Raw genomic sequence first — 72089 nt, 5'->3', positions numbered from 1 at the left:
CCCTTTCATCCATTGGATGGTTATATGTTAAAGAGCATATTGCAGGTTGGAGACCCCTGTGAATCAATGTGTAGGAAAATAATGTAGGAACTGAATTTTCATTGAAATATGCATAAATATATACTACAGTGACCTCCGGAGTTGTTTTTGTGAGAGTATTTTACTTCCGCATCTCAAAAAGCTGAACCGGAAGTGACGTAGCATTGGGGAGCGCGGTGAATTCAACAATAGGAAAAATAATGGATCTTAATGTTAGTTGTGACACTGAAGATGTTGTGAATGTGTATTCACACCAATAGGACGGGCCACAGCCTTATAATTACCAACCCGTTAGGCCCCCCACGTTCTTTTGATTGACAGCTGACACTCGCTTTTTAAAAGGCTGATTTATGTGTCCGCGTTACAGCAACGCAGACCCTACGGCGTAGGTTACGCGGAGACGCACAGAACGCTGCGTGCGCCGCATACCCTACACCGTAGGCTACGCCGTCGATTTTACGCGGAACCATAAATCAGCCTTTATTCACTGCAGCACCCGCCCGTGCTCCTGAAAGAAACTCTGAAACTCCTTAAAAATGGGTGAGTACTTGTAATCTGTCTACGTTTGTACTTTCTAAACAGAAAACAAGCTTATTATCTTATCTTTTTTCTGATTAAATGCATCCGAAATAGCCGGGTATTTTTAAAACCGAATATTTCCCCCCCTTCGTTTATAAAATAATTTGTATCCACATTACATCGTTGTTAAAAAAAAAAAAACCTTCCACACATAACCGAAGATATGCGTTTTCGACCACATTTATAAGCATTCCAAACCTGTAGATCATCTGGTCATCCGGCCTCCGGGCCGCCTCTGCCCCGTTAAATCGACGCAGCCCTACGCCGTAGGGTACGGCGTAGGGCTGCGAGGTAGCATGGATCAGCAGAACCACCGGGCTTTCCTCCGCGACCCGTGCACCCCATATATATGTATGAATGAATAAACAGAGCAGTTTCCACATTCCTACGGTGCTGGAAAGAAATATCCCATAACTTGGACCAAAGTGGTTTGTTTATTAAAAAGTAATACAAACCTAATGTTTTCTGGTTTCAGACTAAAATGTCTCCTTTATTAGTGATGGAGTCATCGGTTGCCTCAAGTTTTTCAGTTTTTCTCGCCCACAGATTCCAGCTCATCCTGAAGATACACCCGCTCCTCTCCTCATCATCATGAATACCACTTTTTTTACACTGACAATTAGAAAGATAAATCCTGAATCTGAGTCATTCAAAGACAGTCGTCTTTCTTCTACCTATTTCCTTTTTTCATTTAATCATTCAGTCATTTAAACTAAATATCGTTGTTAGCTTATCATTTGGGCTTTGAGTACAATGGCCAGATGTAGAGGGTTGTGTTTCTACCCCGTGTGCTCCAGAAAAGCACATTAGGTGGAAAGTATTGAATACTCCATAATGGGAAGGAGAAAAGAGCAATTTTTTTTTATTTATGGTAATTAAGCAATTAGGGAAACCTTGCTGACGGAGACAGACGTTCAGCCTGCAGACTTTACCGGGCAGACATGTCATATTAAAAATGTGCTGACTTATACAGACACTTCAGACCGAGAACCTGAGAGCAGACAACGGTTTCAGAGAAGGTTTTAAGCAGGAAGCAATTCAACACTAATGGGAGATAAATGGATGAGATTCTTACATGCATAACAGTTCTCAGAAATCTTCAATACATGACTGCAAATTAGGAATGGGTGATATTTTACCGTTCCAGATATACCGTCAAAAAAATTCCCCACGATAAGAATTTGTCATCTCCGGGTGGCCGGGGATTGCCTGGGTCGCGGTCCGCCGCCGCGGGATCCCTGGCTGCTTCTTTCCGCGCCATGGGGGCCCCGCCCGCGGGCCCCCTCGGCCGCCGCCGGGGGGGGGGGGGGGGGGGCTCGCAGGCGGTGGTTTGCCTCCCTCCTACTTCTCCCCTCTGTGGGGTTGCCGGTGGCCTGGGTTCCGGGCTCTTCCTTGTCGGCCTCTGGTCTCGTGGGTGGCGGGGTTGCTCCCCCCCCTCCCCCACTATAGATACACTTCAGGTGGAGCTTTGTTTGGTTTATTACACACACACACACACACACACACACACACACACACACACACACACACACACACACACACACACACACACACACACACATACACACATATAGTCATTTAGTCACATGCATACACACACACACACACACACACACACACACACATGCATGATCATATACATACACACACACACACATAGACATACACACTGGCTTGTTCACCTGCATGCTGGCTCTCTAGTTTTTGGGTTTAGGTAGCGGTAGCGATAGCTTAGCTCAGACTGCGATCAGATCTCAAGATTTAGGTCGATTGCTGTTCGTGTTTTGGTTGGCTCCGTGCCGGTTTCGTGCTTTGTTTGTGGTTTTTTGTTGCAGATCTCCAGTGCTTGACGTGTGTCTCCGTGTGTTCCTGCTTCCTGGATTGGCAGTGGATGTCGTCACCCCCCCCCACCCCCCCCCCCCCCCCCAAAAAAAAGAAAAAAGAAAAAAAAAAAAAAAACACTGGGTTTGTATGTGTATATTTATGTATGTGTACGCATATGTGTGCGTATATATATGTATATATTACATATAGTAATAATGCACATATATACACTTTTGGTTTCTACCGTCATGGTATCAATCAATAATATGTGTGCAGACAAGGTAAAAAAAAAAAAAAAAAAAAAAAAAAAAAAAGAATTTGTCATCTCGCGGTAAAAACGATAAATTCCCGTTGATGATGTTTTTGTGTAAAGTCGGATTTATGGTTCTGTGTTAAATCCACTCACAACGTACGTGAAGGAAGGAAGGAAGGAAGGAAGGAAGGAAGGAAGGAAGGAAGGAAGGAAGGAAGGAAGGAAGGAAGGAAGGAAGGAAGGAAGGAAGGAAGGAAGGAATGAGCCTGAAAGAAAGAAAGAAAGAAAGAAAGAAAGAAAGAAAGAAAGAAAGAAAGAAAGAAAGAAAGAAAGAAAGAAAGAAAGAAAGAAAGAAAGAAAGAAAGAAAGAAAGAAAGAAAGAAAGAAAGAAGGATAAATTCCCGTTGATACGTGTTTGTGTAACAAACATGGCGGATCTGAGTCATTCCAGTTTTGTAGTACAGATGTAACTCATTTAATTGTTTTTTATTAATTCAATATAATTGGTGTAGTTTAGTAGTATTTAGTATATTTTAGAGCAGTGATTTGGCTCCAAAGACTGAATGTGGTGATAGATTTATATTTACAAAGGTGGAGTTGAATTGGTATTTTTTTATCGTCATTTTATCGTCATATCCATCGTTATTGGGATAAATGCCAGAAATTATCGTGATAATTTTTTTAGTCCATACCGCCCATCCCTAGTGCAAATAGTCTTTTCCAATGCTAATGTTGCTTAGACAGTGCTAGCATGATGGACAGGGTTTTGACAGGCCTCGTTCGTGTTTTTTACACAATTTGCATAGAGAGGCATTTTTGGTGTGTATTCATAGCAATTGTTAATATTTCTACATAGTAAGAACAAAAAAGGAAACCTGTCACACTGACAGTAAAGGATTCTGTTACACCTGAAATAATCACACTGTAAATGTGGTTTGTTGTTTTGTTATCCAACACTCGAACAACCGAGGCGGTCTCTCGGACAGTTAGGGATTATATTACGTGAATAATTGAAAGAAAATACACACAAGTTGCAGCTGCTACCTATAATTATTATTATTAAAACAAATACAAACTAAATAAAAAAAAAAACAATAAATCTTGACAGAATCCAGAAAAGCACACACAGTTTTTTGTGTGTGCTTTTTTGCACACACATTTTTATATGTAGTTTGTTAAAATATCATGTTTTGGGGGTTTCCTGGTGCCGTAAACATATTTTAAAACTGAATTTATGAAATAAAAATGTTCTTATTGTCAGAATTGTATTTCAATTCTCTTCCAATCTGGCTGATTGGTCGATATCTGATAGTTCCTACTTTCTGCAATAACTTTTGAATGGTTTGACATAGAGACTCGTGGGTGGTGTCATCGGACTTAGTTTTGAGTCCTTGACCTTTATTGGTGAAAATTGCACGCGCGAGGGCCCGTTCATCGCTGCTCGCAGCTTTAATTTTTAAATTACATTTTCATCTGAAATTTTTTTATTTCATTAAAACTGGTTCAAATTTCAATGTTTTTTGTGGAAAAGCAGTTGTTTTTAAAGAAAATGTTGTGTCCATACTGTGACTTCCACAACCCGCATTTAGGTGACGTTATAAAATAACAATTCCTTGTTTCTTTGAGCACCTCAACGTTTAAACGAGACCTTTGCGGCTAAGTTTTATGGAACATATCAGTGTTACATACACAGGAACACGCCTCTCACACATTTAATTTGTACATAAAATTTTAGAGCCAAAGGTTTATGCAAACACATAGTTGTAAAATAGAGGTGTGCTGCTTTTTTCAGTGGTTAAACAGGACATAGGGAGTTATACATGGAAAAATAGAAACGTTAGTTGGTCTGTAAATTTTAATGACACTGTATGAATGTTTCACTTCAGTATCCAACATTCATTTTGGATTTGCTGTTCAATCGTGAAAAAAACATACATTGATCCTTGGCATGAACATCAAGGTTTCACCGCTGGATTGAGACATCACAACCTCGGCTGTGCGTCTTCCTGCAGGGAAATGACCTATTTCATGTACATGAGATGTTATACATCCCTTTAACTCACCCCATATGTGGAATTATTCACCTCCACAACTGATAACGGTACCTGGACTTGAATCTCTGACATCAGACTTTACACAAGCGTGTGACCTTGAACTTATGTTTAATGGCCTGGTACTATTTTTGTTTGAATGTGAATATTTTTAGTTTGGCATCATGTGTATCTCTGTTACAGCTCAACATATAATATCCAATAATCACTAGTCTGGAAAAGGCTCAAAGGAATGTACTGAAATTACATTCTTATTTTTAAAATGATATAAAATAAGAATGAAATATGAAAAATGGCAATTACTTTAACAATTATTTTACTTTAAGCCTCTGAGAAGACTCAAATGTCATTACACTGAAGTGATCGTGTGGATATGGTCTCTAAAGACAAACGGAGGTGTTTTTAACAATGTATAAAAGGTCCATTTGTACAGAAATCTTGCCATACCTTAGCTTTGACTGAATTGACGCCACTGATGTTTATTTGTTTATTTATTGAGATCCCCATTAGCTGCAGCAGAAACTGCAGCTATTCTTCCTGGGGTCTTAACAAGAAAATGCAATACAAAAGAAAACATAGAAAAAAACTTAAAAAAATAAAAACACAGAAAGAGCAAGAAGAAAAAAAAAATATGTATACAAAATCAAGATATCTTAAGGATCAAGACAAGAACAGAAACCAAGTCAACTATATCCTCCCCACATATACCTCATATATACATTATATATACACATATATACATACACACATATACACACACACATATACCCATCATATAATACTCTATCATGTGAACCTACTAGAGTCCACCAAAGTGAAAGGCAGTAAATCTTTAAATTAAAAAAAAATATTTAAATTAAATTATTATTATTAATAATAATAGTAATAATAATAATAGTAATAATATTAATAATTTAATACATTTAAGTTAAATTTAAATTTAAAAGTCTTTAACTTTAAATTTGGCCCAAAAAAACTGTTTTTATTAAAAAATATCAATATGTTAACCTACTAAAGTCCACCAAAGTGGAGAATGTAGCGCTCTTAGACGTGCACCGCTGGAGTTGAGGTTTCCCATGGAGTAATTAATCATTTTTAATATTAAAATAAATAGTGCATTTTATTTTTATGCATAGTTCATTTTAAAGAGGTGTTTTTATAACTCTCCAATGACTGGACGAGTTGGGAGGCTGATGAAGATGTAACAGCTTCGTAAAGCAGTGAAATACACTGCTCTGCTTTAGATTGTCTTATTTTATGATGTAATTGGTGTTAACCCCCTTTGCACGTCTTTATCCTTGTGCAGTTAACGTCACTCTTGTAAAGTTAATAACCTGAGCCAAACTGGTGAACATCTTACTCATAACTGGCTGTTTACATGATCATATACAGGGAAAAAGGCAAAGCTCGAGGAAACTCGTGCTTCATTTGAAGGTTGTTGAAATAAGACTGGTCACATGATCATTTGGTATTATATAAGCTAGAGATGGGCGGTATGGACTAAAAAATGTATCACAATAATTTCTGTAATTTATCCTGATAACGATAAAAATTACGATTTAAAAAAAACCAATTCAACTCCACCTTTTTAACTATAAATCTATCTCACTCTCAGATCCACCATGTTTGTTACACAAAAACGTATCAACGGGAATTTATTCTTCTTTCTTTCTTTCTTTCTTTCTTTCTTTCTTTCTTTCTTTCTTTCTTTCTTTCTTTCTTTCTTTCTTTCTTTCTGGCTCATTTCCTCCATCCTTCCTTCCTGCTCCCGTCCTTCCTTCCTTCCTTCCTTCCTTCCTTCCTTCCTTCACGTACGTTGTGCGTGGATTTAACGCAGAACTATATCATCAACGGGAATTTATCATTTTTACCGTGAGATACAAATTCTTACCGTGGAGAATTTTTTTGACGGTTTATCATGAACGGTAAAATATCACCCATTCCTAATATAAGCTACACATTTCAGCCAATATATAACATATTGGTTATAGTTTTATATACATTTATATCGTTAGGAAGTGTTGGACCTCATTGATGACTTTGCATCCAGAAAATAGAGTCCTGATTTCAGACCTGTTAGACCTGCATTGAGGTTTTTGTGGGGGGTTGAGGTGGAAGTTACTTTTGATGAGTAATTGATTGCTATTTGTGACTCGGATTTCTTTATTTATTTCATTTTTAAGATTTTTATTTAATATTTATTCATTATTTCAAGTTGAAGTTTTTTTATTAACTTTTTTTAATTTATTTCAGGTTGAAGTTTTTATTTACTTTTTTCTATTTATTTTAGGTTGAAGTTTTGAATTTGATATTTCTTGATTTCAGGTTGAATTTTTGAATTTGATATTTATTTATTTCAGCTTAAAGTTTTTTATTTACTTTTTTTGAGTAATTGATTGCTATTTGTGACTCAGATTTGTTTATTTATTTATTTATTTATTTATTATTATTAGGGCCTGAGCACTTACAGTGTGAAGGACCTATTGTTGAGATGTTATCCTCCTTTTTGTTTTTTTCCTCGTTTTTATTTTTCCGATGAAATGGGGGTCCATATTTGATAGTTCCTACTTTCTGCCATGACTTTTGAATGGTTTGACATAGAGAGTGGTGGGTGGTGTCATCGGACTCGGTTTTGAGTCCTTCACCTTTGTTGGTGAAAATTGCAGGCGCGAGGGCTCGTGCGTCGCTGCTTGCAATTAGGGCCCGAGCACTTACAGTGCGAAGGACCTATTGTATCTGTAGGAGATGTTCTCATTCTCGTTTTTATTATTTTCCTCGTTTTCCTAGTTTTTCTTCCGACGAAATGAGGGCCTTTTTTCCCCCTAAACGTGCCCCAAAAGTCAACAAATTTAGCACGCAAGCCAGGCTTGGCGATAAATTTGATATTTAATAGTTTGCATTAATGGGCGTGGCCTAATGGCTCAACAGCGCCCCCTTGAAAACTTTGTGCCTCAAGCCCCACAATACGGTTTGACGTACACTAGGGCTGAACGATTAGTACGCGCGCCTTACGTTGCGCGTACCGCGTACCCTACGGCGTAGGCTCTGCGTTGGTGTAACGCACCTGCAGCCCGACAGCTCATCAGGAGGTTAAACAGCGGGGCTGCGAGTTGTTCATTGCTGGTTCGTTTTGTTAACTCTGTGAGCTTTGTTGGTTGGTTTGTTAGTTTGCTTGTGGTTTTTTTTCTCTCTGTGATTTTTGAGTTATTTGTGAAGAAGTTCTGACTTCCCTGTGAGGAAGGTTTTTTTGTTCCCTGTGGGAGTTTTTCTGTGTTTTTCTATTAAACTACGTCTCGTTTTGGCTAAAGTTTAACCCGGTTTGGTGTCGTGTGATTGGGTTCAGAGAGAACGACCCATGTGTAGACGTGTTAAAGAGGTAAAGCCACAGATTTGTTTTCTTTATTGTTGTAATTTGTGCTTTAAATAAATCTGACATTGTTTATCATAAAACAGACTGATTAATTGCTTGTGTAGTTGAACAGGACCTTGAAAAAATAATCGCATATTAAATTGCAATCGCAATATTGAGGAAAAAAATCGCAATTAGATTATTTTCAAAAATCGTTCAGCCCTAACGTACACGCACGAAAATCGGTACACACCTGTATCATGTCGCAAATTAAAGAAAAGTCTCTTGGGGTCATGGCCGAAACCAAACAGGAAGTCTTTATACGGTCATTTTGTACCCATGATACATTTGGGATGGGGAGAGTGGTGAGGGTGTGTGTGTGTGTGTGTGTTTGTGTGTGTGTGTGTGTGTGTGTGTGTGTGTGTGTGTGTGTGTGTGTGTGTGTGTGTGTGTGTGTGTGTGTGTGTGTGTGTGTGTGTGGGGGGGCTCCAATAACATTTTGCTTAGGGCCCCAGTTCAGTCGGGGCCGGCCCTACGTATATCACATCCAAATGCTTGAAACAGTCTCTGTTGAAGGATATCTTCAAATATATCTAAACTTGTTCTGCCGTTGATTTAGAAAAACACATTTGGCAAATAAACCCATGTTCTCTTTGACAGGATCAGCACACACAGCCGTCTTTTTATAAGAACTGGGTCCTTTTTATTAAGTTCACAGGGTTTAAACTCATTTACGTCAGCGACAGATGTTTAGACGCTGCTAAAGCTTTGATTTGGAGCGATGGCCTTTACTTAAGACCAGTGAACTGACCAGCTTAGTCTGGCCGTGTCATCATCCGTGGCTGGACATGCTCGCATTATGCTCCAAATAACACGGACTACATAATGAGCCAAGTGTATGCTGATTTTTAAGAGTTAATTAATTTCCTGTGGGCTGTGTCCGTGTTGATTAATGACGGCGATGCCGTCGGCATGCTGAGTGGTTACTTTAACGCTGGAGATAAATCAGTGGTGCACTGAGAAGCATCATGTCCCAGCTGTGTCCAACATGTTCACTGTAACCGGCTTCTTGACCTGAAGCACAATTAGGGCGACGTGGACCAACATAATCATAAGTCTCGTTGTTTGTAGCTTGTAAGACAGAAGGCAGATGACACGTCTGCTTAGCAGAGCCACGAAAGTCACTTTGTTTATGTTTTTATTTGCTTTCTTTGCTGAGATTCTTGTCAAGCTTCATTTGATTAGGGGAATTAGGGGAATTAGGTGCAGGAAATGTTCTGCACAAGTACCTTTACGTACCGATCAGCGAGAGATCAGGGCCATTATGGGAATAATTTTACATAATGTAATATTATATTTCTACCCTCGAATGATAATGTTTTTGTGTTTGTGTGTACATATATTTATATAGATATTTATGTATATTAGGCATGGGCTGTATGGACTAAAAAATGTATCACGGTAATTTCTGGCATTTATCCTGATAACGATAAAAATGACGATTAAAAAATACCAATTCAACTCCATCTTTTTAACTATAAATCTATCTCTCTCTCAGATCCGCCATGTTTGTTACACAAAAACCTCATCAACGGGAATTTATCTTTCTTTCTTTCTTTCTTTCTTTCTTTCTTTCTTTCTTTCTTTCTTTCTTTCTTTCTTTCTTTCTTTCTTTCTTTCTTTCTTTCTTTCTTTCTTTCTTTCTTTCTTTCTTTCTTTCTTTCTTTCTTTCTTTCTTTCTTCCCTTCCTTCTTTCCTCCTGCTCTCTCCTTCCTTCCTTCCTTCCTTCCTTCCTTCCTTCCTTCCTTCCTTCCTTCCTTCCTTCCTTCCTTCCTTCCTTCCTTCACGTACGTTGTGCGTGGATTTAACACCCAATTGGGCTGAAACCCGCTCATCCTGGCAACCCTGACTGAGGCGTCTAACTTGGTAAACAGGTTTATTTCTCCTCAAAACGATTAAATAAACTTTTCCTTTTCAAAGTCTGAGAAAACTAAATATTCTAAAATCTTTCCTAAAATCCTTAAATAAGGCCTTATTTAAGGAAAATTGAATTTAAGACCTTTTAAGGTCCCGCGGCCGTAATTCTCCACTAGGACCCTAGCAAGGTATTGAGCTCACAGTCAGGAACAAAACCTGCAATCAGACCAGGATATGGGTGATTTCTCCCTATATTACCATTATTACCATTTTATTTATATATACCGAGTTCTGGACAAATGATTCAACCTCACTGTTGCTGAGGACCATTACTACTGAACTTTGGAGCTGCGCCCAACATGATCCTCACAGTAACGATACTGACCAAAGATACAACACGGCCAGCCATCTACATTCAAGGCAAGTTTATCTGTATAGCACAATTCAACACAAGGTAATTCAAAGTGCTTTCCATCAACATTAAAAGCGGCAAGACACAATTAAACAGTAAATAACAAATAAAATGAAATAAAATGATAAGAAAAGAGGTTAAATAATAAAAAGCACAAGTTGTTAAAAAGTAAGGGCAGTAGATCCAGCAGGTTCATCACATTCTTAAAATGGCAAGAATTACGTTTCTATACGGTCAAAACGTACAAAGACCGGGTCAAATACAGTATTACAAAAGTAATTAAACAGAAAATATAAATGACTATGAACTTTGAAGTCAATAATTGTAAATATTTTGTAAATATTATCAGTTTTTTTGGTGTTTACTATTTTTTTTCTCTCTTGTACATACTCTTTTTCTACTTTTTATATTGCTCTTTTTTATTATTTAACTATTTTTTTTTTCAATATCTTTTTATTTCACAAAAGAAAGGCAATCACAAACATCCTAAATGACAGTAGGTCTTAGAAAATTATTTTGTGCACACAAGCCAAATCTGGCCTACAACCCCACCCCCCAAAAAAAACACATAAACATACACACGAAAAAAATAAAGAAAAATAAACTGGGGGAAAAAAAAAGTAACAGTAGGGGCATCAAAACTCTAATACCTACTGATACATAAGATACATAAAGTAATTGACAGCAATAAAACAGCAATCAGCGTGCAATGAAGTTTACAATGAATTAAGTTCTAAGCCAGAAAATAATGGGAACCAAAATTCTTGAAAAAGATAGCCACGGTTATATTTTTCCAATTATTAGGGCCCGAGCACTGAAAGTGCGAGGACCCTATTGTATCTGTGATGTTTATTATTATTATTATTATTATTATTATTATTAGGGCCCGAGCACTGAAAGTGCGAGGACCCTATTGTATCTGTGATGTTTATTATTATTATTATTATGGGCATGCCAAGTAGTGGCATGACCATATTGCAATCGTCCAGAATGGCCCAAAAGGCAATGTTGCTAGCGTTTCGCTAACATGCTAAAGTCACAAAGGTCCCACTGCGCACCAGCGGGTGTAAAGCATGACCCCGCTCTGTTGTGGGAAAAAAAAATCCCCAAAAAATGAAACACGGCCGAGAAAACCTGAAAAATGAAGGCGTTAAATTAGTATCTAGAAAGGTTTCCCTTTTCTTATTATTATGGGCATGCCAAGTAATGGCATGACCATATTGCAATCGTCCAGAATGGCCCAAAGGGCAATGTTGCTAGCATTTTGCTAACAAGCTAAAGTCGCAAAAGTCCCACTGCGCACCAGCGGGTGTACAGCATGACCCCGCTCTGATGTGGAAAAAAAAAATCCCCAAAAACTAAAACACGGCCGGAAAAACGAGGAAAAACATGAAAATGAAGGCGATATATTAGTATCTAGAAAAGGTTTCCCTTTTCTTTTTATGGGCATGCCAAGTAATGGCATGACCATATTGCAATCGTCCAGAATGGCCCAAAGGGCAATGTTGCTAGCATTTTGCTAACAAGCTAAAGTCGCAAAAGTCCCACTGCGCACCAGCGGGTGTACAGCATGACCCCGCTCTGATGTGGAAAAAAAAAATCCCCAAAAACTAAAACACGGCCGGAAAAACGAGGAAAAACATGAAAATGAAGGCGATATATTAGTATCTAGAAAAGGTTTCCCTTTTCTTTTTATTATTATTCTTATTCCGCACTTTTTTTCGTCCGTTAATGCGGCCCGAACCGGAATGTGCACCCATGCATGGCATACATCGTTGGATGCGTCTCCATCATGCCTCGATGGGCATTACTTTTCTCCGTAATAGGGGTTACCGGGGCAACGCTAGTTGCCAAAAAGCAAAAAAAAAGGCGAAAATTCCCACGCTTATTGCTCGGCCGAACTTTGTCGTAGAGACATCGTTCAAACTTTCAAACACTCGGCCTGATTGTCCCTAAAGGTACGTACAAGCTCATTATGCCAAGTATTACAGTTTTTGTGATATTGACCTTTCTTTTTTTTTTTTTTTTCCATTTGACTTTGGACGCTTGTTGCTAGGCAACAGGTTATCGTAGAGACATGGTACAAATGTTTCCCGACTCGGCACGCTGTTGACTTCAACATACTCAAATTTCATGAAGCTGGGATTTAAGGAAATTTTATGTCAAAATCCAGGCCACATGGCCCCATTCATTCGGATGGAGTTTTTTACCATGGTGAAAAATAAACCTATCCGTTAACATAGCCTGAACCGGAACATGCACCCATACATGGCATACATCGTTGGATGCGTCTCCATGGTTCCTCGATGGGCATTACTTTTCTCAGTAAAAAGTGTTACCGTGGCAACGCTAGATGCCAAAAAGCAAAAAAAAAGGCGAAAATTCGGACGCTTATTGCTCGGCCGAACTTTATCGTAGAGACACGGTTGAAACTTTCAAACACTCGGCCCGATTGGCAGTAACGGCCCCTACAACCTCATTATGCTAATTACTACAGTTTTCGCGATATTGACCTTTCATTTTTTTTTTTTATTTCTGTTTGAATTTGGACGCTTGTTGCTAGGCAACAGGTTATCGTAGAGACATCGTACAAATGTCCCCTGACTCGGCACGCTGTGGAATTCAACATACTCAAATTTCATGAAGCTGGGATTTAAGGAAATTTTATGTCAAAATCCAGGCCAAATGGCCCCATTCATTCGGATGGGGTTTTGTACCATGGTGAAAAGAAAAACCTATCCGTTAACGTAGCCTGAACCGGAACGTGCACCCATGCACGGCATACATCGTTAGATGCGTCTCCATCTTGCCTCGATGGGCATTACTTTTCTCAGTCAAAAGCGTTACCGTGGCAACGCTAGATGCCAAAAAGCGCGCCCCATTAATAACTATTGGGAGCACAGGAATGAATGAAATACAAGCGTAAAAACACCTCAAACTGACATAGAACCACCCCGAACACAACCACTACAGCCCCAAACCAAAGCAGCAAGAGGGGACGAATGGGCGGTAGGGCATGCCCATATCAAAATTTCCAGAAATTTTCTAGTTATGGGCATGCCAAGTAGTGGCATGACCATATTGCAATCGTCCAGAATGGGCCAAAAGGCAATGTTGCTAGCGTTTCGCTAACATGCTAAAGTCGCAAAGGTCCCACTGCGCACCAGCGGGTGTAAAGCATGACCCCGCTCTGTTGTGGAAAAAAAAAATCCCCAAAAAATGAAACACGGCCGAGAAAACCTGAAAAATGAAGGCGTTAAATTAGTATCTAGAAAGGTTTCCCTTTTTTTATTATTAGGGCCCGAGCACCTTCAGTGCGAAGGCCCTATTGTATCTGTAGGAATTTTTTTTCTTTCTTTCTTTCTTTCTTTCTTTCTTTTTTCTTCTGACGAAAGGAGGGCCTTTTTGCCCCCCTAAACGTGCCCAAAAAGTCACCAAATTTTGCACCCAAGCCAGGCCTGGCGAAAAATTTGATATTTAATGGTTTGCATTAATGGGCGTGGCAAAATGGCTCAACAGCGCCCCCTTGAAAACTTTGTGCCTCAAGCCCCACGATACGGTTTGACGTACATGCACGAAAATCGGTACACGCCTGTATCATGACGTAACTTAAAGAAAAGTCTCTTGGCGTCATGCCCGAAACCGAACAGGATGTCGGCCATTTTGAATTAGTCGTGTCATTTTGGCGAAATTTATGCCATTCCTTTGGCAGTTAATACGGCCCGAACCGTAACGAGCACCCAGGTGTGTTATACATCAAAATGTGCGTCTCCATCCTCCGACACCACGCATTACTTTTCTCTCTCAAAAGCGTTACCGTGGCGACGCTAGACGCCAAAAAGCGCGCCCACCCTTCATCTGATTGGTTCAGACAGAAAAAACTTTGCGCCTCAAGCCCCATAATACGGTTTGACGTACATGAACGAAAGTCGGTACACACCTGTATCATGTTGCAACTTACAGAAAAGTCTCTTGGCACCATGGTCGAAACCGAACAGGAAGTCGGCCATTTTGAACATTCTGAATGAATCACGTAATTTTGGAGCAATATATGCCATTCCTTTGAGAATTAATACGGCCCGAACCGTATCATGAACCCAGATGTGTTATACATCAAAATGTGCGTCTCTATCCTGCGACTACGCGCATTACTTTTCTCTTTCAAAAGTGTTACCGTGGCGACGCTAGACGCCAACAAGCGTGCCCCCCCTTCATCTGATTGGTCCATATTTGATAGTTCCCCAAAAGGCACCAAATTTGGCATGCAAGCAGGGCCTGGCGATAAATTTGATATTTCATGGTTTGCATTAATGGGCGTGGCAAAATGGCTCAACAGCGCCCCCCGGAAAACTTTGTGTCTCAAGCCCCACAATACGGTTTGACGTACATGCACGAAAATCGCTACACACGTGTATCATGGCACAACTTAAAGAAAAGTCTCTTGGAGCCATGGCCGAAACCGAACAGGAAGTCGGCCATTTTGAATTAATTGTGTAATTTTGGCTAAATTTATGCCATTCCTTCGGCAATTAATACGGCCCGAACCGTAATGTGCACCCAGGAGTGTTATACATCAAAATGTGCGTCTCCATCCTGCGACACCACGCATTACTTTTCTCTTTCAAAAGTGTTACCATGGCGACGCTAGACGCCAAAAGGCGCGCCCCCCCTTCATCTGATTGGTCCATATTTGATAGTCACAAAATTTTGCATGCAAGCCAGGCCTGGCGATACATTTGATATTTCATGGTTTGCATTAATGGGCGTGGCCTAACGGCTCAACAGCGCCCCCTAGAATACTTTTCTCTGCCATAACTTTTGAATGGTTTGACATAGGAAGTCATGGGTGGTATCATGGGACTCTGTAATGAGTTCTTAAGCTTCGTTGGCCTTAATTAGCCCCGCCCCTTCTTCTGATTGGTTGTACCGATTTTCTGCTATAACTTTGGAATGGTTTGACATAGAGAGTCGTGGGTGGTGTCATCAGATTCTGTATGGAGTCCTTGAGCTTCGTTGGCCTTAATTAGCCCCGCCCCTTCTTCTTATTGGTTGTCCCGATTTTCTACTATGACTTTGGAATGGTTTGACATAGAGTCCTGGGTGGTGTCATCAGATTATTTATGGAGTCCTTGACCTTCATTGGCCTTAATTAGCCCCGCCCCTTCTTCTGATTGGTTGTCCCTTTTTTCTGCTATAACTTTTTAATGGTTTGACATAGGAGGTCGTGGGTGGTGTCATGGGACTCTGTAATGAGTTCTTAAGCTTCGTTGGCCTTAATTAGCCCCGCCCCTTCTTCTGATTGGTTGTCCCGATTTTCTGCTATAACTTTGGAATGGTTTGACATAGAGAGTCGTGGGTGGTGTCATCAGATTCTGTATGGAGTCCTTGACCTTCATTGGCCTGAATTAGCCCCGCCCCTTCTTCTGATTGGTTGTCCCTTTTTTCTGCTATAACTTTTGAATGGTTTGACATAGGAAGTCGTGGGTGGTGTCGTTTCTGATATGCTTATGGGGGGCGGTGGCCGTGAGTGCGAGGGCCCGTTCATTGCTGCTTGCAGCTTTAATTATTCTTATTATTCCGCACTTTTTTTCGTCCGTTAATACGGCCCGAACCGCAACGTGCACCCATGCATGGCATACATCGTTGGATGCGTCTCCATCGTGATTCGATGGGTATTACTTTTCTCAGTAATAGGGGTTACCGTGGCAACGCTAGTTGCCAAAAAGCAAAAAAAAAGGCGAAAATTCCCGCGCTTATTGCTCGGCCGAACTTTATCGTAGAGACATCGTTCAAACTTTGAAACACTCGGCCCGATAGTCTTTAAAGGACCATACAACTTCATCATGCTAGTTATTACGGTTTTTGCGATATTTAACTTTCAATTTTAAAAAAAAATCACTTTTATTTTGGACGCTTGTTGCTAGGCAACGGTTTATCGTACAGACATCATTACAACATTGACCAACCCGGGACGCTTTGTACTGCAACATATTTTAGTCTCGTCATGCTAGCTATTACGGTTTTTGAGATATTTCACTCTTCTCATTTTGATGCTAACGGAACTACGGATGCTTGTTGCGCGGCAACGCAGTATCGTAGAGACTTGGTTCCAACGTTAAAAGACTCAGCTTGATGTGGACTACACCATACTGAGGTCTCATTACGCTGTCGTTTACAGCTTTGGAGATATTGAAGCTAAATTGTCCCATTCTATCCTATGGGGCTTGTTACCATGGCAACAAAAACCTAATGCTGCTCGGACCGCAATGTGCACCCATGCATGGCATATATCGTTGGATGCGTCTCCATCGTGCCTCAATGGGCATTACTTTTCTCAGTCAAAAGTGTTACCGTGGCAACGCTAGATGCCAAAAAGCAAAAAAAAAGGCGAAAATTCAGACGCTTATTGCTCGGCCGGACTTTATCGTAGAGACATCGTTCAAACTTTCAAACACTCGGCCTGATTGGCACTAACGGACCCTAGAACCTCATTATGCCAACTTTTAAAGTTTTTGCGATATTGACCTTTCTTTTTTTTTTAAATTTCCGTTTGACTTTGGATGCTTGTTGCTAGGCAACAGATTATCGTAGAGACATGATACAAATGTTCCCCGACTCGGCAAGCTGTGATCTTCAACATATTCCAATTTCATGAAGCTGTGATTTAAGGAAGCTTTAATGTAAAATCCATGCCAAATGGCCCCATTCATTCGGATGGTTTTTTTTTACCACGGTGGAAAAAAACCCTATCCGTTAACGTAGTCTGAACCGGAACGTGCACCCATGCACGGCATACACCGTTAGATGCTTCTCCATCGTGCCTCGATGGGCATTACTTTTCTCAGTCAAAAGCGTTACAGTGGGGACGCTAGACGGCAAAAAGCGCGCCCCATTAATAGCTATTGGGAGCACAGGAATGAATGCAATACAACCGTAAACACCTCAAACTGACATAGAACCGGCCCGAACACAAACACTACAGCCCTAAACCAAAGCGGCGAGAGGGGACGAATGGGCGGTAGGGCATGCCCATATCAAAATTTCCAGAAATTTTCTAGTTAGTGCCACGGCTGCGCCACGTGGCACTCCTCCTCCATTGAGATGCGCAAGCTCAATGGAGGAGGAGTGCCTCGTGCGCAGCACGAGGCACTCATACTATTGCTCAGGCTTATTATTTATTAGTGCCACGGCTGCGCCACGTGGCACTCCTCCTCCATTGAGCTTCGCAATGGAGGAGGAGTGCCTCGTGCGCAGCACGAGGCACTCTTAATATTGCTCAGGCTTATTATTATTTATTCCATATTCTTCCGTAAAAACTTTGGCGCGTAACTAGTCCCGCAGCTTTGAGAAAACGCGAAAAGTAAAAACGTAGAAACGTGCGCCTTAATCGGGAATCGATGGGTATGACTTTTATTAGCGATTGGCGTGCACGTTTTTGCGCAACGTGCACAAACGTGCGCTTTTTGCCCCATCCGGAACGCATTGCGAGAAGTTTGGGGCCTCACCACTCGCACACCGTTACTCGAAAAATTATGAACCGATTTAGAAAGTTGTAGGCCCTGAATTTAACTACAGTCCTGTGGATTTTCAGAGCGATGGCATGAATAGTTTTTGCACCAAGTGCAAAAACATTTCCAAATTTCCAAACTAATGGGGACAATGTATTTGTATGGGGCAGCATTTCACACTGTGGGTGGGAGGAGGTTAAAAAAAAAAAATCACCTTTTTTCTGAGTCACCTATCTTTCTCATACTTGCACGTAGAAACCTCATTCAAACTTCAAAACGGAGGAAAACTTCTCCTCTCTCTCCAAACCCCTAACTGTTTTTTCCTAAGATGTACACTTTTCAAGATATGAGCGCTCAAGCGAGGACTGGAAATCACTTTTTTGTCAAATCTTCAGTGCGGTTCTAATTGATCAGAGTGCGAGAGACTTTGAAAAAAATGATCATAATTTTTATTTGTAACTCGACCTCACGGCCAAACCGTAAAAGGTAGACAGATCATTTTTGGTCAGAATATAGACATAGGTGTTGTGATTCATAAAATGTGACTTTGACAGGCGTGGTGTGCACAAAATTTTAACGGGGGAGCCAACAGACGCGCCAATTCCTGTCTCGCTCTTCATTGTCTCCCATGTTAAAAAACATTTTCTTAAAAAAAATCTCATTTTTGTTTTCGAATTGCCGTTACTAACACATTTTAAGGAATATCTGAATGAAAATAAGATTGACAGAATGTTCTGGGTTCTCCGTCTCTCACGGTGTTTTCATTTTTCTGCTAAGAGCTACGGTTTGACCGCAAAGTGGAGTGATTTGAGGTTTGTCACAACCGAAAATCTAGCTGTCATTCCCGCTCCCTCTGTATCAGGTTCTTGTTGCCCCTAACAACCAGAGCACAGCTGTGCTGATTAGACTGACCCAGACCTGGTCACATGACACAGTCATTACAGACTTCATGTAATATAACCTGGAAAATGGAGGAATCTGAACCCTGACCTTTTGACCTTACATGATCCCCAGTCCTGCTGGGAACAGGTTCATTGGATATATATGTATATTATTATTATTATACATATAAATATTTACATTTGTATATTATATATACAAATTAGCCCCGCCCCTTCTTCTGATTGGCTGATACGTTAAAGTCCAATATCTTTTGAATGGTTTGACATACAGAGACATGGGTGGTGTCAAATGACTAAGTATCGAGTCCCTGACCCTCATTGGTGCAAATTAGCCACGCCCCTTCTTCTGATTGGCCGATACGTTATAGTCCAATATCTTTTGAATGGTTTGACATACAGAGACATGGGTGGTGTCAAATGACTAAGTATCGAGTGCCTGACCCTCATTGGTGCAAATTAGCCCCGCCCCTTCTTCTGATTGGCTGATACGTTAAAGTCCAATATCTTTTGAATGGTTTGACATAGAGAGTCATGGGTGGTGTCAAATGACTAAGTATCGAGTCCCTGACCCTCATTGGTGCAAATTAGCCCCGCCCCTTATTCTGATTGGCCGATACGTTATAGTCCAATATCTTTTGAATGCTTTGACATAGAGAGTCATGGGTGGTGTCAAATGACTAAGTATCGAGTCCCTGACCCTCATTGGTGCAAATTAGCCCCGCCCCTTCTTCTGATTGGCCGATACGTTATAGTCCAATATCTTTTGAATGGTTTGACATAGAGAGTCATGGGTGGTGTCAAATGACTAAGTATCGAGTCCTTGACCTTCATGGGTGCATCCCGCGATCATCCGGCAGTAGACCGTGGCACTTCAAAATTTCCCGGGAATTTTGTCTAGTTATTATTATTATTCCATATTCTTCCGTATGAACTTCGGCGCGTAACTAGTTGCGCAGCTTTGAGAAAACTCAAAAAGTAAAAACGTAGAAACGTGCGACTTAATCGGGACTTCATGGGAATGACTTTTATTAGCGATTGGCGTGCACGTTTTTGCGCAACGTGCACAAACGTGCGCTTTTTGCCCCATCGTGAACGCATTGCGTGAACTTTGGGGCCTCAACACTCGCACACCGTTACTCGAAAAATTATGAACCGATTTAGAAAGTTGTAGGCCCTGAATTTAACTACAGTCCTGTGGATTTTCAGAACGATGGCATGAATAGTTTTTGCACGAAGTGCAAAAACATTTCCAAATTTCCAAACTAATGGGGAAGATTTTCCCATGTATTTGTATGGGGCAGCATTTCACACTGTGGGTGTGAAATGTCCGGTGAAGGTTAAAAAAAAAAAAAAATCACCTTTTTTCTGAGTCACCTATCTTTCTCATACTTGCACGTAGAAACGTCATTCAAACTTCAAAACGGAGGAAAACTTCTCTTCTCTCTCTAAACCCCGGACTGTTTTTTCCTAAAATGTACACTTTTCAAGATATGAGCCTTCAAGCGAGGACTAAAAAACCCCCTTTTTCAAATCTAGAGTGGAGCTTCGAATTGATCAGAGTGAGCAGAACCCTGAAAAAATGACCATAATTTTTATTTGTAACTCGACCTCACGGCCGAACCGTAAAAGCTGGACAGATAATTTTTGGTCAGAATGTAGACATACATTTTGGTATTCTTAAAATGTGACTTTGACAGGCGTGGTGTGCACAAAATTTAAACGGGGAGACTAAGAGCCATGCCAATTCCTGTCTCGCTGTCCATTCACTGCAATGTTAAAATAAAATTTCTTCAAAAAAATCTCATTTTTGTTTTCGAATTGCCGTTACTAACACATTTTAAGGAATATCTGATGAAAATTAAGATTGTCAGAATCTTCCGGGTTCTGTCTCTCTCACGATGTCTTTGTTTTTCTGCTATGAGCTACAGTTTGATTACAAGGTGAAGTTATTTGAGGCTTGTCAAATCCGAAGAACTAGCTGAGTCATTCCAATACAATATACACTACCATACTTCCGGGTCATGTGACCCAGAACTAGTCACATGACCCACTCAATGCAGACTTCATAATACTTTACCTTGGATAATGGAGGAATCTGAACCCTGACCTTACATGATCCCCAGTCCTGCTGGGGACAGGTTCATGGGATATATATGTATATTATTATTATTATACATATAAATATTTACATTTGTATATTATATATACATATTAGCCCCGCCCCTTCTTCTGATTGGCCGATACGTTATAGTCCAATATCTTTTGAATGGTTTGACATAGAGAGTCACGGGTGGTATCAAATGACTAAGTATCGAGCCCCTGACCCTCATTGGTGCAAATTAGCCACGCCCCTTCTTCTGATTGGCTGATACGTTAAAGTCCAATATCTTTTGAATGGTTTGACGTACAGAGACATGGGTGGTGTCAAATGACTAAGTATCGAGTCCCTGACCCTCATTGGTGCAAATTAGCCACGCCCCTTCTTCTGATTGGCCGATACGTTATAGTCCAATATCTTTTGAATGGTTTGACATACAGAGACATGGGTGGTGTCAAATGACTAAGTATCGAGTCCCTGACCCTCATTGGTGCAAATTAGCCACGCCCCTTCTTCTGATTGGCTGATACGTTAAAGTCCAATATCTTTTGAATGGTTTGACATACAGAGACATGGGTGGTGTCAAATGACTAAGTATCGAGTCCCTGACCCTCATTGGTGCAAATTAGCCCCGCCCCTTCTTCTGATTGGCTGATACGTTAAAGTCCAATATCTTTTGAATGGTTTGACATACAGAGACATGGGTGGTGTCAAATGACTAAGTATGGAGTCCCTGACACTCATTGGTACAAATTAGCCACGCCCCTTCTTCTGATTGGCCGATACGTTATAGTCCAATATCTTTTGAATGGTTTGACATACAGAGACATGGGTGGTGTCAAATGACTAAGTATCGAGTCCCTGACCCTCATTGGTGCAAATTAGCCCCGCCCCTTCTTCTGATTGGCTGATACGTTAAAGTCCAATATCTTTTGAATGGTTTGACATACAGAGACATGGGTGGTGTCAAATGACTAAGTATCGAGTCCCTGACCCTCATTGGTGAAAATTAGCCCCGCCCCTTCTTCTGATTGGCCGATACGTTATAGTCCAATATCTTTTGAATGGTTTGACATAGAGAGTCATGGGTGGTGTCAAATGACAAAGTATCGAGTCCTTGACCTTCATGGGTGCATCCCGCGATCATCCGGCAGTAGTCCGTGGCACTTCAAAATTTCCCGGGAATTTTGTCTAGTTAGTGCCACGGCTGCGCCACGTGGCACTCCTCCTCCATTGAGATGCGCAAGCTCAATGGAGGAGGAGTGCCTCGTGCGCAGCACGAGGCACTCATACTATTGCTCAGGCTTATTATTATTAGTGCCACGGCTGCGCCACGTGGCACTCCTCCTCCATTGAGATGCGCAAGCTCAATGGAGGAGGAGTGCCTCGTGCGCAGCACGAGGCACTAATACTATTGCTCAGGCTTATTATTATTAGTGCCACGGCTGCGCCACGTGGCACTCCTCCTCCATTGAGATGCGCAAGCTCAATGGAGGAGGAGTGCCTCGTGCGCAGCACGAGGCACTAATACTATTGCTCAGGCTTATTATTATTAGTGCCACGGCTGCGCCACGTGGCACTCCTCCTCCATTGAGATGCGCAAGCTCAATGGAGGAGGAGTGCCTCGTGCGCAGCACGAGGCACTCATACTATTGCTCAGGCTTATTATTATTATTATATATTCTTCCGTAAAAACTTCGGCGCGTAACTAGTCCCGCAGCTTTGAGAAAACGCGAAAAGTAAAAACGTAGAAACGTGCGCCTTACTCGGGAATCGATTGGTATGACTTTTATTAGCGATTGGCGTGCACGTTTTTGCGCAACGTGCACAAACGTGCGCTTTTTGCCCCATCCGGAACGCATTGCGTGAACTTTGGGGCCTCACCACTCGCACACCGTTACTCGAAAAATTATGAACCGATTTAGAAAGTTGTAGGCCCTGAATTTAACTACAGTCCTGTGGATTTTCAGAACGATGGCACGAATAGTTTTTGCACGAAGTGCAAAAACATTTCCAAATTTCCAAACTAATGGGGAGATTTTCCCATGTATTTGTATGGGGCAGCATTTCACACTGTGCGTGGGAGGAGGTTAAAAAAAAAAAAAAACACCTTTTTTCTGAGTCACGTATCTTTCTCATACTTGCACGTAGAAACGTCATTCAAACTTCAAAACGGAGGAAAACTTCTCTTCTCTCTCCAAACCCCGGACTGTTTTTTCCTAAAATGTACACTTTTCAAGATATGAGCGCTCAAGCGAGGACTGGAAATCACTTTTTTGTCAAATCTTCAGTGCGGTTCTAATTGATCAGAGTGCGAGAGACTTTGAAAAAATGACCATAATTTTTATTTGTAACTTGAGCTCACGGCCGAACCGTAAAAGCTAGAAAGATAATCTTTGGTCAGAATGTAGACATAGATGTTGAGATTCAAATAATGTGACTTTGATAGGCGTGGTGTGCACATAATTTGAACGGGGGAGCCAAGAGTCACGCCAAATCCTGCCTCTGTCTCCATTAAGTCTAATGTTAAAATAAGTTTTCTTCAAAAAAATCTCATTTTTGTTTTCGAATTGCCGTTACTAACACATTTTAAGGAATATCTGAATAAAATTAAGATTGTCAGAATCTTCCGGGATCTGTCTCTCTCACGATGTCTTTGTTTTTCTGCTAGGAGCTACAGTTTGATTACAAGGTGAAGTTATTTGAGGCTTGTCAAATCCGAAGAACTAGCTGAGTCATTCCAATACAATATACACTACCATACTTCCGGGTCATGTGACCCAGAACTAGTCACATGACCCACTCAATGCAGACTTCATAATACTTTACCTTGGATAATGGAGGAATCTGAACCCTGACCTTACATGATCCCCAGTCCTGCTGGGGACAGGTTCATGGGATATATATGTATATTATTATTATTATACATATAAATATTTACATTTGTATATTATATATACATATTAGCCCCGCCCCTTCTTCTGATTGGCTGATACGTTAAAGTCCAATATCTTTTGAATGGTTTGACATACAGAGACATGGGTGGTGTCAAATGACTAAGTATCGAGCCCCTGACCCTCATTGGTGCAAATTAGCCCCGCCCCTTCTTCTGATTGGCCGATACGTTATAGTCCAATATCTTTTGAATGGTTTGACATAGAGTGTCACGGGTGGTATCAAATGACTAAGTATCGAGCCCCTGACCCTCATTGGTGCAAATTAGCCCCGCCCCTTCTTCTGATTGGCTTATACGTTAAAGTCCAATATCTTTTGAATGGTTTGACATACAGAGACATGGGTGGTGTCAAATGACTAAGTATCGAGCCCCTGACCCTCATTGGTGCAAATTAGCCCCGCCCCTTCTTCTGATTGGCTGATACGTTAAAGTCCAATATCTTTTGAATGGTTTGACATACAGAGACATGGGTGGTGTCAAATGACTAAGTATGGAGTCCCTGACCCTCATTGGTGCAAATTAGCCACGCCCCTTCTTCTGATTGGCCGATACGTTATAGTCCAATATCTTTTGAATGGTTTGACATACAGAGACATGGGTGGTGTCAAATGACTAAGTATCGAGTCCCTGACCCTCATTGGTGCAAATTAGCCCCGCCCCTTCTTCTGATTGGCCGATACGTTATAGTCCAATATCTTTTGAATGGTTTGACATACAGAGACATGGCTGGTGTCAAATGACTAAGTATCGAGTCCCTGACCCTCATTGGTGCAAATTAGCCCCGCCCCTTCTTCTGATTGGCCGATACGTTAAAGTCCAATATCTTTTGAATGGTTTGACATACAGACACATGGGTGGTGTCAAATGACTAAGTATCGAGTCCCTGACCCTCATTGGTGCAAATTAGCCCCGCCCCTTCTTCTGATTGGCCGATACGTTATAGTCCAATATCTTTTGAATGGTTTGACATAGAGAGTCATGGGTGGTGTCAAATGACCAAGTATCGAGTCCTTGACCTTCATGGGTGCATCCCGCGATCATCCGGCAGTAGTCCGTGGCACTTCAAAATTTCCCGGGAATTTTGTCTAGTTAGTGCCACGGCTGCGCCACGTGGCACGCCTCCTCCATTGAGATGCGCAAGCTCAATGGAGGAGGAGTGCCTCGTGCGCAGCACGAGGCACTAATACTATTGCTCAGGCTTATTTATTATTATTCCATATTCTTCCGTATAAACTTCGGCGCGTAACTAGTTGCGCAGCTTTGAGAAAACTCAAAAAGTAAAAACGTAGAAACGTGCGCCTTAATCGGGAATCAATTGGTATGACTTTTATAAGCGATTGGCGTGCACGTTTTTGCGCAACGTGCACAAACGTGCGCTTTTTGCCCCATCCGGAACGCATTGCGTGAACTTTGGGGCCTCACCACTCGCATACCGTTACTCGAAAAATTCTGAACCGATTTAGAAAGTTGTAGGCCCTGAATTTAACTACATTCCTGTGGATTTTCAGAACGATGGCACGAATAGTTTTTGCACGAAGTGCAAAAACATTTCCAAATTTCCAAACTAATGGGGACCATGTATTTGTATGGGGCAGCATTTCACACTGTGTGTGGGATGAGGTTAAAAAAAAAAAAATCACCTTTTTTCTGAGTCACCTATCTTTCTCATACTTGCACGTAGAAAGGTCATTCAAACTTCAAAACGGAGGAAAACTTCTCTTCTCTCTCTAAACCCCGGACTGTTTTTTCCTAAAATGTACACTTTTCAAGATATGAGCGCTCAAGCGAGGACTGGAAATCACTTTTTTGTCAAATCTTCAGTGCGGTTCTAATTGATCAGAGTGCGAGAGACTTTAAAAAAATGATCATAATTTTTATTTGTAACTCGACCTCACGGCCAAACCGTAAAAGGTAGACAGATCATTTTTGGTCAGAATATAGACATAGGTTTTGTGATTCATAAAATGTGACTTTGACAGGCGTGGTGTGCACAAAATTTGAACGGGGAGACTAACAGCCATGCCAAATCCTGTCTTTCTCTCCATTGACTCCCATAATAAATAACGTTTTCTTCAAAAAAATCTCATTTTTGTTTTCGAATTGCCGTTACTAACACATTTTAAGGAATATCTGAATAAAATTAAGATTGTCAGAATCTTCCGGGTTCTGTCTCTCTCACGATGTCTTTGTTTTTCTGCTAGGAGCTACAGTTTGATTACAAGGTGAAGTTATTTGAGGCTTGTCAAATCCGAAGAACTAGCTGAGTCATTCCAATACAATATACACTACCATACTTCCGGGTCATGTGACCCAGAACTAGTCACATGACCCACTCAATGCAGACTTCATAATACTTTACCTTGGATAATGGAGGAATCCGTGGTAGTAGTCCGTGGCACTTCAAAATTTCCCGGGAATTTTGTCTAGTTATTATATATTCTTCCGTAAAAACTTCGGCGCGTAACTAGTCCCGCAGCTTTGAGAAAACGCGAAAAGTAAAAACGTACAAACGTGCGCCTTAATCGGGAATCGATTGGTATGACTTTTATAAGCAATTGGCGTGCACGTTTTTGCGCAACGTGCACAAACGTGCGCTTTTTGCCCCATCCGGAACGCATTGCGTGAACTTTGGGGCCTCACCACTCGCACACCGTTACTCGAAAAATTCTGAACCGATTTAGAAAGTTGTAGGCCCTGAATTTAACTACAGTCCTGTGGATTTTCAGAACGATGGCACGAATAGTTTTTGCACGAAGTGCAAAAACATTTCCAAATTTCCAAACTAATGGGGAAGATTTTCCCATGCATTTCAATGGCGCCATTATAAGCGGATGGGAAAATGTTGAGAAAAAAAGACAAAATTCACCTTTTTTCCGAGTCACGTATCTTTCTCATACTTGCACGTAGAAACGTCATTCAAACTTCAAAACGGAGGAAAACTTCTCTTCTCTCTCCAAACCCGAAACAGTTTTTTCCTAAAATGTACAGTTTTCAAGATATGAGCCCTCAAGCGAGGACTGAAAATCACTTTTTTTCAAATCTAGAGCACGGGAGTCAGTTTGCTAGAGTGTAGTTACACTGAAAAAAAAACATGATTTTTTTATTTGTAACTTGAGGTCACGGCCAAACCGTAAAAGGTAGACAGATAATTTTTGGTCAGAATATAGACATAGGTCTTGTGATTCATAAAATGTGACTTTGACAGGCGGGGTGTGCACAAAATTTAAACGGCAATGGCTAAAGCGGCGACAATTCCAGCCTCTGTCTCCATTGACAGCAATGTACAAATAAGTTTTCTTGAAAAAAATCTCATTTTTGTTTTCGAACTGCCGTTACAAACACATTTTAAGGAATATCTGAATGAAAATAAGATTGACAGAATGTTCTGGGTTCTCCGTCTCTCACGATGTTTTCATTTTTCTGCTAAGAGCTACGGTTTGACCGCAAGGTGGAGTGATTTCAGGTTTGTCACAACAGAAAATCTAGCTGTCATTCCCGCTCCCTCTGTATCAGGTTCTTGTTGCCCCTAACAACCAGAGCTCAGGTGTACTGATTAGACTGACCCAGACCTGGTCACATGACTCACTCAGTACAGACTTCATGTAATATAACCTGGAAAATGGAGGAATCTGAACCCTGACCTTTTGACCTTACATGATCCCCAGTCCTGCTGGGAAAAGGTTCATTGGATATATATGTATATTATTATTATTATACATATAAATATTTACATTTGTATATTATATATACAAATTAGCCCCGCCCCTTCTTCTGATTGGCCGATACGTTATAGTCCAATATCTTTTGAATGGTTTGACATACAGAGTAATGGGTGGTGTCAAATGACTAAGTATCGAGCCCCTGACCCTCATTGGTGCAAATTAGCCCCGCCCCTTCTTCTGATTGGCTGATACGTTAAAGTCCAATATCTTTTGAATGGTTTGACATACAGAGACATGGGTGGTGTCAAATGACTAAGTATCGAGTCCCTGACCCTCATTGGTACAAATTAGCCACGCCCCTTCTTCTGATTGGCCGATACGTTATAGTCCAATATCTTTTGAATGGTTTGACATACAGAGACATCGGTGGTGTCAAATGACTAAGTATCGAGTCCCTGACCCTCATTGGTGCAAATAAGCCACGCCCCTTCTTCTGATTGGCCGATACGTTATAGTCCAATATCTTTTGAATGGTTTGACATACAGAGACATGGGTGGTGTCAAATGACTAAGTATGGAGTCCCTGACCCTCATTGGTGCAAATTAGCCACGCCCCTTCTTCTGATTGGCCGATACGTTATAGTCCAATATCTTTTGAATGGTTTGACATACAGAGACATGGGTGGTGTCAAATGACCAAGTATCGAGTCCCTGACCCTCATTGGTGCAAATTAGCCACGCCCCTTCTTCTGATTGGCTGATACGTTAAAGTCCAATATCTTTTGAATGGTTTGAGATACAGAGACATGGGTGGTGTCAAATGACTAAGTATCGAGTCCCTGACCCTCATTGCTGCAAATTAGCCACGCCCCTTCTTCTGATTGGCCGATACGTTATAGTCCAATATCTTTTGAATGGTTTGACATAGAGAGTCATGGGTGGTGTCAAATGACCAAGTATCGAGTCCTTGACCTTCATGGATGCATCCCGCGATCATCCGGCAGTAGTCCGTGGCACTTCAAAATTTCCCGGGAATTTTGGTCTAGTTTATTATTATTATTCCATATTCTTCCGTATAAACTTCGGCGCGTAACTAGTTGCGCAGCTTTGAGAAAACTCAAAAAGTAAAAACGTAGAAACGTGCGCCTTAATCGGGAATCGATTGGTATGACTTTTATTAGCGATTGGCGTGCACGTTTTTGCGCAACGTGCACAAACGTGCACTTTTTGCCCCATCCGGAACGCATTGCGTCAACTTTGGGGCCTCACCACTCGCACACCGTTACTCGAAAAATTATGAACCGATTTAGAAAGTTGTAGGCCCTGAATTTAACTACAGTCCTGTGGATTTTCAGAACGATGGCACGAATAGTTTTTGCACGAAGTGCAAAAACATTTCCAAATTTCCAAACTAATGGGGACCATGTATTTGTATGGGGCAGCATTTCACACTGTGTGTGGGATGAGGTTAAAAAAAAAAAAAATCACCTTTTTTCTGAGTCACCTATCTTTCTCATACTTGCACGTAGAAACGTCATTCAAACTTCAAAACGGAGGAAAACTTCTCTTCTCTCTCCAAACCCCGGACTGTTTTTTCCTAAAATGTACACTTTTCAAGATATGAGCCCTCAAGCGAGGACTGGAAATCACTTTTTTGTCAAATCTTCAGTGCGGTTCTAATTGATCAGAGTGCGAGAGACTTTGAAAAAATGACCATAATTTTTATTTGTAACTTGAGCTCACGGCCGAACCGTAAAAGCTAGAAAGATAATCTTTGGTCAGAATGTAGACATAGATGTTGAGATTCAAATAATGTGACTTTGACAGGCGTGGTGTGCACAAAATTTGAACAGGGGAGCCAAGAGTCACGCCAAATCCTGCCTCTGTCTCCATTAAGTCTAATGTTAAAATAAGTTTTCTTCAAAAAAATCTCATTTTTGTTTTCGAATTGCCGTTACTAACACATTTTAAGGAATATCTGAATAAAATTAAGATTGTCAGAATCTTCCGGGTTCTGTCTCTCTCACGATGTCTTTGTTTTTCTGCTAGGAGCTACAGTTTGATTACAAGGTGAAGTTATTTGAGGCTTGTCAAATCCGAAGAACTAGCTGAGTCATTCCAATACAATATACACTACCATACTTCCGGGTCATGTGACCCAGAACTAGTCACATGACCCACTCAATGCAGACTTCATAATACTTTACCTTGGATAATGGAGGAATCTGAACCCTGACCTTTTGACCTTACATGATCCCCAGTCCTGCTGGGGACAGGTTCATGGGATATATATGTATATTATTATTATTATACATATAAATATTTACATTTGTATATTATATATACATATTAGCCCCGCCCCTTCTTCTGATTGGCCGATACGTTATAGTCCAATATCTTTTGAATGGTTTGACATAGAGACTCACGGGTGGTATCAAATGACTAAGTATCGAGCCCCTGACCCTCATTGGTGCAAATTAGCCCCGCCCCTTCTTCTGATTGGCCGATACGTTATAGTCCAATATCTTTTGAATGGTTTGACATAGAGACTCACGGGTGGTATCAAATGACTAAGTATCGAGCCCCTGACCCTCATTGGTGCAAATTAGCCCCGCCCCTTCTTCTGATTGGCCGATACGTTATAGTCCAATATCTTTTGAATGGTTTGACATAGAGTGTCACGGGTGGTATCAAATGACTAAGTATCGAGCCCCTGACCCTCATTGGTGCAAATTAGCCCCGCCCCTTCTTCTGATTGGCTGATACGTTAAAGTCCAATATCTTTTGAATGGTTTGACATACAGAGACATGGGTGGTGTCAAATGACTAAGTATCGAGCCCCTGACCCTCATTGGTGCAAATTAGCCCCGCCCCTTCTTCTGATTGGCCGATACGTTATAGTCCAATATCTTTTGAATGGTTTGACATAGAGTGTCACGGGTGGTATCAAATGACTAAGTATCGAGCCCCTGACCCTCATTGGTGCAAATTAGCCCCGCCCCTTCTTCTGATTGGCTGATACGTTAAAGTCCAATATCTTTTGAATGGTTTGACATACAGAGACATGGGTGGTGTCAAATGACTAAGTATCGAGCCCCTGACCCTCATTGGTGCAAATTAGCCCCGCCCCTTCTTCTGATTGGCTGATACGTTAAAGTCCAATATCTTTTGAATGGTTTGACATACAGAGACATGGGTGGTGTCAAATGACTAAGTATCGAGTCCCTGACCCTCATTGGTGCAAATTAGCCCCGCCCCTTCTTCTGATTGGCCGATACGTTATAGTCCAATATCTTTTGAATGGTTTGACATACAGAGACATGGGTGGTGTCAAATGACTAAGTATCGAGTCCCTGACCCTCATTGGTGCAAATTAGCCCCGCCCCTTCTTCTGATTGGCCGATACGTTAAAGTCCAATATCTTTTGAATGGTTTGACATACAGACACATGGGTGGTGTCAAATGACTAAGTATCGAGTCCCTGACCCTCATTGGTGCAAATTAGCCCCGCCCCTTCTTCTGATTGGCCGATACGTTATAGTCCAATATCTTTTGAATGGTTTGACATAGAGAGTCATGGGTGGTGTCAAATGACCAAGTATCGAGTCCTTGACCTTCATGGGTGCATCCCGCGATCATCCGGCAGTAGTCCGTGGCACTTCAAAATTTCCCGGGAATTTTGTCTAGTTAGTGCCACGGCTGCGCCACGTGGCACGCCTCCTCCATTGAGATGCGCAAGCTCAATGGAGGAGGAGTGCCTCGTGCGCAGCACGAGGCACTAATACTATTGCTCAGGCTTATTATTTATTATTATTTATTCCATATTCTTCCGTATAAACTTCGGCGCGTAACTAGTCGCACAGCTTTGAGAAAACTCAAAAAGTAAAAACGTAGAAACGTGCGACTTAATCGGGAATCAATTGGTATGACTTTTATAAGCGATTGGCGTGCACGTTTTTGCGCAACGTGCACAAACGTGCGCTTTTTGCCCCATCCGGAACGCATTGCGTGAACTTTGGGGCCTCACCACTCGCATACCGTTACTCGAAAAATTCTGAACCGATTTAGAAAGTTGTAGGCCCTGAATTTAACTACAGTCCTCTGGATTTTCAGAACGATGGCACGAATAGTTTTTGCACGAAGTGCAAAAACATTTCCAAATTTCCAAACTAATGGGGAACTGTTTTCCCATGCATTTCAATGGCGCCATTCAAAGCGGATAGGAAAATGTTGAGAAAAAAAAGACAAAATTCACCTTTTTTCCAAGTCACGTATCTTTCTCATACTTGCACGTAGAAACGTCATTCAAACTTCAAAACGGAGGAAAACTTCTCTTCTCTCTCTAAACCCCGGACTGTTTTTTCCTAAAATGTACACTTTTCAAGATATGAGCCTTCAAGCGAGGACTAAAAAACCCCCTTTTTCAAATCTAGAGTGGAGGTTTTAATTGATCAGAGTGAGCAGAACCCTGAAAAAATGACCATAATTTTTATTTGTAACTCGACCTCACGGCCGAACCGTAAAAGCTGGACAGATAATTTTTGGTCAGAATGTAGACATACATTTTGGTATTCTTAAAATGTGACTTTGACAGGCGTGGTGTGCACAAAATTTAAACGGGGAGACTAAGAGCCATGCCAATTCCTGTCTCTCTCTCCATTCACTGCAATGTTAAATAAAAATTTCTTCAAAAAAATCTCATTTTTGTTTTCGAATTGCCGTTACTAACACATTTTAAGGAATATCTGAATAAAATTAAGATTGTCAGAATCTTCCGGGTTCTGTCTCTCTCACGATGTCTTTGTTTTTCTGCTAGGAGCTACAGTTTGTTTACAAGGTGAAGTTATTTGAGGCTTGTCAAATCCGAAGAACTAGCTGAGTCATTCCAATACAATATACACTACCATACTTCCGGGTCATGTGACCCAGAACTAGTCACATGACCCACTCAATGCAGACTTCATAATACTTTACCTTGGATAATGGAGGAATCTGAACCCTGACCTTTTGACCTTACATGATCCCCAGTCCTGCTGGGGACAGGTTCATGGGATATATATGTATATTATTATTATTATACATATAAATATTTACATTTGTATATTATATATACATATTAGCCCCGCCCCTTCTTCTGATTGGCCGATACGTTATAGTCCAATATCTTTTGAATGGTTTGACATAGAGACTCACGGGTGGTATCAAATGACTAAGTATCGAGCCCCTGACCCTCATTGGTGCAAATTAGCCCCGCCCCTTCTTCTGATTGGCCGATACGTTATAGTCCAATATCTTTTGAATGGTTTGACATAGAGACTCACGGGTGGTATCAAATGACTAAGTATCGAGTCCCTGACCCTCATTGGTGCAAATTAGCCCCGCCCCTTCTTCTGATTGGCTGATACGTTATAGTCCAATATCTTTTGAATGGTTTGACATACAGAGACATGGGTGGTGTCAAATGACTAAGTATCGAGTCCCTGACCCTCATTGGTGCAAATTAGCCACGCCCCTTCTTCTGATTGGCCGATACGTTATAGTCCAATATCTTTTGAATGGTTTGACATACAGAGACATGGGTGGTGTCAAATGACTAAGTATCGAGTCCCTGACCCTCATTGGTGCAAATTAGCCACGCCCCTTCTTCTGATTGGCTGATACGTTAAAGTCCAATATCTTTTGAATGGTTTGACATACAGAGACATGGGTGGTGTCAAATGACTAAGTATCGAGTCCCTGACCCTCATTGGTGCAAATTAGCCCCGCCCCTTCTTCTGATTGGCTGATACGTTAAAGTCCAATATCTTTTGAATGGTTTGACATACAGAGACATGGGTGGTGTCAAATGACTAAGTATGGAGTCCCTGACCCTCATTGGTGCAAATTAGCCACGCCCCTTCTTCTGATTGGCCGATACGTCATAGTCCAATATCTTTGGAATGGTTTGACATACAGAGACATGGGTGGTGTCAAATGACCAAGTATCGAGTCCCTGACCCTCATTGGTGCAAATTAGCCACGCCCCTTCTTCTGATTGGCCGATACGTTATAGTCCAATATCTTTTGAATGGTTTGACATAGAGAGTCATGGGTGGTGTCAAATGACTAAGTATCGAGTCCTTGACCTTCATGGGTGCATCCCGCGATCATCCGGCAGTAGTCCGTGGCACTTCAAAATTTCCCGGGAATTTTGGTCTAGTTTATTTATTATTATTCCATATTCTTCCGTATAAACTTCGGCGCGTAACTAGTTGCGCAGCTTTGAGAAAACTCAAAAAGTAAAAACGTAGAAACGTGCGACTTAATCGGGAATCAATTGGTATGACTTTTATAAGCGATTGGCGTGCACGTTTTTGCGCAACGTGCACAAACGTGCGCTTTTTGCCCCATCCGGAACGCATTGCGTGAACTTTGGGGCCTCACCACTCGCATACCGTTACTCGAAAAATTCTGAACCGATTTAGAAAGTTGTAGGCCCTGAATTTAACTACAGTCCTCTGGATTTTCAGAACGATGGCACGAATAGTTTTTGCACGAAGTGCAAAAACATTTCCAAATTTCCAAACTAATGGGGAACTGTTTTCCCATGCATTTCAATGGCGCCATTCAAAGCGGATGGGAAAATGTTGAGAAAAAAAAGACAAAATTCACCTTTTTTCCGAGTCACGTATCTTTCTCATACTTGGACGTAGAAACGTCATTCAAACTTCAAAACGGAGGAAAACTTCTCTTCTCTCTCCAAACCCCGGACTGTTTTTTCCTAAAATGTACACTTTTCAAGATATGAGCCCTCAAGCGAGGACTGGAAATCACTTTTTTGTCAAATCTTCAGTGCGGTTCTAATTGATCAGAGTGCGAGAGACTTTCAAAAAATGAACATAATTTTTATTTGTAACTCGAGCTCACGGGCAAACCGTAAAAGCTAGAAAGATCATTTTTGGTCAGAATGTAGACATACATTTTGGTATTCTTAAAATGTGACTTTGACAGGCGTGGTGTGCACAAAATTTTAACGGGGGAGCCAAGAGTCACGCCAAATCCTGCCTCTGTCTCCATTGACTCTAATGTTAAATGAAGTTTTCTTCAAAAAAATCTCATTTTTGTTTTCGAATTGCCGTTACTAACACATTTTAAGGAATATCTGAATAAAATTAAGATTGTCAGAATCTTCCGGGTTCTGTCTCTCTCACGATGTCTTTGTTTTTCTGCTAGGAGCTACAGTTTGATTACAAGGTGAAGTTATTTGAGGCTTGTCAAATCCGAAGAACTAGCTGAGTCATTCCAATACAATATACACTACCATACTTCCGGGTCATGTGACCCAGAACTAGTCACATGACCCACTCAATGCAGACTTCATAATACTTTACCTTGGATAATGGAGGAATCTGAACCCTGACCTTTTGACCTTACATGATCCCCAGTCCTGCTGGGGACAGGTTCATGGGATATATATGTATATTATTATTATTATACATATAAATATTTACATTTGTATATTATATATACATATTAGCCCCGCCCCTTCTTCTGATTGGCCGATACGTTATAGTCCAATATCTTTTGAATGGTTTGACATAGAGACTCACGGGTGGTATCAAATGACTAAGTATCGAGCCCCTGACCCTCATTGGTGCAAATTAGCCCCGCCCCTTCTTCTGATTGGCTGATACGTTAAAGTCCAATATCTTTTGAATGGTTTGACATACAGAGACATGGGTGGTGTCAAATGACTAAGTATCGAGTCCCTGACCCTCATTGGTTCAAATTAGCCCCGCCCCTTCTTCTGATTGGCCGATACGTTATAGTCCAATATCTTTTGAATGGTTTGACATACAGAGACATGGGTGGTGTCAAATGACTAAGTATCGAGTCCCTGACCCTCATTGGTGCAAATTAGCCACGCCCCTTCTTCTGATTGGCTGATACGTTAAAGTCCAATATCTTTTGAATGGTTTGACATACAGAGACATGGGTGGTGTCAAATGACTAAGTATCGAGTCCCTGACCCTCATTGGTGCAAATTAGCCCCGCCCCTTCTTCTGATTGGCTGATACGTTAAAGTCCAATATCTTTTGAATGGTTTGACATACAGAGACATGGGTGGTGTCAAATGACTAAGTATGGAGTCCCTGACCCTCATTGGTGCAAATTAGCCACGCCCCTTCTTCTGATTGGCCGATACGTTATAGTCCAATATCTTTTGAATGGTTTGACATACAGAGACATGGGTGGTGTCAAATGACCAAGTATCGAGTCCCTGACCCTCATTGGTGCAAATTAGCCACGCCCCTTCTTCTGATTGGCTGATACGTTAAAGTCCAATATCTTTTGAATGGTTTGACATACAGAGACATGGGTGGTGTCAAATGACTAAGTATGGAGTCCCTGACCCTCATTGGTGCAAATTAGCCACGCCCCTTCTTCTGATTGGCCGATACGTTATAGTCCAATATCTTTTGAATGGTTTGACATACAGAGACATGGGTGGTGTCAAATGACCAAGTATCGAGTCCCTGACCCTCATTGGTGCAAATTAGCCACGCCCCTTCTTCTGATTGGCCGATACGTTATAGTCCAATATCTTTTGAATGGTTTGACATAGAGAGTCATGGGTGGTGTCAAATGACCAAGTATCGAGTCCCTGACCCTCATTGGTTCAAATTAGCCCCGCCCCTTCTTCTGATTGGCCGATACGTTATAGTCCAATATCTTTTGAATGGTTTGACATACAGAGACATGGGTGGTGTCAAATGACTAAGTATCGAGTCCCTGACCCTCATTGGTGCAAATTAGCCACGCCCCTTCTTCTGATTGGCTGATACGTTAAAGTCCAATATCTTTTGAATGGTTTGACATACAGAGACATGGGTGGTGTCAAATGACTAAGTATCGAGTCCCTGACCCTCATTGGTGCAAATTAGCCCCGCCCCTTCTTCTGATTGGCTGATACGTTAAAGTCCAATATCTTTTGAATGGTTTGACATACAGAGACATGGGTGGTGTCAAATGACTAAGTATGGAGTCCCTGACCCTCATTGGTGCAAATTAGCCACGCCCCTTCTTCTGATTGGCCGATACGTTATAGTCCAATATCTTTTGAATGGTTTGACATACAGAGACATGGGTGGTGTCAAATGACCAAGTATCGAGTCCCTGACCCTCATTGGTGCAAATTAGCCACGCCCCTTCTTCTGATTGGCTGATACGTTAAAGTCCAATATCTTTTGAATGGTTTGACATACAGAGACATGGGTGGTGTCAAATGACTAAGTATGGAGTCCCTGACCCTCATTGGTGCAAATTAGCCACGCCCCTTCTTCTGATTGGCCGATACGTTATAGTCCAATATCTTTTGAATGGTTTGACATACAGAGACATGGGTGGTGTCAAATGACCAAGTATCGAGTCCCTGACCCTCATTGGTGCAAATTAGCCACGCCCCTTCTTCTGATTGGCCGATACGTTATAGTCCAATATCTTTTGAATGGTTTGACATAGAGAGTCATGGGTGGTGTCAAATGACCAAGTATCGAGTCCCTGACCCTCATTGGTGCAAATTAGCCACGCCCCTTCTTCTGATTGGCCGATACGTTATAGTCCAATATCTTTTGAATGGTTTGACATAGAGAGTCATGGGTGGTGTCAAATGACTAAGTATCGAGTCCTTGACCTTCATGGGTGCATCCCGCGATCATCCGGCAGTAGTCCGTGGCACTTCAAAATTTCCCGGGAATTTTGGTCTAGTTATTATTATTATTCCATATTCTTCCGTATAAACTTCGGCGCGTAACTAGTTGCGCAGCTTTGAGAAAACTCAAAAAGTAAAAACGTAGAAACGTGCGACTTAATCGGGAATCAATTGGTATGACTTTTATAAGCGATTGGCGTGCACGTTTTTGCGCAACGTGCACAAACGTGCGCTTTTTGCCCCATCGTGAACGCATTGCGTGAACTTTGGGGCCTCACCACTCGCACACCGTTACTCGAAAAATTCTGAACCGATTTAGAAAGTTGTAGGCCCTGAATTTAACTACAGTCCTGTGGATTTTCAGAACGATGGCACGAATAGTTTTTGCACGAAGTGCAAAAACATTTCCAAATTTCCAAACTAATGGGGAAGATTTTCCCATGTATTTGTATGGGGCAGCATTTCACACTGTGGGTGTGAAATGTCCGGTGAAGGTTAAAAAAAAAAAAAAATCACCTTTTTTCTGAGTCACCTATCTTTCTCATACTTGCACGTAGAAACGTCATTCAAACTTCAAAACGGAGGAAAACTTCTCTTCTCTCTCTAAACCCCGGACTGTTTTTTCCTAAAATGTACACTTTTCAAGATATGAGCCTTCAAGCGAGGACTAAAAAACCCCCTTTTTCAAATCTAGAGTGGAGGTTCGAATTGATCAGAGTGAGCAGAACCCTGAAAAAATGACCATAATTTTTATTTGTAACTCGACCTCACGGCCGAACCGTAAAAGCTGGACAGATAATTTTTGGTCAGAATGTAGACATACATTTTGGTATTCTTAAAATGTGACTTTGACAGGCGTGGTGTGCACAAAATTTAAACGGGGAGACTAAGAGCCATGCCAATTCCTGTCTCTCTCTCCATTCACTGCAATGTTAAAATAAAATTTCTTCAAAAAAATCTCATTTTTGTTTTCGAATTGCCGTTACTAACACATTTTAAGGAATATCTGAATAAAATTAAGATTGTCAGAATCTTCCGGGTTCTGTCTCTCTCACGATGTCTTTGTTTTTCTGCTAGGAGCTACAGTTTGATTACAAGGTGAAGTTATTTGAGGCTTGTCAAATCCGAAGAACTAGCTGAGTCATTCCAATACAATATACACTACCATACTTCCGGGTCATGTGACCCAGAACTAGTCACATGACCCACTCAATGCAGACTTCATAATACTTTACCTTGGATAATGGAGGAATCTGAACCCTGACCTTACATGATCCCCAGTCCTGCTGGGGACAGGTTCATGGGATATATATGTATATTATTATTATTATACATATAAATATTTACATTTGTATATTATATATACATATTAGCCCCGCCCCTTCTTCTGATTGGCCGATACGTTATAGTCCAATATCTTTTGAATGGTTTGACATAGAGACTCACGGGTGGTATCAAATGACTAAGTATCGAGCCCCTGACCCTCATTGGTGCAAATTAGCCCCGCCCCTTCTTCTGATTGGCCGATACGTTATAGTCCAATATCTTTTGAATGGTTTGACATAGAGACTCACGGGTGGTATCAAATGACTAAGTATCGAGTCCCTGACCCTCATTGGTGGAAATTAGCCCCGCCCCTTCTTCTGATTGGCTGATACGTTATAGTCCAATATCTTTTGAATGGTTTGACATAGAGACTCACGGGTGGTATCAAATGACTAAGTATCGAGCCCCTGACCCTCATTGGTGCAAATTAGCCCCGCCCCTTCTTCTGATTGGCCGATACGTTATAGTCCAATATCTTTTGAATGGTTTGACATAGAGACTCACGGGTGGTATCAAATGACTAAGTATCGAGTCCCTGACCCTCATTGGTGCAAATTAGCCCCGCCCCTTCTTCTGATTGGCCGATACGTTATAGTCCAATATCTTTTGAATGGTTTGACATAGAGACTCACGGGTGGTATCAAATGACTAAGTATCGAGTCCCTGACCCTCATTGGTGCAAATTAGCCCCGCCCCTTCTTCTGATTGGCTGATACGTTATAGTCCAATATCTTTTGAATGGTTTGACATACAGAGACATGGGTGGTGTCAAATGACTAAGTATCGAGTCCCTGACCCTCATTGGTGCAAATTAGCCACGCCCCTTCTTCTGATTGGCCGATACGTTATACTCCAATATCTTTTGAATGGTTTGACATACAGAGACATGGGTGGTGTCAAATGACTAAGTATCGAGTCCCTGACCCTCATTGGTGCAAATTAGCCACGCCCCTTCTTCTGATTGGCTGATACGTTAAAGTCCAATATCTTTTGAATGGTTTGACATACAGAGACATGGGTGGTGTCAAATGACTAGGTATCGAGTCCCTGACCCTCATTGGTGCAAATTAGCCCCGCCCCTTCTTCTGATTGGCTGATACGTTAAAGTCCAATATCTTTTGAATGGTTTGACATACAGAGACATGGGTGGTGTCAAATGACTAAGTATGGAGTCCCTGACCCTCATTGGTGCAAATTAGCCACGCCCCTTCTTCTGATTGGCCGATACGTTATAGTCCAATATCTTTTGAATGGTTTGACATACAGAGACATGGGTGGTGTCAAATGACCAAGTATCGAGTCCCTGACCCTCATTGGTGCAAATTAGCCCCGCCCCTTCTTCTGATTGGCCGATACGTTATAGTCCAATATCTTTTGAATGGTTTGACATAGAGAGTCATGGGTGGTGTCAAATGACTAAGTATCGAGTCCTTGACCTTCATGGGTGCATCCCGCGATCATCCGGCAGTAGTCCGTGGCACTTCAAAATTTCCCGGGAATTTTGGTCTAGTTAGTGCCACGGCTGCGCCACGTGGCACGCCTCCTCCATTGAGCTGCGCAAGCTCAATGGAGGAGGAGTGCCTCGTGCGCAGCACGAGGCACTCATACTATTGCTCAGGCTTATTATTATTCTTTATTCTTCCGTAAAAACTTTGGCGCGTAACTAGTCCCACAGCTTTGAGAAAACGCGAAAAGTAAAAACGTAGAAACGTGCGCCTTAATCGGGAATCGAGTGGTATGACTTTTATTAGCGATTGGCGTGCACGTTTTTGCGCAACGTGCACAAACGTGCGCTTTTTGCCCCATCCGGAACGCATTGCGAGAAGTTTGGGGCCTCACCACTCGCACACCGTTACTCGAAAAATTCTGAACCGATTTAGAAAGTTGTAGGCCCTGAATTTAACTACGGTCCTGTGGATTTTCAAAACGATGGCACGAATAGTTTTTGCACGAAGTGCAAAAACATTTCCAAATTTCCAAACTAATGGGGAAGATTTTCCCATGCATTTCAATGGCGCCATTATAAGCGGATGGGAAAATGTTGAGAAAAAAAAGACAAAATTCACCTTTTTTCCGAGTCACGTATCTTTCTCATACTTGCACGTAGAAACGTCATTCAAACTTCAAAACGGAGGAAAACTTCTCTTCTCTCTCCAAACCCGAAACTGTTTTTTCCTAAAATGTACACTTTTCAAGATATGAGCCCTCAAGCGAGGACTGGAAATCACTTTTTTTCAAATCTAGAGCACGGGAGTCAGTTTGCTAGAGTGTAGTTACACTGAAAAAAAAACATGATTTCTTATTTGTAACTCGAGGTCACGGCCAAACCGTAAAAGGTAGACAGATAATTTTTGGTCAGAATATAGACATAGGTTTTGTGATTCATAAAATGTGACTTTGACAGGCGTGGTGTGCACAAAATTTTAACGGGGGAGCCAACAGACACGCCAGTTCCTGTCTTGCTCTTCATTGACTCCCATGTTAAATGAAGTTTTCTTAAAAAAAATCTCATTTTTGTTTTCGAATTGCCTTTACTAACACATTTTAAGGAATATCTGTATGAAAATAACATTTAGATAATCTGGTAGGTTCTCCGTTTCTCAAAATGTTTTCGTTTTTCTGCTAAGAGCTACGGTTTGAGCGCAAAGTGGAGTGATTTCAGGTTTGTCACAACCGAAAATCCAGTTGAGTCATTCCCGCTCCCTCTGTATCAGGTTCTTGTTGCCCCTAGCAACCGGAGCTCAGCTGTTGACTGATTAGGCTGACCCAGAACTGGTCACATGACTCACTCAGTACAGACTTCATGTAATATAACCTGGAAAATGGAGAAATCTGAACCCTGACCTTTTAACCTTAGATGAACACACACACACACACACACACACACACACACACACACACACACACACACACACACACACACACACACACACACACACACGATAGGTGTTATTATGGGATGGCAGGTGTTTTTATAGGATGTTAGTGTTATTATGGGATGGCAGGTGTTTTTATAGGATTTTAGTGTTATTATGGGATGGCAGGTGTTTTTATAGGATGTTAGTGTTATTATGGGATGGCAGGTGTTTTTATAGGATGTTAGTGTTATTATGGGATGTTAGTGTTATTATGGGATGGTAGGTGTTTATAATGGGATGGTAGGTGTTTATTATGGGATGGTAGTGTTATCGGTGTTAGCGGTCCCGTTAGCGGTTCTGTTAGCGGTCCTGTTAGCGATCCCGTTAGCGGTCCCGTTAGCGGTCCAGTTAGCGATCCCGTTAGCGGTCCAGTTAGCGACCCCGTTAGCGGTCCCGTTAGCGGTCCCGTTAGCGGTCCCATTAGCGACCCCGTTAGCGGTCCCGTTAGCAATCCCGTTAGCGGTCCCGTTAGCGGTTCCGCTAGCGGTTGTTAGCGATCCCGTTAGCGATCCCGTTAGCAGTCCAGTTAGCGACCCCGTTAGCAGTCCCGTTAGCAATCCCGTTAGCGGTTGTTAGCGATCCCGTTAGCGATCCTGTTAGCGGCTCGGTTAGCGGTCCCGTTAGCGATCCCGTTAGCGATCCCGTTAGCGGTCCCGTTAGCGGTCCCGTTAGCGGTTCCGTTAGCGATCCCATTAGCGGTCCCGTTAGCGGTCCCGTTAGCGGTTCCGTTAGCGGTTGTTAGCGGCTCGGTTAGCGATTCGGTTAGCGGTCCCGTTAGCGGCCCCGTTAGCGATCCCGTTAGCGATCCCGTTAGCGGTTCTGTTAGCGGTCCAGTTAGCGGTCCCGTTAGCGACCCCATTAGCGGCTCGGTTAGCGGTCCCGTTAGCGGTCCCGTTAGCGGTCCCGTTAGCGGTTCCGTTAGCGGTTCCGTTAGCGGTTGTTAGCGGCTCGGTTAGCGATTCCGTTAGCGGCTCGGTTAGCGGTCCCGTTAGCGGTCCCGTTAGCGATCCCTTTAGCGATCCCGTTAGCGGTTCAGTTAGCGATCCCGTTAGAGGTTCCGTTAGCGATCCCGTTAGCGGTCCCGTTAGCGATCCCATTAGCGGTCCCGTTAGCGGTCCCGTTAGCGGTTCCGTTAGCGGTTGTTAGCGGCTCGGTTAGCTATTCCGTTAGCGGCTCGGTTAGCGGTCCCGTTAGCGGTCCCGTTAGCGATCCCGTTAGCGATCCCGTTAGCGGTTCTGTTAGCGGTCCAGTTAGCGATTGTTAGCGGTCCCGTTAGCGACCCCATTAGCGACCCCATTAGCGGCTCGGTTAGCGGTCCCGTTAGCGATCCCATTAGCGGTCCCGTTAGCGGTCCCGTTAGCGGTTCCGTTAGCGGTTGTTAGCGGCTCGGTTAGCGATTCCGTTAGCGGCTCGGTTAGCGGTCCCGTTAGCGGTCCCGTTAGCGATCCCTTTAGCGATCCCGTTAGCGGTTCAGTTAGCGATCCCGTTAGAGGTTCCGTTAGCGGTTCTGTTAGCTATCCCGTTAGCGGTCCCGTTAGCGGTCTTGTTAGCGGTTCTATTAGCCTATTACATATTTTCTGTAATAACTTTTGAATGGTTTGACATAGAGAGTCATGGGTGGTGTCAAATGACTAAGTATCGAGTCCTTGACCTTCATGGGTGCAAATAAGCCCCGCGATCATCCGGCAGTAGTCCGTGGCACTTCAAAATTTCCCGGGAATTTTGTCTAGTTAGTGCCACGGCTGCGCCACGTGGCACTCCTCCTCCATTGAGATGCGCAAGCTCAATGGAGGAGGAGTGCCTCGTGCGCAGCACGAGGCACTAATACTATTGCTCAGGCTTATTATTTATTTATTATTATTCCATATTCTTCCGTATAAACTTCGGCGCGTAACTAGTTGCGCAGCTTTGAGAAAACTCAAAAAGTAAAAACGTAGAAACGTGCGACTTAATCGGGAATCAATTGGTATGACTTTTATAAGCGATTGGCGTGCACGTTTTTGCGCAACGTGCACAAACGTGCACTTTTTGCCCCATCCGGAACGCATTGCGTGAACTTTGGGGCCTCACCACTCGCATACCGTTACTCGAAAAATTCTGAACCGATTTAGAAAGTTGTAGGCCCTGAATTTAACTACAGTCCTCTGGATTTTCAGAACGATGGCACGAATAGTTTTTGCACGAAGTGCAAAAACATTTCCAAATTTCCAAACTAATGGGGAAGATTTTCCCATGTATTTGTATGGGGCAGCATTTCACACTGTGGGTGTAAAATGTCCGGTGAAGGTTAAAAAAAAAAAAAATCACCTTTTTTCTGAGTCACCTATCTTTCTCATACTTGCACGTAGAAACGTCATTCAAACTTCAAAACGGAGGAAAACTTCTCTTCTCTCTCTAAACCCCAGACTGTTTTTTCCTAAAATGTACACTTTTCAAGATATGAGCCCTCAAGCGAGGACTGGAAATCACTTTTTTGTCAAATCTTCAGTGCGGTTCTAATTGATCAGAGTGCGAGAGACTTTGAAAAAATGACCATAATTTTTATTTGTAACTTGAGCTCACGGCCGAACCGTAAAAGCTAGAAAGATAATCTTTGGTCAGAATGTAGACATAGATGTTGAGATTCAAATAATGTGACTTTGACAGGCGTGGTGTGCACAAAATTTGAACGGGGGAGCCAAGAGTCACGCCAAATCCTGCCTCTGTCTCCATTAAGTCTAATGTTAAAATAAGTTTTCTTCAAAAAAATCTCATTTTTGTTTTCGAATTGCCGTTACTAACACATTTTAAGGAATATCTGAATAAAATTAAGATTGTCAGAATCTTCCGGGTTCTGTCTCTCTCACGATGTCTTTGTTTTTCTGCTAGGAGCTACAGTTTGATTACAAGGTGAAGTTATTTGAGGCTTGTCAAATCCGAAGAACTAGCTGAGTCATTCCAATACAATATACACTACCATACTTCCGGGTCATGTGACCCAGAACTAGTCACATGACCCACTCAATGCAGACTTCATAATACTTTACCTTGGATAATGGAGGAATCTGAACCCTGACCTTTTGACCTTACATGATCCCCAGTCCTGCTGGGGACAGGTTCATGGGATATATATGTATATTATTATTATTATACATATAAATATTTACATTTGTATATTATATATACATATTAGCCCCGCCCCTTCTTCTGATTGGCCGATACGTTATAGTCCAATATCTTTTGAATGGTTTGACATAGAGACTCACGGGTGGTATCAAATGACTAAGTATCGAGCCCCTGACCCTCATTGGTGCAAATTAGCCCCGCCCCTTCTTCTGATTGGCTGATACGTTAAAGTCCAATATCTTTTGAATGGTTTGACATAGAGACTCACGGGTGGTATCAAATGACTAAGTATCGAGCCCCTGACCCTCATTGGTGCAAATTAGCCACGCCCCTTCTTCTGATTGGCTGATACGTTAAAGTCCAATATCTTTTGAATGGTTTGACATACAGAGACATGGGTGGTGTCAAATGACTAAGTATCGAGTCCCTGACCCTCATTGGTGCAAATTAGCCACGCCCCTTCTTCTGATTGGCTGATACGTTAAAGTCCAATATCTTTTGAATGGTTTGACATACAGAGACATGGGTGGTGTCAAATGACTAAGTATCGAGTCCCTGACCCTCATTGGTGCAAATTAGCCCCGCCCCTTCTTCTGATTGGCTGATACGTTAAAGTCCAATATCTTTTGAATGGTTTGACATACAGAGACATGGGTGGTGTCAAATGACTAAGTATCGAGTCCCTGACCCTCATTGGTGCAAATTTGCCCCGCCCCTTCTTCTGATTGGCTGATACGTTAAAGTCCAATATCTTTTGAATGGTTTGACATACAGAGACATGGGTGGTGTCAAATGACTAAGTATGGAGTCCCTGACCCTCATTGGTGCAAATTAGCCACGCCCCTTCTTCTGATTGGCCGATACGTTATAGTCCAATATCTTTTGAATGGTTTGACATACAGAGACATGGGTGGTGTCAAATGACCAAGTATCGAGTCCCTGACCCTCATTGGTGCAAATTAGCCCCGCCCCTTCTTCTGATTGGCCGATACGTTATAGTCCAATATCTTTTGAATGGTTTGACATAGAGAGTCATGGGTGGTGTCAAATGACCAAGTATCGAGTCCTTGACCTTCATGGGTGCATCCCGCGATCATCCGGCAGTAGTCCGTGGCACTTCAAAATTTCCCGGGAATTTTGGTCTAGTTATTTATTATTATTCCATATTCTTCCGTATAAACTTCGGCGCGTAACTAGTTGCGCAGCTTTGAGAAAACTCAAAAAGTAAAAACGTAGAAACGTGCGCCTTAATCGGGAATCGATTGGTATGACTTTTATTAGCGATTGGCGTGCACGTTTTTGCGCAACGTGCACAAACGTGCACTTTTTGCCCCATCCGGAACGCATTGCGTCAACTTTGGGGCCTCACCACTCGCACACCGTTACTCGAAAAATTATGAACCGATTTAGAAAGTTGTAGGCCCTGAATTTAACTACATTCCTGTGGATTTTCAGAACGATGGCACGAATAGTTTTTGCACGAAGTGCAAAAACATTTCCAAATTTCCAAACTAATGGGGACCATGTATTTGTATGGGGCAGCATTTCACACTGTGTGTGGGATGAGGTTAAAAAAAAAAAAATCACCTTTTTTCTGAGTCACCTATCTTTCTCATACTTGCACGTAGAAAGGTCATTCAAACTTCAAAACGGAGGAAAACTTCTCTTCTCTCTCTAAACCCCGGACTGTTTTTTCCTAAAATGTACACTTTTCAAGATATGAGCGCTCAAGCGAGGACTGGAAATCACTTTTTTGTCAAATCTTCAGTGCGGTTCTAATTGATCAGAGTGCGAGAGACTTTAAAAAAATGATCATAATTTTTATTTGTAACTCGACCTCACGGCCAAACCGTAAAAGGTAGACAGATCATTTTTGGTCAGAATATAGACATAGGTTTTGTGATTCATAAAATGTGACTTTGACAGGCGTGGTGTGCACAAAATTTGAACGGGGAGACTAACAGCCATGCCAAATCCTGTCTTTCTCTCCATTGACTCCCATAATAAATAACGTTTTCTTCAAAAAAATCTCATTTTTGTTTTCGAATTGCCGTTACTAACACATTTTAAGGAATATCTGAATAAAATTAAGATTGTCAGAATCTTCCGGGTTCTGTCTCTCTCACGATGTCTTTGTTTTTCTGCTAGGAGCTACAGTTTGATTACAAGGTGAAGTTATTTGAGGCTTGTCAAATCCGAAGAACTAGCTGAGTCATTCCAATACAATATACACTACCATACTTCCGGGTCATGTGACCCAGAACTAGTCACATGACCCACTCAATGCAGACTTCATAATACTTTACCTTGGATAATGGAGGAATCTGAACCCTGACCTTTTGACCTTACATGATCCCCAGTCCTGCTGGGGACAGGTTCATGGGATATATATGTATATTATTATTATTATACATATAAATATTTACATTTGTATATTATATATACATATTAGCCCCGCCCCTTCTTCTGATTGGCCGATACGTTATAGTCCAATATCTTTTGAATGGTTTGACATAGAGACTCACGGGTGGTATCAAATGACTAAGTATCGAGCCCCTGACCCTCATTGGTGCAAATTAGCCCCGCCCCTTCTTCTGATTGGCTGATACGTTAAAGTCCAATATCTTTTGAATGGTTTGACATACAGAGACATGGATGGTGTCAAATGACTAAGTATCGAGTCCCTGACCCTCATTGGTGCAAATTAGCCACGCCCCTTCTTCTGATTGGCCGATACGTTATAGTCCAATATCTTTTGAATGGTTTGACATACAGAGACATGGGTGGTGTCAAATGACTAAGTATCGAGTCCCTGACCCTCATTGGTGCAAATTAGCCACGCCCCTTCTTCTGATTGGCTGATACGTTAAAGTCCAATATCTTTTGAATGGTTTGACATACAGAGACATGGGTGGTGTCAAATGACTAAGTATCGAGTCCCTGACCCTCATTGGTGCAAATTAGCCCCGCCCCTTCTTCTGATTGGCTGATACGTTATAGTCCAATATCTTTTGAATGGTTTGACATACAGAGACATGGGTGGTGTCAAATGACTAAGTATGGAGTCCCTGACCCTCATTGGTGCAAATTAGCCACGCCCCTTCTTCTGATTGGCCGATACGTTATAGTCCAATATCTTTTGAATGGTTTGACATACAGAGACATGGGTGGTGTCAAATGACCAAGTATGGAGTCCCTGACCCTCATTGGTGCAAATTAGCCACGCCCCTTCTTCTGATTGGCCGATACGTTATAGTCCAATATCTTTTGAATGGTTTGACATACAGAGACATGGGTGGTGTCAAATGACTAAGTATCGACTCCCTGACCCTCATTGGTGCAAATTAGCCACGCCCCTTCTTCTGATTGGCTGATACGTTAAAGTCCAATATCTTTTGAATGGTTTGACATACAGAGACATGGGTGGTGTCAAATGACTAAGTATCGAGTCCCTGACCCTCATTGGTGCAAATTAGTCCCACCCCTTCTTCTGATTGGCTGATACGTTAAAGTCCAATATCTTTTGAATGGTTTGACATACAGAGACATGGGTGGTTTCAAATGACTAAGTATGGAGTCCCTGACCCTCATTGGTGCAATTTAGCCACGCCCCTTCTTTCTGATTGGCCGATACGTTATAGTCCAATATCTTTTGAATGGTTTGACATACAGAGACATGGGTGGTGTCAAATGACCAAGTATCGAGTCCCTGACCCTCATTGGTGCAAATTAGCCACGCCCCTTCTTCTGATTGGCTGATACGTTAAAGTCCAATATCTTTTGAATGGTTTGACATACAGAGACATGGGTGGTGTCAAATGACTAAGTATCGAGTCCCTGACCTTCATGGGTGCATCCCGCGATCATCCGGCAGTAGTCCGTGGCACTTCAAAATTTCCCGGGAATTTTGGTCTAGTTAGTGCCACGGCTGCGCCACGTGGCACTCCTCCTCCATTGAGATGCGCAAGCTCAATGGAGGAGGAGTGCCTCGTGCGCAGCACGAGGCACTCATACTATTGCTCAGGCTTATTATTATTATTATATATTCTTCCGTAAAAACTTCGGCGCGTAACTAGTCCCGCAGCTTTGAGAAAACGCGAAAAGTAAAAACGTAGAAACGTGCGCCTTACTCGGGAATCGATTGGTATGACTTTTATTAGCGATTGGCGTGCACGTTTTTGCGCAACGTGCACAAACGTGCGCTTTTTGCCCCATCCGGAACGCATTGCGTGAACTTTGGGGCCTCACCACTCGCACACCGTTACTCGAAAAATTATGAACCGATTTAGAAAGTTGTAGGCCCTGAATTTAACTACAGTCCTGTGGATTTTCAGAACGATGGCACGAATAGTTTTTGCACGAAGTGCAAAAACATTTCCAAATTTCCAAACTAATGGGGAGATTTTCCCATGTATTTGTATGGGGCAGCATTTCACACTGTGCGTGGGAGGAGGTTAAAAAAAAAAAAAAACACCTTTTTTCTGAGTCACGTATCTTTCTCATACTTGCACGTAGAAACGTCATTCAAACTTCAAAACGGAGGAAAACTTCTCTTCTCTCTCCAAACCCCGGACTGTTTTTTCCTAAAATGTACACTTTTCAAGATATGAGCGCTCAAGCGAGGACTGGAAATCACTTTTTTGTCAAATCTTCAGTGCGGTTCTAATTGATCAGAGTGCGAGAGACTTTGAAAAAATGACCATAATTTTTATTTGTAACTTGAGCTCACGGCCGAACCGTAAAAGCTAGAAAGATAATCTTTGGTCAGAATGTAGACATAGATGTTGAGATTCAAATAATGTGACTTTGATAGGCGTGGTGTGCACATAATTTGAACGGGGGAGCCAAGAGTCACGCCAAATCCTGCCTCTGTCTCCATTAAGTCTAATGTTAAAATAAGTTTTCTTCAAAAAAATCTCATTTTTGTTTTCGAATTGCCGTTACTAACACATTTTAAGGAATATCTGAATAAAATTAAGATTGTCAGAATCTTCCGGGATCTGTCTCTCTCACGATGTCTTTGTTTTTCTGCTAGGAGCTACAGTTTGATTACAAGGTGAAGTTATTTGAGGCTTGTCAAATCCGAAGAACTAGCTGAGTCATTCCAATACAATATACACTACCATACTTCCGGGTCATGTGACCCAGAACTAGTCACATGACCCACTCAATGCAGACTTCATAATACTTTACCTTGGATAATGGAGGAATCTGAACCCTGACCTTACATGATCCCCAGTCCTGCTGGGGACAGGTTCATGGGATATATATGTATATTATTATTATTATACATATAAATATTTACATTTGTATATTATATATACATATTAGCCCCGCCCCTTCTTCTGATTGGCTGATACGTTAAAGTCCAATATCTTTTGAATGGTTTGACATACAGAGACATGGGTGGTGTCAAATGACTAAGTATCGAGCCCCTGACCCTCATTGGTGCAAATTAGCCCCGCCCCTTCTTCTGATTGGCCGATACGTTATAGTCCAATATCTTTTGAATGGTTTGACATAGAGTGTCACGGGTGGTATCAAATGACTAAGTATCGAGCCCCTGACCCTCATTGGTGCAAATTAGCCCCGCCCCTTCTTCTGATTGGCTTATACGTTAAAGTCCAATATCTTTTGAATGGTTTGACATACAGAGACATGGGTGGTGTCAAATGACTAAGTATCGAGCCCCTGACCCTCATTGGTGCAAATTAGCCCCGCCCCTTCTTCTGATTGGCTGATACGTTAAAGTCCAATATCTTTTGAATGGTTTGACATACAGAGACATGGGTGGTGTCAAATGACTAAGTATGGAGTCCCTGACCCTCATTGGTGCAAATTAGCCACGCCCCTTCTTCTGATTGGCCGATACGTTATAGTCCAATATCTTTTGAATGGTTTGACATACAGAGACATGGGTGGTGTCAAATGACTAAGTATCGAGTCCCTGACCCTCATTGGTGCAAATTAGCCCCGCCCCTTCTTCTGATTGGCCGATACGTTATAGTCCAATATCTTTTGAATGGTTTGACATACAGAGACATGGCTGGTGTCAAATGACTAAGTATCGAGTCCCTGACCCTCATTGGTGCAAATTAGCCCCGCCCCTTCTTCTGATTGGCCGATACGTTAAAGTCCAATATCTTTTGAATGGTTTGACATACAGACACATGGGTGGTGTCAAATGACTAAGTATCGAGTCCCTGACCCTCATTGGTGCAAATTAGCCCCGCCCCTTCTTCTGATTGGCCGATACGTTATAGTCCAATATCTTTTGAATGGTTTGACATAGAGAGTCATGGGTGGTGTCAAATGACCAAGTATCGAGTCCTTGACCTTCATGGGTGCATCCCGCGATCATCCGGCAGTAGTCCGTGGCACTTCAAAATTTCCCGGGAATTTTGTCTAGTTATTATTATTATTCCATATTCTTCCGTATAAACTTCGGCGCGTAACTAGTCCCACAGCTTTGAGAAAACGCGAAAAGTAAAAACGTAGAAACGTGCGCCTTAATCGGGAATCGATTGGTATGACTTTTATTAGCGATTGGCGTGCACGTTTTTGCGCAACGTGCACAAACGTGCACTTTTTGCCCCATCCGGAACGCATTGCGTCAACTTTGGGGCCTCACCACTCGCACACCGTTACTCGAAAAATTATGAACCGATTTAGAAAGTTGTAGGCCCTGAATTTAACTACATTCCTGTGGATTTTCAGAACGATGGCACGAATAGTTTTTGCACGAAGTGCAAAAACATTTCCAAATTTCCAAACTAATGGGGACCATGTATTTGTATGGGGCAGCATTTCACACTGTGTGTGGGATGAGGTTAAAAAAAAAAAAATCACCTTTTTTCTGAGTCACCTATCTTTCTCATACTTGCACGTAGAAAGGTCATTCAAACTTCAAAACGGAGGAAAACTTCTCTTCTCTCTCTAAACCCCGGACTGTTTTTTCCTAAAATGTACACTTTTCAAGATATGAGCCTTCAAGCGAGGACTAAAAAACCCCCTTTTTCAAATCTAGAGTGGAGGTTCGAATTGATTAGAGTGAGCAGAACCCTGAAAAAATGACCATAATTTTTATTTGTAACTCGACCTCACGGCCGAACCGTAAAAGCTGGACAGATCATTTTTGGTCAGAATGTAGACATACATATTGGTATTCTTAAAATGTGACTTTGACAGGCGTGGTGTGCACAAAATTTAAACGGGGAGACTAAGAGCCATGCCAATTCCTGTCTCCTTCTCCATTCACTGCAATGTTAAAAAAAAAATTCTTCAAAAAAATCTCATTTTTGTTTTCGAATTGCCGTTACTAACACATTTTAAGGAATATCTGAATGAAATTAAGATTGTCAGAATCTTCCGGGTTCTGTCTCTCTCACGATGTCTTTGTTTTTCTGCTAGGAGCTACAGTTTGATTACAAGGTGAAGTTATTTGAGGCTTGTCAAATCCAAAAAACTAGCTGAGTCATTCCAATACAATATACACTACCATACTTCCGGGTCATGTGACCCAGAACTAGTCACATGACCCACTCAATGCAGACTTCATAATACTTTACCTTGGATAATGGAGGAATCTGAACCCTGACCTTACATGATCCCCAGTCCTGCTGGGGACAGGTTCATGGGATATATATGTATATTATTATTATTATACATATAAATATTTACATTTGTATATTATATATACATATTAGCCCCGCCCCTTCTTCTGATTGGCCGATACGTTATAGTCCAATATCTTTTGAATGGTTTGACATAGAGACTCACGGGTGGTATCAAATGACTAAGTATCGAGCCCCTGACACTCATTGGTGCAAATTAGCCCCGCCCCTTCTTCTGATTGGCTGATACGTTAAAGTCCAATATCTTTTGAATGGTTTGACATACAGAGACATGGGTGGTGTCAAATGACTAAGTATCGAGTCCCTGACCCTCATTGGTGCAAATTAGCCACGCCCCTTCTTCTGATTGGCTGATACGTTAAAGTCCAATATCTTTTGAATGGTTTGACATACAGAGACATGGGTGGTGTCAAATGACTAAGTATCGAGTCCCTGACCCTCATTGGTGCAAATTAGCCCCGCCCCTTCTTCTGATTGGCTGATACGTTAAAGTCCAATATCTTTTGAATGGTTTGACATACAGAGACATGGGTGGTGTCAAATGACTAAGTATGGAGTCCCTCACCCTCATTGGTGCAAATTAGCCCCGCCCCTTCTTCTGATTGGCCGATACGTTATAGTCCAATATCTTTTGAATGGTTTGACATACAGAGACATGGGTGGTGTCAAATGACCAAGTATCGAGTCCCTGACCCTCATTGGTGCAAATTAGCCACGCCCCTTCTTCTGATTGGCTGATACGTTAAAGTCCAATATCTTTTGAATGGTTTGACATACAGAGACATGGGTGGTGTCAAATGACTAAGTATCGAGTCCCTGACCCTCATTGGTGCAAATTAGCCACGCCCCTTCTTCTGATTGGCCGATACGTTATAGTCCAATATCTTTTGAATGGTTTGACATAGAGAGTCATGGGTGGTGTCAAATGACCAAGTATCGAGTCCTTGACCTTCATGGGTGCATCCCGCGATCATCCGGCAGTAGTCCGTGGCACTTCAAAATTTCCCGGGAATTTTGGTCTAGTTTATTATTATTATTCCATATTCTTCCGTATAAACTTCGGCGCGTAACTAGTTGCGCAGCTTTGAGAAAACTCAAAAAGTAAAAACGTAGAAACGTGCGCCTTAATCGGGAATCGATTGGTATGACTTTTATTAGCGATTGGCGTGCACGTTTTTGCGCAACGTGCACAAACGTGCACTTTTTGCCCCATCCGGAACGCATTGCGTCAACTTTGGGGCCTCACCACTCGCACACCGTTACTCGAAAAATTATGAACCGATTTAGAAAGTTGTAGGCCCTGAATTTAACTACAGTCCTGTGGATTTTCAGAACGATGGCACGAATAGTTTTTGCACGAAGTGCAAAAACATTTCCAAATTTCCAAACTAATGGGGACCATGTATTTGTATGGGGCAGCATTTCACACTGTGTGTGGGATGAGGTTAAAAAAAAAAAAAATCACCTTTTTTCTGAGTCACCTATCTTTCTCATACTTGCACGTAGAAACGTCATTCAAACTTCAAAACGGAGGAAAACTTCTCTTCTCTCTCCAAACCCCGGACTGTTTTTTCCTAAAATGTACACTTTTCAAGATATGAGCCCTCAAGCGAGGACTGGAAATCACTTTTTTGTCAAATCTTCAGTGCGGTTCTAATTGATCAGAGTGCGAGAGACTTTGAAAAAATGACCATAATTTTTATTTGTAACTTGAGCTCACGGCCGAACCGTAAAAGCTAGAAAGATAATCTTTGGTCAGAATGTAGACATAGATGTTGAGATTCAAATAATGTGACTTTGACAGGCGTGGTGTGCACAAAATTTGAACAGGGGAGCCAAGAGTCACGCCAAATCCTGCCTCTGTCTCCATTAAGTCTAATGTTAAAATAAGTTTTCTTCAAAAAAATCTCATTTTTGTTTTCGAATTGCCGTTACTAACACATTTTAAGGAATATCTGAATAAAATTAAGATTGTCAGAATCTTCCGGGTTCTGTCTCTCTCACGATGTCTTTGTTTTTCTGCTAGGAGCTACAGTTTGATTACAAGGTGAAGTTATTTGAGGCTTGTCAAATCCGAAGAACTAGCTGAGTCATTCCAATACAATATACACTACCATACTTCCGGGTCATGTGACCCAGAACTAGTCACATGACCCACTCAATGCAGACTTCATAATACTTTACCTTGGATAATGGAGGAATCTGAACCCTGACCTTTTGACCTTACATGATCCCCAGTCCTGCTGGGGACAGGTTCATGGGATATATATGTATATTATTATTATTATACATATAAATATTTACATTTGTATATTATATATACATATTAGCCCCGCCCCTTCTTCTGATTGGCCGATACGTTATAGTCCAATATCTTTTGAATGGTTTGACATAGAGACTCACGGGTGGTATCAAATGACTAAGTATCGAGCCCCTGACCCTCATTGGTGCAAATTAGCCCCGCCCCTTCTTCTGATTGGCCGATACGTTATAGTCCAATATCTTTTGAATGGTTTGACATAGAGACTCACGGGTGGTATCAAATGACTAAGTATCGAGCCCCTGACCCTCATTGGTGCAAATTAGCCCCGCCCCTTCTTCTGATTGGCCGATACGTTATAGTCCAATATCTTTTGAATGGTTTGACATAGAGTGTCACGGGTGGTATCAAATGACTAAGTATCGAGCCCCTGACCCTCATTGGTGCAAATTAGCCCCGCCCCTTCTTCTGATTGGCTGATACGTTAAAGTCCAATATCTTTTGAATGGTTTGACATACAGAGACATGGGTGGTGTCAAATGACTAAGTATCGAGCCCCTGACCCTCATTGGTGCAAATTAGCCCCGCCCCTTCTTCTGATTGGCCGATACGTTATAGTCCAATATCTTTTGAATGGTTTGACATAGAGTGTCACGGGTGGTATCAAATGACTAAGTATCGAGCCCCTGACCCTCATTGGTGCAAATTAGCCCCGCCCCTTCTTCTGATTGGCTGATACGTTAAAGTCCAATATCTTTTGAATGGTTTGACATACAGAGACATGGGTGGTGTCAAATGACTAAGTATCGAGCCCCTGACCCTCATTGGTGCAAATTAGCCCCGCCCCTTCTTCTGATTGGCTGATACGTTAAAGTCCAATATCTTTTGAATGGTTTGACATACAGAGACATGGGTGGTGTCAAATGACTAAGTATCGAGTCCCTGACCCTCATTGGTGCAAATTAGCCCCGCCCCTTCTTCTGATTGGCCGATACGTTATAGTCCAATATCTTTTGAATGGTTTGACATACAGAGACATGGGTGGTGTCAAATGACTAAGTATCGAGTCCCTGACCCTCATTGGTGCAAATTAGCCCCGCCCCTTCTTCTGATTGGCCGATACGTTAAAGTCCAATATCTTTTGAATGGTTTGACATACAGACACATGGGTGGTGTCAAATGACTAAGTATCGAGTCCCTGACCCTCATTGGTGCAAATTAGCCCCGCCCCTTCTTCTGATTGGCCGATACGTTATAGTCCAATATCTTTTGAATGGTTTGACATAGAGAGTCATGGGTGGTGTCAAATGACCAAGTATCGAGTCCTTGACCTTCATGGGTGCATCCCGCGATCATCCGGCAGTAGTCCGTGGCACTTCAAAATTTCCCGGGAATTTTGTCTAGTTAGTGCCACGGCTGCGCCACGTGGCACTCCTCCTCCATTGAGATGCGCAAGCTCAATGGAGGAGGAGTGCCTCGTGCGCAGCACGAGGCACTAATACTATTGCTCAGGCTTATTTATTTATTTATTATTATTCCATATTCTTCCGTATAAACTTCGGCGCGTAACTAGTTGCGCAGCTTTGAGAAAACTCAAAAAGTAAAAACGTAGAAACGTGCGCCTTAATCGGGAATCGATTGGTATGACTTTTATTAGCGATTGGCGTGCACGTTTTTGCGCAACGTGCACAAACGTGCACTTTTTGCCCCATCCGGAACGCATTGCGTCAACTTTGGGGCCTCACCACTCGCACACCGTTACTCGAAAAATTATGAACCGATTTAGAAAGTTGTAGGCCCTGAATTTAACTACAGTCCTCTGGATTTTCAGAACGATGGCACGAATAGTTTTTGCACGAAGTGCAAAAACATTTCCAAATTTCCAAACTAATGGGGACCATGTATTTGTATGGGGCAGCATTTCACACTGTGTGTGGGATGAGGTTAAAAAAAAAAAAATCACCTTTTTTCTGAGTCACCTATCTTTCTCATACTTGCACGTAGAAAGGTCATTCAAACTTCAAAACGGAGGAAAACTTCTCTTCTCTCTCTAAACCCCGGACTGTTTTTTCCTAAAATGTACACTTTTCAAGATATGAGCGCTCAAGCGAGGACTGGAAATCACTTTTTTGTCAAATCTTCAGTGCGGTTCTAATTGATCAGAGTGCGAGAGACTTTAAAAAAATGATCATAATTTTTATTTGTAACTCGACCTCACGGCCAAACCGTAAAAGGTAGACAGATCATTTTTGGTCAGAATATAGACATAGGTTTTGTGATTCATAAAATGTGACTTTGACAGGCGTGGTGTGCACAAAATTTGAACGGGGAGACTAACAGCCATGCCAAATCCTGTCTTTCTCTCCATTGACTCCCATAATAAATAACGTTTTCTTCAAAAAAATCTCATTTTTGTTTTCGAATTGCCGTTACTAACACATTTTAAGGAATATCTGAATAAAATTAAGATTGTCAGAATCTTCCGGGTTCTGTCTCTCTCACGATGTCTTTGTTTTTCTGCTAGGAGCTACAGTTTGATTACAAGGTGAAGTTATTTGAGGCTTGTCAAATCCGAAGAACTAGCTGAGTCATTCCAATACAATATACACTACCATACTTCCGGGTCATGTGACCCAGAACTAGTCACATGACCCACTCAATGCAGACTTCATAATACTTTACCTTGGATAATGGAGGAATCTGAACCCTGACCTTTTGACCTTACATGATCCCCAGTCCTGCTGGGGACAGGTTCATGGGATATATATGTATATTATTATTATTATACATATAAATATTTACATTTGTATATTATATATACATATTAGCCCCGCCCCTTCTTCTGATTGGCCGATACGTTATAGTCCAATATCTTTTGAATGGTTTGACATAGAGACTCACGGGTGGTATCAAATGACTAAGTATCGAGCCCCTGACACTCATTGGTGCAAATTAGCCCCGCCCCTTCTTCTGATTGGCTGATACGTTAAAGTCCAATATCTTTTGAATGGTTTGACATACAGAGACATGGGTGGTGTCAAATGACTAAGTATCGAGTCCCTGACCCTCATTGGTGCAAATTAGCCACGCCCCTTCTTCTGATTGGCCGATACGTTATAGTCCAATATCTTTTGAATGGTTTGACATACAGAGACATGGGTGGTGTCAAATGACTAAGTATCGAGTCCCTGACCCTCATTGGTGCAAATTAGCCACGCCCCTTCTTCTGATTGGCTGATACGTTAAAGTCCAATATCTTTTGAATGGTTTGACATACAGAGACATGGGTGGTGTCAAATGACTAAGTATCGAGTCCCTGACCCTCATTGGTGCAAATTAGCCCCGCCCCTTCTTCTGATTGGCTGATACGTTAAAGTCCAATATCTTTTGAATGGTTTGACATACAGAGACATGGGTGGTGTCAAATGACTAAGTATGGAGTCCCTCACCCTCATTGGTGCAAATTAGCCACGCCCCTTCTTCTGATTGGCCGATACGTTATAGTCCAATATCTTTTGAATGGTTTGACATACAGAGACATGGGTGGTGTCAAATGACCAAGTATCGAGTCCCTGACCCTCATTGGTGCAAATTAGCCACGCCCCTTCTTCTGATTGGCCGATACGTTATAGTCCAATATCTTTTGAATGGTTTGACATACAGAGACATGGGTGGTGTCAAATGACCAAGTATCGAGTCCCTGACCCTCATTGGTGCAAATTAGCCACGCCCCTTCTTCTGATTGGCTGATACGTTAAAGTCCAATATCTTTTGAATGGTTTGACATACAGAGACATGGGTGGTGTCAAATGACTAAGTATCGAGTCCCTGACCCTCATTGGTGCAAATTAGCCACGCCCCTTCTTCTGATTGGCCGATACGTTATAGTCCAATATCTTTTGAATGGTTTGACATAGAGAGTCATGGGTGGTGTCAAATGACAAAGTATCGAGTCCTTGACCTTCATGGGTGCATCCCGCGATCATCCGGCAGTAGTCCGTGGCACTTCAAAATTTCCCGGGAATTTTGGTCTAGTTATTATATATTCTTCCGTAAAAACTTTGGCGCGTAACTAGTCCCGCAGCTTTGAGAAAACGCGAAAAGTAAAAACGTACAAACGTGCGCCTTAATCGGGAATCGATTGGTATGACTTTTATAAGCAATTGGCGTGCACGTTTTTGCGCAACGTGCACAAACGTGCACTTTTTGCCCCATCCGGAACGCATTGCGTGAACTTTGGGGCCTCACCACTCGCACACCGTTACTCGAAAAATTCTGAACCGATTTAGAAAGTTGTAGGCCCTGAATTTAACTACAGTCCTGTGGATTTTCAGAACGATGGCAGGAATAGTTTTTGCACGAAGTGCAAAAACATTTCCAAATTTCCAAACTAATGGGGAAGATTTTCCCATGCATTTCAATGGCGCCATTATAAGCGGATGGGAAAATGTTGAGAAAAAAAGACAAAATTCACCTCTTTTCCGAGTCACGTATCTTTCTCATACTTGGACGTAGAAACGTCATTCAAACATCAAAACGGAGGAAAACTTCTCTTCTCTCTCCAAACCCCGGACTGTTTTTTCCTAAAATGTACACTTTTCAAGATATGAGCCCTCAAGCGAGGTCTGGAAATCACTTTTTTTCAAATCTAGAGCACGGGAGTCAGTTTGCTAGAGTGTAGTTACACTGAAAAAAAAACATGATTTCTTATTTGTAACTCGAGGTCACGGCCAAACCGTAAAAGGTAGACAGATCATTTTTGGTCAGAATATAGACATAGGTGTTGTGATTTATAAAATGTGACTTTGACAGGCGTGGTGTGCACAAAATTTTAACGGGGGGCCCAACAGACGCGCCAATTCCTGTCTCGCTGTTCATTGACTCCCATGTTAAAAAACATTTTCTTAAAAAAGATCTCATTTTTGTTTTCGAATTGCCGTTACTAACACATTTTAAGGAATATCTGAATGAAAATAAGATTGACAGAATGTTCTGGGTTCTCCGTCTCTCACGGTGTTTTCATATTTCTGCTAAGAGCTACGGTTTGACCGCAAGGTGGAGTGATTTCAGGTTTGTCACAACAGAAAATCTAGCTGTCATTCCCGCTCCCTCTGTATCAGGTTCTTGTTGCCCCTAACAACCAGAGCTCAGGTGTACTGATTAGACTGACCCAGACCTGGTCACATCACCCAGTCATTACAGACTTCATGTAATATAACCTGGAAAATGGAGGAATCTGAACCCTGACCTTTTGACCTTACATGATCCCCAGTCCTGCTGGGTACAGGTTCATGGGATATATATGTATATTATTATTATTATACATATAAATATTTACATTTGTATATTATATATACATATTAGCCCCGCCCCTTCTTGTGATTGGCCGATACGTTAAAGTCCAATATCTTTTGAATGGTTTGACATACAGAGGCATGGGTGGTGTCAAATGACTAAGTATCGAGGCCCTGACCCTCATTGGTGCAAATTAGCCACGCCCCTTCTTCTGATTGGCCGATACGTTATAGTCCAATATATTTTGAATGGTTTGACATACAGAGACATGGGTGGTGTCAAATGACTAACTATCAAGTCCCTGACCCTCATTGGTGCAAATTAGCCACGCCCCTTCTTCTGATTGGCTGATACGTTAAAGTCCAATATCTTTTGAATGGTTTGACATACAGAGACATGGGTGGTGTCAAATGACTAAGTATCGAGTCCCTGACCCTCATTGGTTCAAATTAGCCCCGCCCCTTCTTCTGATTGGCCGATACGTTAAAGTCCAATATCTTTTGAATGGTTTGACATACAGAGACATGGGTGGTGTCAAATGACTAAGTATCGAGTCCCTGACCCTCATTGGTTCAAATTAGCCCCGCCCCTTCTTCTGATTGGCTGATACGTTAAAGTCCAATATCTTTTGAATGGTTTGACATACAGAGACATGGGTGGTGTCAAATGACTAACTATCAAGTCCCTGACCCTCATTGGTGCAAATTAGCCACGCCCCTTCTTCTGATTGGCTGATACGTTAAAGTCCAATATCTTTTGAATGGTTTGACATACAGAGACATGGGTGGTGTCAAATGACTAAGTATCGAGTCCCTGACCCTCATTGGTTCAAATTAGCCCCGCCCCTTCTTCTGATTGGCCGATACGTTAAAGTCCAATATCTTTTGAATGGTTTGACATACAGAGACATGGGTGGTGTCAAATGACTAAGTATCGAGTCCCTGACCCTCATTGGTTCAAATTAGCCCCGCCCCTTCTTCTGATTGGCTGATACGTTAAAGTCCAATATCTTTTGAATGGTTTGACATACAGAGACATGGGTGGTGTCAAATGACTAAGTATCGAGTCCCTGACCCTCATTGGTGCAAATTAGCCCCGCCCCTTCTTCTGATTGGCTGATACGTTAAAGTCCAATATCTTTTGAATGGTTTGACATACAGAGACATGGGTGGTGTCAAATGACTAAGTATGGAGTCCCTGACCCTCATTGGTGCAAATTAGCCACGCCCCTTCTTCTGATTGGCCGAGACGTTATAGTCCAATATCTTTTGAATGGTTTGACATACAGAGACATGGGTGGTGTCAAATGACTAAGTATCGAGTCCCTGACCCTCATTGGTGCAAATTAGCCCCGCCCCTTCTTCTGATTGGCCGATACGTTATAGTCCAATATCTTTTGAATGGTTTGACATAGAGAGTCATGGGTGGTGTCAAATGACTAAGTATCGAGTCCTTGACCTTCATGGGTGCATCCCGCGATCATCCGGCAGTAGTCCGTGGCACTTCAAAATTTCCCGGGAATTTTGTCTAGTTATTTATTATTATTCCATATTCTTCCGTATAAACTTCGGCGCGTAACTAGTTGCGCAGCTTTGAGAAAACTCAAAAAGTAAAAACGTAGAAACGTGCGCCTTAATCGGGAATCGATTGGTATGACTTTTATTAGCGATTGGCGTGCACGTTTTTGCGCAACGTGCACAAACGTGCACTTTTTGCCCCATCCGGAACGCATTGCGTCAACTTTGGGGCCTCACCACTCGCACACCGTTACTCGAAAAATTATGAACCGATTTAGAAAGTTGTAGGCCCTGAATTTAACTACATTCCTGTGGATTTTCAGAACGATGGCACGAATAGTTTTTGCACGAAGTGCAAAAACATTTCCAAATTTCCAAACTAATGGGGACCATGTATTTGTATGGGGCAGCATTTCACACTGTGTGTGGGATGAGGTTAAAAAAAAAAAAATCACCTTTTTTCTGAGTCACCTATCTTTCTCATACTTGCACGTAGAAAGGTCATTCAAACTTCAAAACGGAGGAAAACTTCTCTTCTCTCTCTAAACCCCGGACTGTTTTTTCCTAAAATGTACACTTTTCAAGATATGAGCGCTCAAGCGAGGACTGGAAATCACTTTTTTGTCAAATCTTCAGTGCGGTTCTAATTGATCAGAGTGCGAGAGACTTTAAAAAAATGATCATAATTTTTATTTGTAACTCGACCTCACGGCCAAACCGTAAAAGGTAGACAGATCATTTTTGGTCAGAATATAGACATAGGTTTTGTGATTCATAAAATGTGACTTTGACAGGCGTGGTGTGCACAAAATTTGAACGGGGAGACTAACAGCCATGCCAAATCCTGTCTTTCTCTCCATTGACTCCCATAATAAATAACGTTTTCTTCAAAAAAATCTCATTTTTGTTTTCGAATTGCCGTTACTAACACATTTTAAGGAATATCTGAATAAAATTAAGATTGTCAGAATCTTCCGGGTTCTGTCTCTCTCACGATGTCTTTGTTTTTCTGCTAGGAGCTACAGTTTGATTACAAGGTGAAGTTATTTGAGGCTTGTCAAATCCGAAGAACTAGCTGAGTCATTCCAATACAATATACACTACCATACTTCCGGGTCATGTGACCCAGAACTAGTCACATGACCCACTCAATGCAGACTTCATAATACTTTACCTTGGATAATGGAGGAATCTGAACCCTGACCTTTTGACCTTACATGATCCCCAGTCCTGCTGGGGACAGGTTCATGGGATATATATGTATATTATTATTATTATACATATAAATATTTACATTTGTATATTATATATACATATTAGCCCCGCCCCTTCTTCTGATTGGCCGATACGTTATAGTCCAATATCTTTTGAATGGTTTGACATAGAGACTCACGGGTGGTATCAAATGACTAAGTATCGAGCCCCTGACCCTCATTGGTGCAAATTAGCCCCGCCCCTTCTTCTGATTGGCTGATACGTTAAAGTCCAATATCTTTTGAATGGTTTGACATACAGAGACATGGATGGTGTCAAATGACTAAGTATCGAGTCCCTGACCCTCATTGGTGCAAATTAGCCACGCCCCTTCTTCTGATTGGCCGATACGTTATAGTCCAATATCTTTTGAATGGTTTGACATACAGAGACATGGGTGGTGTCAAATGACTAAGTATCGAGTCCCTGACCCTCATTGGTGCAAATTAGCCACGCCCCTTCTTCTGATTGGCTGATACGTTAAAGTCCAATATCTTTTGAATGGTTTGACATACAGAGACATGGGTGGTGTCAAATGACTAAGTATCGAGTCCCTGACCCTCATTGGTGCAAATTAGCCCCGCCCCTTCTTCTGATTGGCTGATACGTTATAGTCCAATATCTTTTGAATGGTTTGACATACAGAGACATGGGTGGTGTCAAATGACTAAGTATGGAGTCCCTGACCCTCATTGGTGCAAATTAGCCACGCCCCTTCTTCTGATTGGCCGATACGTTATAGTCCAATATCTTTTGAATGGTTTGACATACAGAGACATGGGTGGTGTCAAATGACCAAGTATGGAGTCCCTGACCCTCATTGGTGCAAATTAGCCACGCCCCTTCTTCTGATTGGCCGATACGTTATAGTCCAATATCTTTTGAATGGTTTGACATACAGAGACATGGGTGGTGTCAAATGACTAAGTATCGACTCCCTGACCCTCATTGGTGCAAATTAGCCACGCCCCTTCTTCTGATTGGCTGATACGTTAAAGTCCAATATCTTTTGAATGGTTTGACATACAGAGACATGGGTGGTGTCAAATGACTAAGTATCGAGTCCCTGACCCTCATTGGTGCAAATTAGTCCCACCCCTTCTTCTGATTGGCTGATACGTTAAAGTCCAATATCTTTTGAATGGTTTGACATACAGAGACATGGGTGGTTTCAAATGACTAAGTATGGAGTCCCTGACCCTCATTGGTGCAATTTAGCCACGCCCCTTCTTTCTGATTGGCCGATACGTTATAGTCCAATATCTTTTGAATGGTTTGACATACAGAGACATGGGTGGTGTCAAATGACCAAGTATCGAGTCCCTGACCCTCATTGGTGCAAATTAGCCACGCCCCTTCTTCTGATTGGCTGATACGTTAAAGTCCAATATCTTTTGAATGGTTTGACATACAGAGACATGGGTGGTGTCAAATGACTAAGTATCGAGTCCCTGACCTTCATGGGTGCATCCCGCGATCATCCGGCAGTAGTCCGTGGCACTTCAAAATTTCCCGGGAATTTTGGTCTAGTTATTATTATTATTCCATATTCTTCCGTATAAACTTCGGCGCGTAACTAGTCCCACAGCTTTGAGAAAACGCGAAAAGTAAAAACGTAGAAACGTGCGCCTTAATCGGGAATCGATTGGTATGACTTTTATTAGCGATTGGCGTGCACGTTTTTGCGCAACGTGCACAAACGTGCACTTTTTGCCCCATCCGGAACGCATTGCGTCAACTTTGGGGCCTCACCACTCGCACACCGTTACTCGAAAAATTATGAACCGATTTAGAAAGTTGTAGGCCCTGAATTTAACTACATTCCTGTGGATTTTCAGAACGATGGCACGAATAGTTTTTGCACGAAGTGCAAAAACATTTCCAAATTTCCAAACTAATGGGGACCATGTATTTGTATGGGGCAGCATTTCACACTGTGTGTGGGATGAGGTTAAAAAAAAAAAAATCACCTTTTTTCTGAGTCACCTATCTTTCTCATACTTGCACGTAGAAAGGTCATTCAAACTTCAAAACGGAGGAAAACTTCTCTTCTCTCTCTAAACCCCGGACTGTTTTTTCCTAAAATGTACACTTTTCAAGATATGAGCCTTCAAGCGAGGACTAAAAAACCCCCTTTTTCAAATCTAGAGTGGAGGTTCGAATTGATTAGAGTGAGCAGAACCCTGAAAAAATGACCATAATTTTTATTTGTAACTCGACCTCACGGCCGAACCGTAAAAGCTGGACAGATCATTTTTGGTCAGAATGTAGACATACATATTGGTATTCTTAAAATGTGACTTTGACAGGCGTGGTGTGCACAAAATTTAAACGGGGAGACTAAGAGCCATGCCAATTCCTGTCTCCTTCTCCATTCACTGCAATGTTAAAAAAAAAATTCTTCAAAAAAATCTCATTTTTGTTTTCGAATTGCCGTTACTAACACATTTTAAGGAATATCTGAATGAAATTAAGATTGTCAGAATCTTCCGGGTTCTGTCTCTCTCACGATGTCTTTGTTTTTCTGCTAGGAGCTACAGTTTGATTACAAGGTGAAGTTATTTGAGGCTTGTCAAATCCAAAAAACTAGCTGAGTCATTCCAATACAATATACACTACCATACTTCCGGGTCATGTGACCCAGAACTAGTCACATGACCCACTCAATGCAGACTTCATAATACTTTACCTTGGATAATGGAGGAATCTGAACCCTGACCTTACATGATCCCCAGTCCTGCTGGGGACAGGTTCATGGGATATATATGTATATTATTATTATTATACATATAAATATTTACATTTGTATATTATATATACATATTAGCCCCGCCCCTTCTTCTGATTGGCCGATACGTTATAGTCCAATATCTTTTGAATGGTTTGACATAGAGACTCACGGGTGGTATCAAATGACTAAGTATCGAGCCCCTGACACTCATTGGTGCAAATTAGCCCCGCCCCTTCTTCTGATTGGCTGATACGTTAAAGTCCAATATCTTTTGAATGGTTTGACATACAGAGACATGGGTGGTGTCAAATGACTAAGTATCGAGTCCCTGACCCTCATTGGTGCAAATTAGCCACGCCCCTTCTTCTGATTGGCTGATACGTTAAAGTCCAATATCTTTTGAATGGTTTGACATACAGAGACATGGGTGGTGTCAAATGACTAAGTATCGAGTCCCTGACCCTCATTGGTGCAAATTAGCCCCGCCCCTTCTTCTGATTGGCTGATACGTTAAAGTCCAATATCTTTTGAATGGTTTGACATACAGAGACATGGGTGGTGTCAAATGACTAAGTATGGAGTCCCTCACCCTCATTGGTGCAAATTAGCCCCGCCCCTTCTTCTGATTGGCCGATACGTTATAGTCCAATATCTTTTGAATGGTTTGACATACAGAGACATGGGTGGTGTCAAATGACCAAGTATCGAGTCCCTGACCCTCATTGGTGCAAATTAGCCACGCCCCTTCTTCTGATTGGCTGATACGTTAAAGTCCAATATCTTTTGAATGGTTTGACATACAGAGACATGGGTGGTGTCAAATGACTAAGTATCGAGTCCCTGACCCTCATTGGTGCAAATTAGCCACGCCCCTTCTTCTGATTGGCCGATACGTTATAGTCCAATATCTTTTGAATGGTTTGACATAGAGAGTCATGGGTGGTGTCAAATGACCAAGTATCGAGTCCTTGACCTTCATGGGTGCATCCCGCGATCATCCGGCAGTAGTCCGTGGCACTTCAAAATTTCCCGGGAATTTTGGTCTAGTTATTATTATTCTTATTCCGCACTTTTTTTCGTCCGTTAATACGGCCCGAACCGCAACGTGCACCCATGCATGGCATACATCGTTGGATGCGTCTCCATCGTGATTCGATGGGCATTACTTTTCTCCGTAATAGGGGTTACCGTGGCAACGCTAGTTGCCAAAAAGCAAAAAAAAAGGCGAAAATTCCCGCGCTTATTGCTCGGCCGAACTTTATCGTAGCGACATCGTTCAAACTTTCAAACACTCGGCCCGATAGTCTTTAAAGGACCATACAACTTCATCATGCTAGTTATTACGGTTTTTGCGATATTTAACTTTCAATTTAAAAAAAGAATCACTTTTATTTTGGACGCTTGTTGCTAGGCAACGGTTTATCGTACAGACATCATTAAAACATTGACCAACCCAGGACGCTTTGTACTGCAACATATTTTAGTCTCGTCATGCTAGCTATTACGGTTTTTGAGATATTTCACTCTTCTCATTTTGATGCTAACGGAACTTCGGATGCTTGTTGCGCGGCAACGCAGTATCGTAGAGACTTGGTTCCAACGTTAAAAGACTCAGCTTGATGTGGACTACAACATACTGAGGTCTCATTACGCTGTTGTCCCATTCTATCCTATGGGGCTTGTTACCATGGCAACAAAAACCTATGCATTTGTATGGGGGACCATGTGAATAAACAATCTGTTAATGCTGCTCGGACCGCAATGTACACCCATGCATGGCATATATCGTTGGATGCGTCTCCATCGTGCCTCAATGGGCATTACTTTTCTCAGTCAAAAGTGTTACCGTGGCAACGCTAGATGCCAAAAAGCAAAAAAAAAGGCGAAAATTCAGACGCTTATTGCTCGGCCGGACTTTATCGTAGAGACAACGTTCAAACTTTCAAACACTCGGCCTGATTGGCACTAACAGACCCTAGAACCTCATTATGCCAACTTTTAAAGTTTTTGCGATATTGACCTTTCTTTTTTTTTTAAATTTCCGTTTGACTTTGGATGCTTGTTGCTAGGCAACAGATTATCGTAGAGACATGATACAAATGTTCCCCGACTCGGCAAGCTGGGATCTTCAACATATTCAAATTTCATGAAGCTGTGATTTAAGGAAGCTTTAATGTAAAATCCATGCCAAATGGCCCCATTCATTCGGATGGGTTTTTTTTACCATGGTGGAAAAAAACCCTATCCGTTAACGTAGTCTGAACCGGAACGTGCACCCATGCACGGCATACACCGTTAGATGCTTCTCCATCGTGCCTCGATGGGCATTACTTTTCTCAGTCAAAAGCGTTACAGTGGGGACGCTAGACGGCAAAAAGCGCGCCCCATTAATAGCTATTGGGAGCACAGGAATGAATGCAATACAACCGTAAACACCTGAAACTGACATAGAACCGCCCCGAACACAAACACTACAGCCCCAAACCAAAGCGGCGAGAGGGGACGAATGGGCGGTAGGGCATGCCCATATCAAAATTTCCAGAAATTTTCTAGTTATTATTATTCTTATTCCGCACTTTTTTTCGTCCGTTAATGCGGCCCGAACCGGAATGTGCACCCATGCATGGCATACATCGTTGGATGCGTCTCCATCATGCCTCGATGGGCATTACTTTTCTCCGTAATAGGGGTTACCGGGGCAACGCTAGTTGCCAAAAAGCAAAAAAAAAGGCGAAAATTCCCACGCTTATTGCTCGGCCGAACTTTGTCGTAGAGACATCGTTCAAACTTTCAAACACTCGGCCTGATTGTCCCTAAAGGTACGTACAAGCTCATTATGCCAAGTATTACAGTTTTTGTGATATTGACCTTTCTTTTTTTTTTTTTTTTCCATTTGACTTTGGACGCTTGTTGCTAGGCAACAGGTTATCGTAGAGACATGGTACAAATGTTTCCCGACTCGGCACGCTGTTGACTTCAACATACTCAAATTTCATGAAGCTGGGATTTAAGGAAATTTTATGTCAAAATCCAGGCCACATGGCCCCATTCATTCGGATGGAGTTTTTTACCATGGTGAAAAATAAACCTATCCGTTAACATAGCCTGAACCGGAACATGCACCCATACATGGCATACATCGTTGGATGCGTCTCCATGGTTCCTCGATGGGCATTACTTTTCTCAGTAAAAAGTGTTACCGTGGCAACGCTAGATGCCAAAAAGCAAAAAAAAAGGCGAAAATTCGGACGCTTATTGCTCGGCCGAACTTTATCGTAGAGACACGGTTGAAACTTTCAAACACTCGGCCCGATTGGCAGTAACGGCCCCTACAACCTCATTATGCTAATTACTACAGTTTTCGCGATATTGACCTTTCATTTTTTTTTTTTATTTCTGTTTGAATTTGGACGCTTGTTGCTAGGCAACAGGTTATCGTAGAGACATCGTACAAATGTCCCCTGACTCGGCACGCTGTGGAATTCAACATACTCAAATTTCATGAAGCTGGGATTTAAGGAAATTTTATGTCAAAATCCAGGCCAAATGGCCCCATTCATTCGGATGGGGTTTTGTACCATGGTGAAAAGAAAAACCTATCCGTTAACGTAGCCTGAACCGGAACGTGCACCCATGCACGGCATACATCGTTAGATGCGTCTCCATCTTGCCTCGATGGGCATTACTTTTCTCAGTCAAAAGCGTTACCGTGGCAACGCTAGATGCCAAAAAGCGCGCCCCATTAATAACTATTGGGAGCACAGGAATGAATGAAATACAAGCGTAAAAACACCTCAAACTGACATAGAACCACCCCGAACACAACCACTACAGCCCCAAACCAAAGCAGCAAGAGGGGACGAATGGGCGGTAGGGCATGCCCATATCAAAATTTCCAGAAATTTTCTAGTTATTATTATTCTTATTCCGCACTTTTTTTCGTCCGTTAATACGGCCCGAACCGCAACGTGCACCCATGCATGGCATACATCGTTGGATGCGTCTCCATCGTGATTCGATGGGCATTACTTTTCTCCGTAATAGGGGTTACCGTGGCAACGCTAGTTGCCAAAAAGCAAAAAAAAAGGCGAAAATTCCCGCGCTTATTGCTCGGCCGAACTTTATCGTAGCGACATCGTTCAAACTTTCAAACACTCGGCCCGATAGTCTTTAAAGGACCATACAACTTCATCATGCTAGTTATTACGGTTTTTGCGATATTTAACTTTCAATTTAAAAAAAGAATCACTTTTATTTTGGACGCTTGTTGCTAGGCAACGGTTTATCGTACAGACATCATTAAAACATTGACCAACCCAGGACGCTTTGTACTGCAACATATTTTAGTCTCGTCATGCTAGCTATTACGGTTTTTGAGATATTTCACTCTTCTCATTTTGATGCTAACGGAACTTCGGATGCTTGTTGCGCGGCAACGCAGTATCGTAGAGACTTGGTTCCAACGTTAAAAGACTCAGCTTGATGTGGACTACAACATACTGAGGTCTCATTACGCTGTTGTCCCATTCTATCCTATGGGGCTTGTTACCATGGCAACAAAAACCTATGCATTTGTATGGGGGACCATGTGAATAAACAATCTGTTAATGCTGCTCGGACCGCAATGTACACCCATGCATGGCATATATCGTTGGATGCGTCTCCATCGTGCCTCAATGGGCATTACTTTTCTCAGTCAAAAGTGTTACCGTGGCAACGCTAGATGCCAAAAAGCAAAAAAAAAGGCGAAAATTCAGACGCTTATTGCTCGGCCGGACTTTATCGTAGAGACAACGTTCAAACTTTCAAACACTCGGCCTGATTGGCACTAACAGACCCTAGAACCTCATTATGCCAACTTTTAAAGTTTTTGCGATATTGACCTTTCTTTTTTTTTTAAATTTCCGTTTGACTTTGGATGCTTGTTGCTAGGCAACAGATTATCGTAGAGACATGATACAAATGTTCCCCGACTCGGCAAGCTGGGATCTTCAACATATTCAAATTTCATGAAGCTGTGATTTAAGGAAGCTTTAATGTAAAATCCATGCCAAATGGCCCCATTCATTCGGATGGGTTTTTTTTACCATGGTGGAAAAAAACCCTATCCGTTAACGTAGTCTGAACCGGAACGTGCACCCATGCACGGCATACACCGTTAGATGCTTCTCCATCGTGCCTCGATGGGCATTACTTTTCTCAGTCAAAAGCGTTACAGTGGGGACGCTAGACGGCAAAAAGCGCGCCCCATTAATAGCTATTGGGAGCACAGGAATGAATGCAATACAACCGTAAACACCTGAAACTGACATAGAACCGCCCCGAACACAAACACTACAGCCCCAAACCAAAGCGGCGAGAGGGGACGAATGGGCGGTAGGGCATGCCCATATCAAAATTTCCAGAAATTTTCTAGTTTTTATTATTCTTATTATTCCGCACTTTTTTTCGTCCGTTAATACGGCCCGAACCGCAACGTGCACCCATGCAAGGCATACATCGTTGGATGCGTCTCCATCGTGATTCGATGGGTATTACTTTTCTCAGTAATAGGGGTTACCGTGGCAACGCTAGTTGCCAAAAAGCAAAAAAAAAGGCGAAAATTCCCGCGCTTATTGCTCGGCCGAACTTTATCGTAGAGACATCGTTCAAACTTTGAAACACTCGGCCCGATAGTCTTTAAAGGACCATACAACTACATCATTCTAGTTATTACGGTTTTTGCGATATTTAACTTTCAATTTCAAAAAAAAATCTCTTTTATTTTGGACGTTTGTTGCTAGGCAACGGTTTATCGTACAGACATCATTACAACATTGACAAACCCGGGACGCTTTGTACTGCAACATATTTTAGTCTCGTCAAGCTAGCTATTACGGTTTTTGAGATATTCCACGTTGCTCATTTTGACGCTAACGGAATTTCGGACGCTTGTTGTGCGGCAACGCGATATCGTAGAGACTTTGATTCAACGTTAAAATACTCAGCTTGATGTGGACTACAACATACTGAGGTCTCATTACGCTGTCGTTTACAGCTTTTGAGATATTGAAGCCAAATTGTCCCATTCTATCCTATGGGGCTTGTTACTATGGCAACAAAAACCAATGCATTTGTATGGGGGACCATGTGAATAAACAATCTGTTAATGCTGCCCGAACCGGAACGTGCACCCATGCATGGCATACATCGTTGGATGCGTCTCCATCGTGCCTCGATGAGCATTACTTTTCTCAGTCAAAAGTGTTACCGTGGCAACGCTAGACGCCAAAAAGCAAAAAAAAAGGCGAAAATTCAGACGCTTATTGCTCGGTCGAACTTTATCGTAGAGACATCGTTCAAACTTTCAAACACTCGGCCCGATTGGCACTAACGGACCCTACAAGCTCATTATGCCAATTATTAAAATTTTTGCGATATTGACCTTTCATTTTTCTTTTTTATTTCCATTTGACTTTGGACGCTTGCTGCTAGGCAACAGATTATCGTAGAGACATCGTACAAATGTCCCCTGACTCGGCACGCTGTGGACTTCAACATACTCAAATCTCATGAAGCTGGGATTTAAGGAAATTTTATGTCAAAATCCATGCCAAATGGCCCCATTCATTCGGATGGGTTTTTTTTAACCACGGTGAAACAAAAACCTATCCATTAATGTAGCCTGAACCGCAACGTGCACCCATGCACGGCATACATCGTTAGATGCGTCTCCATGTTGCCTCGATGGGCATTACTTTTTTCTGTCAAAAGCGTCACCGTGGGGGGCGCTAGACGCCAAAAAGCGCACACCTTTAATAACTATTGG

Source organism: Cololabis saira, chromosome 11 (genome assembly GCF_033807715.1).
Source record: "Cololabis saira isolate AMF1-May2022 chromosome 11, fColSai1.1, whole genome shotgun sequence".
NCBI classification, from domain to species: domain Eukaryota; kingdom Metazoa; phylum Chordata; class Actinopteri; order Beloniformes; family Belonidae; genus Cololabis; species Cololabis saira.
The sequence above is the reverse complement of the archived record's forward strand: the minus strand, read 5'-3'. Positions refer to the sequence as shown.